Below are 70,735 nucleotides of genomic sequence, written 5' to 3'. Positions count from 1 at the left end.
GATTCCCTGGCAAGAGGTTGAGGATCGTCCTATGAGCAATGCACTCGGATCATGACCCAAGGGTCCATTTGTATTGGATGGGATTATTGTAACCTCTGTATTGTTGATTGTTACATCTATTGCGACTTCCACATCCACTCCTCCTGCACTTCTTGCAGTGGCTGAGCTGAGGCGATCCAGGCAGCTGCTGATGTCGAAGAGTGTTTTTGTGTTGTTGCGCTCACTCTCTTTGCGCCCGCCAATCCGTTTCCCAAAGGTGTGACATGTCTGGTCACTTGAGAGCAGCATTCAATGGCTCTATATCCAAATTTGCCACATCTATTGCAAGTGCCATTGAACCTTGATGTTCTAGTCGAGCTATTTTTCTGGACCAGCGGTCTAGATCTACATTGTTTTCTCACATATCCTGTTTTTCCACAATTAAAACACTTTGGTCCCCAACTTCCTCTTCCTTGCTGTACTAAAGGTTTTAATGCCATTGCCATGGTTTCAGCCAGATGTGTTGTCTTCTCTTCTGATGACCCTACTTGAGAGCAGGCTTCTATCATGTCAACTAATGTCGCAGTCTGTGGGAGAGTTTGTAAAATCCTCTTACAGTCAGGGTTAGCATTAATTACTGGCAGTTGCAGTCCTATTGCAGCTTTAACCTTGGCTGACATACCTGGTACCCAATCCAATGCTGCTCTCAAGCGGTCTAAAAAGGTCATAAAGCTCTCGTCAGGTTTTTGCATAATATACAAGGGAACTGGCCCTCCCATGTCAGGGACGGCCTTAAACGGCTGACGTGCCAATGTTTGTGTCTATTGCAAAACAGTCACGTCTACTTGAGCTTGTACTTGGGGGTCAGCAAACTGTCCTTTGCCCAACATCACGTCAACTGTGGCAAGCTGTTCTAGATCCCCCTACCGTAAATTCAAATTCTCTAGTCTTGCTTCTTCCACTCTCTTCTCCCACTCAGATTCCCATAATAACACCTGAGTTGGTTTCAAAAAGGTCTCTGCCAGGTTTCAACAATCAAAGGGGTCATTAAACTGCTGGTAAAAATATGATCCAATAATATCTGTACGTATGGGTTAGTCAGTCCATTATTGCTTTTTGTCCTTCCCTGACTAATTTCCAGTTCAGAGGCACCCACTGCCATCATGCAGAATTATTACCCACTGGTATTACTGGAAAGGCTTATGGGAGGAACTCTCCTTCTATTACTACATCACATATAAAACCTTTCCACTTTTTAGCAGGATCATAGTCATCCGGCTGGGAGTCTCTGACCATAAGTGGAGCCAAAACCTCTACCTTTGGTTTATTGATTAGTTTGTTAAGCTGAGCCAACAGCTGATTAGCTGTCGCTTTCATTTTTTCCATCAGTTTGTCCAAGAGGGCCAAAAGCTGTTTCGTTTCTTCCCCTTTTTTTGCCGATTCCTACCGCAAAATCTGTCTATGTTGATCTTCTCCCTCCCCAGATACCTGGGGTGATGACAGGGGAGGAGGATAATCAGGAGTTAGGGTCTCAGGGGAAGAGGTACATCAGTAAAGCGTACTTTCCGCTCATTTCTAGGTACTCCCTCTGTCATGGTGGTGGAACAGGGTGGGGGGTGGGAGGGAGGTGATGGCACACATGATCAGCTGCTGGGTCTGCAGTCCTGTTACCCACACTGTTTCTGATGTTTTTGGCAGCAGTAAGGGTGATCTAGGGGGTTCTGGGGGTGAGCAAGAGGGCAGACTCACATCCATACTCTCTTCTTGAGTTAGTTCCTCTACAGCAGGGTTAACTAAAGGTGGAGCCGATGGTATTACCAAGTCACTATCCCCCAAAAAATCTTCTGGCATCCACGGGGAACACAGACAACATAGCACCTTCTGCGTTCATGGCAGCTGCTACATGCGCAGCCACAGTCACAGTTTGTAATTGCTTTAAAGTGGTTGACATCAGTTTACATAATCTAATTGCATCATTAACAGAGTCCCATAATGCACTCCCTAGTTTTTTCCAATGTGCTATTTCAAATACATCCTGTGGGGATATGAAAAAAAAGCCTACATCCTGTTCCCATCTCACAAGTCTTTGCAATATTTCTTTTTCATAATTTAACCCTTTCTCAGAGAGGAGATGCTGGAAGACATCTATCGTAGTTTCTTCTTTACTTAAAGCTTTCCCCATCTTTCCAGCCCCGGTCACTCATCTGCTTCCTAGGTGTCTCTGCTGCAGTGATCTGAGGCCATCCTCTAGACTCCCCACATCAACCAACGTGTCCCAGCTGGGTCCCTCACCTTTCCAGATCAGAGCACTTCTTTTGGAGAATTTAGTCCAAAAAGCTTAGCTGATCACACCAGGGGTCACCACTTGTAGTGAGGCAAGTGATGTTCATGCTGGAATGCACCCAGGCAACATAGTAGAACCAGTAAGGTTGACTCAAAACCACCTTTTATTTGCTTTCTATTTCCTTGTATATCCTACTTCATCCATGTGATCACACAAGGCTTAATTGATTACTCATCTTCTTCACGTGCTGAGCACATAGCACCTGTTCTTAATGATTGGGAGCAGCTTGCCCTGCATCAACTCCCTTATTATTTATTCAACCACCACCTTTCTTCAAACTAAGGAAATATCTGGTTGGTCTAAATCATAGCCCTTTTCAATTAAACACATACCTGCACAAGGAGCCCTGGACTGAAGTGAATGTGTGTCCTTGCACATCCTGGTCCGTGGCACAAACAGGTCTGTGCACACATGAACACACAGGCAGCGGTGTGGGGTCTCTGTGTCCAGCACGACCTGGGCAGGAGTTGCTTTATCTGCTATGGAGTTGGGATGGAAAAAGTTACTGTAGAGCTGAGATTTGTTCTCAGGTACTTTCTGCCTGTTACCCTGTGTGCAGGGGAGGAGGTGGCACCTGTTTGTCTTTATTTGATTTTATTATTTTTTTTAACACCACTGTATCTCCCAGCTGGCAAGGAGGGATGCAGGGATGGATGAAGGGAAGGATACAGGGAGGGGTGGAAAGAGTGCTGCAGGGAGGGATGAAGGGAGAGATAAGGAAGGGATGGAGAGACAGACATGTTCCAGGAAGGTGTATCGCTTCTGCCATCAGGGATGTTCTCATCCCCTCAGCCACTCCTGCTTCCTGCCTGGCCCCCGAGCGAGGGGGCAGGATGTTGTTGCCTGAACCTCAGCGCTGCAGCTAGCAACCAAAAAAGCCATCAATCGCTTCCTGTCAATATTCACCAGGCTTTTTCAGCCTCAGAAGTTCCCAGCCCTGCAGCTCCAGGCAGTCTTTGGGATGGCTTACCGGAGCCAGGTATCCAGTAGCTCTGCCACTAAGCCCTGGCATCCACACTGGGGGTCCTGGCAGCCCCTCCGGGCCTGCAGCAACCAGCACATCCTCTGGGCTGTTGGTAAAGAGATTGTTTTCTTACAGAGCAGGTGTGATTTGGGTAAGAACTGACACCCCCTCCCCTGGGTGCTCTATGGTGAAAGGTGTGCAGCAACAGCAGAGTTTGTGCAGCTCCATCCACAAATTTTTCTGCAGAGTTCTGTAATGGATTCTTTTGCATCCTGGAAACCAGCTTGAGAAGTCATTATATACACATATAGAATAGTATACATAGAGGCAAATTGGGAGGAATGGAGGGGGAAGCCTGACCCTGTGCAGGTTTAGCACTCTGGACCATTGTTGATGTGGCAGCGGGGTGGTGAGGGACAGTGGCTGCTCCACACCTTGCCATGCTATGAGGCCTGCCCAGCTTGGGTGATTTTTCAGCCCTGAGATGGTAGTTTGAGCCTTGAACAATGACTTGGTTTAGTGCAGTTGCTGCAGGGCTGTTACCTTCAGGCTTTTACCTCAGTTTTCCTGTCTTAAAGGCAGTTTCTGATAGCATTGCCAAGAACTGAACACACAATTGCAGGCTAAGCTGATGCAATGCTCTAAATCAATACAAGGATGTCAAAACAGAGTGTTTAATTAAACTAGTTTGTAAACCAATTAAATGACAGCAACTGGTGGGCATGGGCAAAGCTTCAATTACTGCCAAGGATTTTTTAAAAGCGCTAAAACCACAGGAATGTGAAGAAAAAGTCCCAAGGCACCAAGCAGGTGCCTGACTCCCATTCAAAGAAATCTGTTTGTGATTATTAAGCCCCTCTCCCTTTCACATCAGGACCTAGGCTGAAGACCCAGAGCTTGAATCTTTGAAATATTTAACACTCTGCAATGCCAAAGTGCCCTTGGAGAGTATAAATGCTCTCCAAAGCTCTGGTCCTGCTCTGTGCACATCAGCAGAGGTTTGAGCACACAGAGATGGGAGCAGCTCCAAAGATTGCTTGGGTTTTACAGCCAGGGCATCTGTTTAGGTTCCTAAGAATGAACTTGAAAGTCTAAATACAGGCTTCTTAAAAATAGTCTTGATTTCTGGACACAGACCACATCATTTATTTCTCTGGTAATTATTGTGTACTTTCACTGCCCGATGTAAATAATAATAATAGAAAAAAATAATGTGACACCACTAAGTCCTTGGTTCTGCCTCCCCAGAGGGAATTAGCCTAATTGGCCTCTTGAAGTTTTACATTAAATGCATTGTAATTATAGTAAGCCAACGAGTGCAAAGTTCCTGTGCTGGTCACGGAGCCTTGCTGTTATGCAGCTTATCTTACACTTTCTAATGTTTGGGAACACGATGCTACTAACATTGACTCTGTGCTGTGCTTTAACCTTAATAGCTTTGCTAAGCTGGCTATATGATTTTGTGAAAAGGATGAAAGGGCCTGGGAACATGATGGCCCAAATAATAATAGCAAGTCTCATTCTGTTACTGATGAATTTAGTGTGCTGTGGGAGCTATCTTGTGGAGGCCATGGGGCAAAGCACCTCTTTCCCCTCAGCTGGGACTGATGTAGACAATTTTGTTATACAGACTACCCAGGTCCTTAGTCACCCTTATATGAGAGTTTTAATATTACTAATTAACATGGTTGGTATATTACATATTTTGTAGAATCTAGACTCATCTGGGTATCAGAGAGGACAAATTTGCGATGGAAACATGTTAAAATGCCCCCTGAAGCGGCCAGTCCCTGGGTGGCAGGGTGTGTGGATGAATTTAGGCAAATTCCTAGGACGGTTATCACCTCCTGTAACCTGGGATTTTACACCTGAACAGATACAAAACCCTGCTTTACTGGCACGCCACCTGATAGAAGGGTGTCTTACCTACCCTAATGAGGCCCATCAGGTTCAGGCACTATACTGGGGCCTAGCCTCTGCCTACCGAGCTGCACTCCAGTCCTCTCAGAGAACTATGATTGAAATGGAAACTCAAATGGTACCTGAGACCACCATGGTTGAGTGAGTCGCAGTCCAGCCCTCTCAGAGAACTATGGCCGAGGTGGAAATTCAAACTGTATCTGAGACTACCATGGTTGAGACAGGGAACCAAACAACAACCACAGTGGTTGCCCCAGTAGTGAAAAAGAAACAGTGCATAAGGAGGTCGAGTTCATATCATCGATTAGTAAGGGCAGAAGAGGAGGAAGAGGAAAGGCTAGAAGAAGAAACTGGTCCTTCGGTAAGGAGATCAGGAGAAGGAGTGAAAGAAATCGAAAAGGAAATGGAAACTACTCGGTCCCTCACCTCAACAGAACTTAGAGATATGCGAAAAGATTCCAGTCGCCAACCAGGTGAGCGGATTGGTGCCTGGCTGCTCCGATGTTGGGATAACGGGGCTGACAGTCAACAATTGGAAGGCAGAGAAGCCCAACAGCTAGGATCTCTTGCTAGGGACCGGGGAATTGATAGAGGCATTGGAAAGAAAACCTCAATTTGTAGTCTCTGGAAATGGCTCCTCTCAAGTGTAAGGGCAAGATACCCATTCAAGGAAGATCTTGTAAATGCCCGAGGAAAGTGGACTAGAGCTGATGAAGGCACCCAATATCTAAGGGAATTAGCTGTGTTGGAAGTCATCTATGGTGATCTAGATAATGCTGAGGCCTCCACAGATCCAGACGATGTCCAGTGTACACGGGCCATGTTGAGAAAAGTGATTCAGAGTGCCCCAGCTACATATTCTAATATCTTGACAATGGTGTATCACCCAGACATGGATATACCAACAGTGGAGAGGGTATCTTCTTGGTTACAGAACTATGAAGAGAGCCTCTGCACCTCCTCATCAGTGTGGGATGATGGTCTGACTGTCAGAACTGCCTCAAGAATTCGGTCATCCACTGCCCCGACCAGGGGAAAAGGAAGTCCCAGACGTAGGAGTACACCATGAAATGAACTGTGGCTCTTTTTGCATGGCCAAGGAGAGGATATGAGGAAATGGGATGGTGAACCCACTTTTAAGCTGGAAGCACATGTACGTGAACTAAGGGGGAAGACAGCTGTTAGAAAAGGACCACCCAAGAGGGCTGTCAGCATAGTAGCTGCCAGAACAAAGGAGGACAATCAACAATCTCCAAGACATAGAAGAACTGCAACTACTTCCTTCGATGCCAATGAGGAGACTTCAGGTCTAAAATTGCAAGGATCAGATAGCGAATACTCTGATGAAGAACAGAAATAGAGGGTCCCTGCCTCCAGCCAGGAGGAGGAAAGGGATGACCGAATCTACTGGACTGTGTGGGTTCGATGGCCTGGCACATCAAACCCACAAAGATATAAAGCCTTAGTAGACACAGGGGCACAGTGTACATTGATGCCATCAAGGTATAGAGGCACAGATTCAGTCTGGATCTCTGGAGTGACAGAGGGATGTCAAGAATTATCTATATTAGAGGCTGAAGTGAGCTTAACAGGGGACAAATGGGAAAAACACCCCATTGTGACTGGTCCAGAGGCCCCTTGTGTTCTTGGCATAGATTACCTCAGGAGAGGGTACTTCAAAGACCCCAAGGGGTATCGATGGGCTTTTGGTATAGCCACTGTAGATACAGAGAAAATCAAACAACTCTCTAGTTTACCTGGCCTCTCAGAAGACCCTTTTGTTGTGGGATTGCTGCAAGTTCAAGAGCAACAGGTACCAATTGCTACCAGGACGGTGCACCGGAGGCAATATCGCACGAACCGAGATTCCCTGACTCCCATCTGTGAGTTGATTCAGCAACTGGAGGCTCAAGGAGTAATTAGCAAAACTCATTCCCCATTTAATAGTCCCATATGGCCTGTGCAAAAATCTGATGGAGGGTGGAGGTTAACAGTAGACTATCGTGGCCTGAACGAAGTGACACCACCACTGAGTGCTGCTGTACCAGACATGTTAGAGCTCCAGTATGAACTGGAGTCAAAAGTAGCCAAGTGCTATGCTACGATTGACATAGCTAATGCATTTTTCTCAATTCCATTGGCAGCAGAGTGCAGGCCACAATTTGCCTTCACATGGAGAGGTGTCCAATATACCTGGAATCGATTGCCCCAGGGGTGGAAACATAGTCCTACTATTTGTCATGGTCTAATCCAAACTGTGCTGGAAATGGGTGATGCCCCTGAACATTTACAGTACATTGAGGACATAATTGTATGGGGCAACAAGGCAGAAGAAGTGTTTGAGAAAGGGAAAAGAATAATTCAGATTCTCCTAAAAGCTGGTTTTGCTGTAAAAAGAAACAAAGTAAAGGGACCTGCACAAGAGATACAGTTTTTGGGCATAAAATGGCAAGATGGGCATCGGCATGTGCCTATGGATGTTGTGAACAAAATAGCGACTATGTCTCAACCAACTAACAAGGAAGAAACACAAGCTTTCCTGGGCCTTGTGGGATTCTGGAGGATGCATATCCCAGGTTATAGTCAGCTTGTGAGCCCTCTCTTTAGAGTAACCAGAAAGAAGAACTGTTTTGAGTGGGGCCTTGAGCAACAACAAGCTTTTCAACAAATTAAACAGGAAACAGCTCGTGCAGTCGCCCTTGGGCCCATTCGTACAGGATCAGATGTGCAGAATATCCTCTACACTGCTGCTGGAGAGCATGGTCTCACCTGGAGCCTCTGGCAGAAAACATCTGGAGAAACCCGAGGTCGACCATTAGGGTTTTGGAGCCGAGGATATCGAGGATCAGAAGCCCACTACACTCCAACTGAAAAAGAAATACTAGCAGCATATGAGGGACTTCGAGCTGCTTCAGAAGTCATTGGCACAGAAGCTCATCTCCTCTTGGCACCACGTCTGCCTGTGTTACACTGGATGTTCAAAGGGAAAACCCCTTCTATACATCATGCAACCAGCGCTACATGGAGTAAGTGGATGGCGTTGATTACACAACGATCTCGACTGGGGAAATCTAATTGCCCAGGAATCCTGGAAGAGATCATGGACTGGCCAGAAGGCAGAGATTTTGGAGCATTGCCTGAGGAAGTAGCTTGTGCCCAAGAAGCACCACCATATAATGAACTATCAGAAGATGAGAGGCATTATGCTTTGTTTACTGATGGATCCTGCCGCGTGGTAGGAAATCATCGTAAGTGGAAAGCTGCTGTGTGGAGTCCCACACGACGAGTTGTTGAGGCCACTGAAGGAGAAGGTGAGTCAAGTCAGTTTGCTGAAGTGAAAGCCATCCAACTAGCTCTAGAGATTGCAGAATGAGAGAAGTGGCCAGTACTCTATCTTTATACTGACTCCTGGATGGTGGCTAATGCTCTATGGGGATGGCTACAGCAATGGAAGAAAACAAACTGGCAGCGCAAGGGTAAACCCATCTGGGCTGCTGCATTATGGCAAGACATTGCTGCTCGGGTGGAAAACATGACTCTGAAAGGACGTCATGTAGATGCTCACGTGCCCCAAAGCCGTGCCACTGAAGAACAATGGAACAACCAACAGGTAGACAAAGCTGCCAAAATTGAAGTAGCTCAGGTAGATCTAGACTGGGAGCGTAAAGGTGAGCTATTTGTAGCTCAATGGGCCCATGAAACATCAGGACATCTGAGAAGAGATGCAACATATAGATGGGCTCGTGATCGAGGGGTGGACTTGAGCATGGAAGCCATTACACAGGTCACCCACGAATGTGAAACGTGCTGCTATCAAGCGAGCCACACGAATCAAGTCTCCCTGGAACAGAGGCCGATGGCTGGGTTTTCAATATGGTGAGGCCTGGCAAATTGACTATGTTGGACCGCTACCACGAACACATCAAGGCAAGCGTTATATACTCACCATGGTGGAAGCAACTACCAGTTGGTTGGAAACATACCCTGTAAACCATGCCACTGCCCAAAATACTGTCTTGGGCCTTGAAAGGCAAGTTTTGTGGCGACACGGCACTCCAGAAAGAATTGAATCAGATAATGGAACTCATTTTCGAAATAATCTCATAAACTCCTGGGCAGAGAAACATGGCATTGAGTGGATATACCACATCCCCTATCACCCACAAGCCTCTGGAAAGATTGAGAGATATAATGGATTACTAAAGACCATGTTGAGAGCACTGGGCAATGGGGCATGGAAGCAGTGGGATAAAAATTTAGCAGAAGCCACTTGGCTGGTTAACAGCAGAGGTTCAACTAACCGTCCTGGTCCTGCCCAAACAAAGCCACTACATACTGTGGGAGGAGATAAGGTCCCTGTAGTGCACCCAGGGAAATGGCTGGGGAAGGCAGTATGGGTTGCACCTCCCATGGGAAAGGGCAAACCCATTTGTGGGATTGTCTTTGCTCAAGGGCCTGGGTGTACTTGGTGGGTGATGAGAAAGGATGGGGAAACTCGATGTGTACCTCAAGGAGACTTAACCTTGGGGGAAAAATAACCTGTTATGTGAGTTATCTGTTGTAGATGAACTTCGCAAGAAAAACCGGACAAGTGGACAAACCAAGCCGGTGCTGGTGCCCAACACTGAACATACTGTTTCCCCTGGCCTGGATATCCATCTTGATGGATGAGACAGAAGTTATGGCCTGCTCCAGTGAACATCTACAGAGGATGAAAGATATAAGAATGTTGTTTGTTTGTTTGACGCAAGATGCAAGAGGGAATACAAGAATGATGTTTGTCTGTTGAAGAGTGGAGGTACTGGTTAATGAGAGTATATAAGAATGTATATGGGTTGTTAAGATGGTTTGTCTGAGCATGACATAAATGGTATGGAATAAGGGGTGGAGACTGTAGTGGGTCTGGGATGGTAGTGATTTTCCACAGCAGCTCTTGCGGTGCTGTGCTTACTGTTGATATCAATATTATGACTACCGCTTGCACAGCATCAGGGCTGTCCCTCCAGCATTCTTTCCCCCACCTTCACCAATAGCTGTGGGTGGGCATGATCTTGGTAGGGACCACGGCCAGAACAGCTGACCCAGGCTGACCAAGGAGATATTCCATACCATATGACGTCAGCTCAGTAATATAAACTGGGGGAGAGGAGCAGGAAGGGGAGGCGAGATTCATTTCTGGCCTTCCCAAAGCAACCGCTACGCGTACTGAAGCCCTGCTTCTCGGGAGGTGGCCGGACATCGCTGCTGATGGGAAGTGGAGAGTAACAGCTTTATCTGCTTCTGCTTTGCTTCCCGCGTGCGCGGCTTTGCTGCTTCTTTATTAAACTGCTTTTATCTCAACCCACGAGACTCTCATTTTCTCCCCTTCCCTGGCTTGCTGAGGAGGTGGGGGATAGAGCGGTGTGGTGGGCACCTGGCATCCAGCCAGCATCAAACTACCACAGTAGCAAAACTCCGGAACTACACAGTTAGCAGCATTATATGTGGGAGAGGCAAAAAAATTAAATTTGCGTGAGATTCTGTGTATACCACCGAATCCCATTTGATGACTTGTCACTTTCATTACCATTATTCTCATTTTTGTCCCTGTTACAATTGCTGTTAATTATGATGGTGGAATAAGCAGAGCCCCCGAGTACCACCAAGACCTTATTGATGCTGGAATAGTGCAAGTGTGCTAAAATGGCATTTCCCTCCTTGAAGGTCTGATAGTCCAAACAAGAGAAGAAAGGAAAAGCAAAATAATTTACCTAAAGCCTTGCAGTGGCAGAGCTGTAGCCCATCTTTCTGGATTTGGAGAAGAATTCTCTGCCACGGATTATTTACCTCTTCAAGGAGGGACACCTATTGGCCTTGAAATTTGGCAACTAGCATAATCTTTCCCAATGTTTTGAGACTCTCTGGTATCCAAAACAAAGGATACAGAAAACAAAACCAACAACATAGGCAAAGGTTTAAAGAAAGCCCAACCAAATGATTTTGTTTAAATAATGTGTATGAATAATGTGTGTAGACCTCTTGCTGTGCCAGTAAGCATTTGCAGAGAGGTGGAGGATCTCCACATGTATGCATTGGTGAGAAGGATGAAAAGTTTGGTCTAAAATGAGAAAATTACTTTCTGAGAGAGATATAGTTTAGAGAGTTCTCTGATTTTGTCACATTCTCCCTGATGGCTGCTGCTAACAGAGGATAAGACTTTGCTGCTGCTGCTGCTGTCAGTGGAACTGATCCCACAGTTCCAACTGAGAGATTTAGACTTGAAAGCAGCAGTTCATTGTCTGCCTAGAGAGGATTACTGCTCTTATCTGCACGATTCCCTCTTCCTCCAACCTGCCCAAGAGGAGTAAGAAAAAATCTGATAAAGCAAACAAGTGCATTGAACAGGGACACAGATTTGCCTGTCCACAAATAGGCGAGTTTTAGCTCTCCTTGGACCCAGATAAATCAGTCGTTACTCAGCAATAATCTCAAGTGATAGTTTCCCCATAAATGATGGAAGGGAGAGTCTTCATTCCCAGGAGAAGCTGTTGGAAATGGCTGGGATATGACACAGAGCAGCAATCTATCACTGCAAACCATTAAGTATGTACATCCCAGCGTTCCCTTGCACTGACCCTTTGGGGAAGTGAGGCCATAAATGCTTCTCTAATATAGATCAGTTTTTAAATTTCCTAAGAGCATATGCAGTTATCATAAAATTTTTTTTTCTTGCTTTTTCCCCCCTCTTTTCTTTAACATGGAAGTATGTATTTTATAGATAAAACATCTGAAGTGTCAAAAATCTGGAAAAAGCACTGATATGACCTTATTTTATTTATTGTATCTCAAGCATTTCCATGTCAGGCACTTAGATGATCACTAAGTTTATGTTAGTTTTAAATACTAATTAAGTAAATGCAAAAGATCCCCCTGGAAATGAAAGATCATCTGTCACAATGGCTCTGCAGACAGAGATAAGGCTAACAGCTCTGTTTGTGATGTAGGAGTGTGTGGAGAAGTCAGTTCCCTTAGCCACAGTTTTCTAGACATAGCAGTAAATTACTAAGTTTAGTAACAACTTCTGTAACTTCTGCAGTTATGGCTGAGATTCACAAGGATCATGGTTCCCATGAGTCAGTGCATATCACTTTAGTTTTGCCACCTTCCTACATTTTAAAAACAGTCTGATAAAACAACAAATGAACAGTACGAAACATCTCCATGTCTCAGCTTTCACAGTTGTAACTTTCCCCCAAATTCTTCACAAGAAATAGCCAGTGCCCTTTCATCCCTGGCCTAACCTTTCCTCACTGCAGGGATTACTTATGTAAATTGGATCTTAATCCCCTAAAGGCAAAACTTGCAGTTCAAGTCCATGTGTCTGCTCCCATGGGGATGGTGCGTTTTTTCCTGTATTCTAAGACAATCCTAAACCACAAGGATCTCCTTCAGGTTACAAAGGCAACCAGCCAGATTTTTTCCCCTTTTTCTTTTAAACAAGTTCATAACACAATAGATAAAAGGGGAAGGAAGAAAAAAAGAAAAGAGGGGGAGAGGAAGGGAAACCCTCCCAGAAAAGTGAGCTAAGGCTGAGTGAATTTTCGGCAATGTGGTGAACTTATTGTCTGCCCCTGTGACTCTCAAAGGAATGCAATAAAGGGAAGACAGCAACCCAGCAGGCAGCTTCTCAGGGAGCCATCTGCCTTCCAGCCCTTTGCTGTAATGCTTGAACAGGTGCAATATAAAGGATGCGAAGCTGGTGATTATGAGGGCTGCTGGAATGGGTTTCCTCTCTCTTCTGGGATTTTTCTTATTTAAAAGAAACAACATTGTGGGATACAGAGACCTTTCGAAGGTGACCCGTCGCAAGGGAAACGCTTTGAGCGAGAAGAGGGCCGTCAGTCTGAGAGACATTCACACTGGTGTTGGTCTTATTTGAGATGCTGTAAATCAGGAATAGTTCCCGTGGAGCCACCACAGCGATGCTCTTGCAGGCAGGAGAACAAGACTGTGAGGCTGTGTCCCAGGGAGGGCATCTTTCTGCAGAAACATCGATGGCTTTGAAGATCATCTTTCGAGTAAAGATACAACCTCCCGGCTACTCACATACATGCCAGCACCTGAAACAGTTTTAAGCGCCTACTCCTGGAAGCAGAGAGAATAGCTTTTGATGGTTTTTTTTCCTTGATGTTTCCTTCACTGCCACCACTGTCTCTTTTCAGAGCTCACAACCCACAAAGAATAGGGACAAAAGGATTTCAGGTAGCTCTGTGATTCCATGAACCCCATACATTTCTCAAACAAGGTACAAAACTCTACTTTTGATCTCATTTACAACACTTTAAAAAAAAAAATCAAGGATTTACAGGAGCAAAATTGAAAAGTAGTAATGCAAAGCAGGCACCTTTATATGCACCTTTTGCTGAAGTTCCTGAGCACTTGTTTCTTCCTCAGCCCTACAAAAAGCCCTGCTATAACAGATCTATACTGTACTACAGCTTGAGAGGGCATATTTTTCTTTATCAATGCAGGCAAAAAAAATATTCACTGTTAGTTTTCTACTGTTTATTTGCTCAGTCTGGCATCAGATACTACCTTTTTTTTTTTTTTTTTTCTTGAGCACAGTGTGGTCACTGGTTAAGGACCTACAAGAGAGATCATGAGACCTGGGCTTCGTTCCCTTTGAGCTGCTCTGTGTCCTCAGGCAGATGATTTCAGGTAGCTGCAGGAACACATCACATGAATTCTTTGGGTCCCTCCTGGCCCTCTTTTCTAAGATTTCATTATTTTTGTGCTCTTTGGTTGGGTTTTCCTCCTTTCTCCTTGTCTGCTCTGGATGATGTGTCCAAGGCAAGGGTTGTTTGTCATGACAAACCAGGGGTCTCATGATACTGTGTGGACTAATGGGACCTGCAGGTGCAACCCCATACAACATTACTCACTGTACTTTAGGATTATTTCTTTTTACTGCTTTCCAGATGATTTCTGACACTTGTCCTGATGGATATAGATCTCCAAAGGGACATTTTCCTCTTTCCATGCAACGGTAGGTTGTTTAGCCCAGAGAAAAGGAGGCTGAGGGGAGACCTTATTGCTCTCTACAATTCCCTGACAGGAGGTTGTGGTGAGGTGGGGGTTGGTTTCTTCTCCCAAGTAACAAGTGACAGGACAAGAGGAAACAGCCTCAAGTTGTGCTTGGAGAGGTTAAGGTTGGATATTAGAAAAAAATTCTTCATTGAAAGGGTTGTTAAGCATTGGAACAGGCTGCCCAGGGAAGCGAATCCCTGGAGGGATTCCAAAGCCATGTAGCTGTGGCGCTGAGGGACATGGTTTAGTGGTGGCCGCGGCAGCGCTGGGTTAGCAGCTCGACTCGATGATCTTGAAGATTTTTCCCAACCTCAACCATTCTGTGATAACAAAACAGGTGCCAAGGGGTTAAAGTCTCCCGCAGAAAGAGCCTCCGAGAGCGGGACAGGCGGTGGCGCTCCGGAGCCCCGGTCTGCCGGGGAGGAATCGCGGAGATAATGGGATTTGCGGAACTGTCCCAGCTCATCACTCCGGCGCGATCCATGTTAGCTGTCTCGGGCACACATCCAGCGGTTTGCACACGCGGGTGCACACTCGGATTCCTGCTCGGTTTGCTCGGGAGGGGGATGGGGTGGGGGACGACGAACAAAAACATAAAGATGCAGTGTAAAGCGGGGTGTGTGTGTGTGTAAAAAAACTATCCCATAAATTAATCTCACACGCACACAGAGAAATGCACCCGAGCCAGCCAGCCTGAAATCCCCGAACCTCACGTTTTACAGGAACATGCGGGTGGCGTAGCCATGATTGTACAGGCTGTGTGTGTGGGGTGTTGTGTGTGTGGGGTGTTGTGTGCGTGTGTGTGCATGGGCGCGGGGCGGGGGCGTGCCGCCCCCGGCCTCCCTCCCCAGCATCGCCCGGCCCCGCGCCGCCGCCACGGGGGGTCGGACACCCCGCACCCCTCCCGGGGCGGCTGTGTGAAAGGCAGGCTGCGAGCAGGGAGGGGGGAGCGCGGAGGAGGAGGAGTGTGTGCGTAGAGGGAGGCGGGGGGGGAGGAAGAAAACCCTCATGGAAGTATGAAGGAGATGGTGGGAGGCTGCTGTGTCTGTTCTGATGAGCGGGGCTGGGCGGAGAACCCGCTGGTGTACTGCGACGGGCATGGCTGCAATGTGGCGGTGCACCAAGGTAAGGCACCGGCCCGGCCCTGCCGCCAGCACCCGGCAGCGCGGGGCCGCCGCCGCCTCCCCGTCGGGAGCTTCGGGGAGGCCGGGGGGGGAGGGGGTGTGGAGGAAGCTTTGTTTTATCCCTGTTGTTCAAACTGACGGTTTCGCCGCTGGCCTGGCTCGGCGGAGGAGCCGAGGGCGAGAACGGAGTTGGCCATCAACTGCGGCGGGGAGGGCACGAACCTCCCGGCGCTGATTACTGGGAGCCGACGGAGACCGCCGGCCGCTTCCTTCCGCGAGGGGCGGTGGGGGGGTCGCCCGAGGCGGCAGAGCCGGGTATCTCCCCCAGTGCCTCGAGAAGGGTGGGCTGCCGAGCCTCGGACCAGGAGGAGGGCAGCGCCGGGCTCCGGAGCGCCGCAGCCGCCCCGGGGGATCCAGTGCCCGCGTCTCGGCCTGCGGCTGCACATGGCCTCGGGTAATCCCCCGCAGGCGGCCGCGGGGCCTGGGGCAGCCCCCTCCAAGGGCAGGCAGGAAAGCAGCCCTTCTCCTCCCAGAAACAGGGGTTATTTGCATTTAAAATGACTTGGAGTACACCCCTAACACACAGTATTGGACTGGAAAGTTTATCCTCGGGTTTCTGAACAACAACAACAACACTTCTTAAAAAATGTATTTGCTTTCGTTCAAATCCACCAGAAAGTCAGGGCGATTTTCCTGATTGGTTTGTTTTGAATAACACGAAGGTTTCTGGTCTCATCTGGCATGTCTATTTTTCCATCTATTATTATCCCATCCATCTACCAGCATATCATAGAATGATAGTATCTCCAGCCTCTTCCTGTGTAATCTCTCCTTTGGTAGCTTGATGCACGCTCCTGTGTGTCCAACTGCCAGTGTATCTCGCTCTGGCTTTGCTGCCCCTCAGGTGCAGGTCTCTAGGGTGGGCTTTCTCTTACTTTTCATACCTTTGGTGGATCCATGCTAATGGCATTAGTAAGAAGTTACTTACAACCAGGTGACTAAATGGGAGTTTAAACAAGGAAGCAAAGCTCTCAGGGGGGTTCTCTTCATTCAGAGATGACACTTGGGTGTCTCCCATCCTCAGGCAGCCCTTCCAGGGTGGCTCTGAGGGACCCAACAGGATGAGGGTCTCTCTGAAAGGACACTTCTTTCTGTTTTAATTTTGTTGGTGTTAAGTCTTCCCGTTATTCTTCCCGTTATTTATCAAATCCCATGCTAGAGAATAGGTTCCTTCATCACTCTCTTTTCTGGAAGGAGATAAAGGGCACTGACACCCTTCTGCCCACTCCCAAGATCAATGTAAACAATTTTGTTTGCTGGCAAAAATGGTTTCAAATGTGCAAGAGCAGTTTGAAATGTGCAATGCTTTTATTCTTTTAGGGTGCCTGTTTCTAGGCCTCCACAGGTATGGAGACTGGATGTGTTTGCTGTTTGTGTGCTGTGATGGTGGGGAAGCGGGTGCATAGAGTTGGGACATGTTAGAAGAGTCTCAGAGAGGGTATCATCTGTATGAAAGCGCAATGGTCTATCTAGGTCTTGTAAGAGTCCTTCAGCATATAATGATTCACGAGGAGTGTAGCAGTAGGTAGTGGATGTTCTTCAACCTTCTTTTTAAAGCCTGTTCATAAGCCTAGCAGTTGTGTGATGTTTTGGTAGGCTTTTAGTTCTTAAATAGAAACAAACCACTATAGGGGATCATCTGGGTCATCTAGTCTCATTCCATGTAATCACACACTGAGTTGGGTATCTCTTTGTACTGCTTGAAGATCCACAAAACCAAAGTTACCTTTTGAAATGATTGTACAGTTAAATAAAGAAGCCTATATTTTTTTTTTTAAACTTATAGCTACACATTAGGGCTGATTCTTAAAAGTATCAATACCATTTCAGTGACAGTGCTTAGAAATCTTACCTTTCCAGTGACAAATTCAAAATGTTAACAAAAACATTTGGATTGGAAATGAAGATTCTAATAAGATAGTTAAGAACATGTACAAATCATGTTTTCAACTCTGCCTTACTTATGTTCTGCATTTTTTCTTGTTTTCTTCCTTGTTATCTTCTTCTGAAGTAATGGGCACAGAAGCTCTCACTGGCTCCAGCTGAGTGCTTGCTTTTGTTTCTAAGCCCACTGCTAAAGATGGACCCAAGGCAGGCTCCTCTGTTGTTTTCCTGTAGTTTCTAGTTTCTCAAATATATGCCTTGGCTCATCTTGCAGTCATCTCTTTCAGTTTAACTCCATGATTGCATTAGATTTCCTGGCTGATGGGGAATAATAGACATTAGAGAAATGGAGAGAACCTATTGTGGGTTGTGGCTGGTCCATCCCCTGGGGAGCATCACAGTGTTGTTTCCAGCAGGATATTTTCAGATGCTTTGTCCGACCTAGTTTCAAATGTTCTGAGTGACTGGGATTCCATTCCAACCTCCAGCTCACATTTGAAGGTGGAATGAGGGAGATGTAATTTGTTCTTTCCTAGGAGAATCCTGTACCTTCATCTGAGATGCATAGCCTTACCACTGTCTTTGACAGCCTCTGTTGCTTTAAACCCACCTTGGTGGGTTTTTAGCTTGGTAGCTAAGAGCCCTTTTAGGGTCACAAACGCTGCTTTTGGGACTTGCGAAGACCATCCTTGGACAGTTAGAAAGAGAACATCACCAAAGAAGGTGGACAGTCTTCAAGCAACGTTGCCCCATCAGAGGAGGGAGCTAATTTTAAAGAAATGGGAGCTGCAGCTTGCTCAGGGAAAGCTTGATAGCATCGGTAGCGATACAGAAAGCACAAGGGATGCATGGTATAGCTGGATAAAACCAGCAGTTTTGTTGGGTTATCAACTGAAGCCTTGTGTTAAGAAAGAACCTGTTTCTGGGTGTAGTCTTAAAAAGCCTGAATTCATTGACCTTGAAAGTGTGCTGTGAAAGGCCACTGCTGAATGTGACTTGAGGGTGTGCAGGAGGGAGTTTTGCTTGCTGTCTGTCTGAATTCTCACTGAGATCATTTAGTTTATGATGCTGTGGTTTTATCTCAGTCCTATTTCTGGTTAAGGTGCCATGCACTTCATCATTTTAGATTTAGATCACTAGTGACACTTGAAAAGTTAAGGAATAAGAGATTGTGCTGTTTTGTGTTTGCTAGACCTAAATTAGACATGGTTTATGAAGCCCTCTATTCCCACTCAGGCCAGATTTTCATAGGAATTTATCATATTGGGAAGGAACAACCCCATGCACCAGTACAGGCTGGGAGTCGAACTGCTGAAGAGCAGCTCTGCAGAGAGAGACCTGGGAGTCCTGACTGATAAGAAACTAAATATGAGCCAGCAATGTGCCCTTGTGGCCAAGAAGGCCAATGGCATCCTGGGATGCATCAAGAAGAGTGTGGCCAGCAGGTCGAGAGAGGTTCTTCTCCCCCTCTACTCTGCCCTGATGAGGCCTCATCTGGAGTACTGTGTCCAGTTCTAGGCTCCTCAGCTCAAGAGGGACAGGGAAGTGCTGGAGAGAGTCCAGCACAGGGCCACCAAGATGATCAAGGGTATAGAACATCTTTCATATGAGGAAAGGCTGCGGGAACTGGGGCTGTTTAGTCTGGAGAAGAGGAGATTGAGGGGTGATCTTATTAACATTTACAAATATCTAAAGGGTGGGTGTCAGGAGGTTGGGACATCCCTCTTTTCTATAGTAGATAGTAACAGGACAAGGGGTAATGGGATGAAGCTGGAACACAAAAAGTTCCACGTAAACATAAGAAAAAACTATTTCACTGTGAGGGTGAGGGAGCCCTGGCACAGACTGCCCAGAGGGGTTGTGGAGTCTCCTTCCTTGGAGGTCTTCAAGACCCGCCTGGACATGTTCCTATGCGACCTGATCTAGGTGAACCTGCTTCTGCAGGGGGGTTGGACTAGATGATCTCTAAAGGTCCTTTCCAACCCCTACCATTCTATGATTCTATGATATTGGGCATGAGCTTTTGAAAACTTGAATAAATGTTTAACACTGTGTCATGGTTTTGCCCATCCAGCAATGAAGCACCAGGACAGTCTCTTGCTCAGTGTCCCCCATTCACCTCTACCCTCCTTAGGATGGTGGAGGTCTCAGCGAGATGGGAGTAAAAAGATAAGCAGGGTTGTTGTGGAGTGAGACAAGGGCAGGGAGGGCTTGCTGCCAATTATGGTTCTGGGCAAAACAGACTCCAGGACTCGACTGAGAGAGGAAAGTAGGAAAGTTTATTCTGCTGCCTACAAGAAACAGAACGGAATAAAAAGCAAAAAGGGAGTAGGATGATTGAGAAAATGACAACCAGCACTTTAAGATCTCCCTCCCCCATCCCTCCTTTCTTCCCTGGCCCAGCTCACTGCTCCAGATATCTCTACCTCCTCCCCTCTCAATGGCTCAGGGGGGCAGGGAGTGGGGAATGTGGTCAGTCTCTCACAGATGGGCTCTGCTGCTTCTCTCTGCTCAGAGGAGGACGACTCCTGGCATTCTTCCCCTGCTCCGATATGGGGTCCCTCCTGCGGGACACAGTCCTTAATGAACTTCTTTGGTGTGGATTGTTCCCAGCAGCTACAGCTTCTATGAATATGGGTGGGGTCCCTCCCATGGGACATGGCCTCCTCTGGGTATAGTCACTGCCCATGGCACAGGGTCTTTAACGAAGTGCAAACGAATCACAGCTTCACCAGTCCTCTCTGCAGGATGCAGGGGAGTCTACTCCAGCACACCTCCTCCTCTCTTCCCTCACTGACCTTGGGGTCCATATGGTTGTTTCTCTCACTGTTCCTACTCCTTGCACCACCATCAGCCGGAAAAGAAGGACGGACAGAAGAAGAAGGAACAGAAAGAAGTCTCCTCTTCTGGCTTTTTCTTAAAAACTGATCATGGAGGTGTCTAATTGTCTCAGCCCCAGCAGTGGGTCTGGCTCTGAGCTGGGGAAAGCTTTGAGCAACTTCTTACAGGAGCCATCTTTACAGCCCCTTCCCCCTTACCAGAAATGGCTGACATGTCAAACCATGACATCACTGGACCTTTTGCAAAAGTCTGTGTGCTGTTGCTGGGAGTGGAAACCAGAAAGGGTAATACATCCTGCATGGATGTGATTTTTTGGTTTTGTCACCCATCTCTGACCAATAACAGCTCTTGCAAACTTTTTATGCACCTGAGAAATTAAATAATCAATTTAAAGAGGATCTAATGAACTCTTTTTACTCTTTTTTTTTTTTCTCCAGCTTGCTATGGAATTGTGCAGGTTCCAACTGGACCCTGGTTCTGTCGGAAATGTGAATCTCAGGAAAGAGCCGCCAGGGTGGTGAGTACAGAGGACACTTGGACTTTTTTTGAGTCTAGAGACCTCAAACTCCTAAAAAAATGTCATTCTTATAAAAGGTTGTTTCTCTTGTTTTTTTTCTATTCAACTCCTTGGGAAAGTTCTGGAGTGTGGAGGGAATTTGGTGTCACCTGAGGTGCTGCTGTGCTGTCAGAGTTACCATACCGACTGATGGGATGGATCGAGATTTGTATCTCGCAGCAAGTCTCCTTCATAAAGTTGTCATGGTTTGCCCAGCCAGCACAGCAGCACCATGACAGTCTCTTGCTCATTGCCCCCATTCACCCCCACTCTCATTAGGATGGCGGAGGCCCCAGTGGAATGGGAGTAAAAAGATAAGCAAGGTTGTTGTAGATTGAGACAAGGGCAGGGAGGGCTCACTGCCAATTACGGTTCTGGGCAAAACAGACTCCAGGACTCGACTGAGAGGAAAGAAGGAAAGTTTATTCTACAAGAAACAGAGTGGAATAAAAGCAAAAAGGGAGTAGGATGATGAGAAAATTACAACCAGAACTTTAAGATCTCCCTCCCTCATCCCTCCTTTCTTCCCTGGCCCAGCTCACTGCTCCCGATATCTCTACCTCCTCCCCCCGCAACAGCTCAGGGGGGCAGGGAGTGGGGCATGTGGTCAGTCTCTCACAGATGGGCTCTGCCGCTTCTGTCTTCTCAGATGAGGACGACTCCTGGCATTCTTCCCCTGCTCCTACACGAGGTCCCTCCTGTGGGACACAGTCCTTAATGAACTTCTCTGGTGTGGGTTGTTCCCAGTAGCTGCGGCTTCTGTCGATACAGGGTCCCTCCCATGGGACACAGTCCTTGGTGAATACCTCTGGTGTGGATTCTTTGCCACGGTTGCAGTTTCTGTAGATAGAGGGTCCCTCTCTCGGGACAAGGCATCTTCTGGGCATAAGTGTAATGAGCTGCTTTGTTGTGGGTTCCTCCCCACAGTTACAGCTGTGAATATTGGGCCCCTTCCTCGGGACACGGCCTGCTCCGGACATAATTTTAAAGAAGAAAATCACTGCCCCTGGCTCGTGGTCTGTAGTGAAGCGATTGGGTCCCTCCCACAGGACACGGCCTCCTCTGGCCATAGTTACTATCCCTAGCTTGGGGCCTTTAATGAAGTGAATCGCTGCCCCTGGTCTGGGGCCAGCTTTAGCAAAATGAGTCTCTGCCCCTGATACGGGCTCATTATCAAAATGAGTCTCTACTGCCGATGCGGGGTCTTTAAAGAAATGAAAATAAATCTCAGCTTCACCAGTTCTCTCCATAGAATGCAGGGGAGTCTCTGCTCTAGCACACCTCCTCCTCTCTTTCCTCACTGACCTTGGAGTCTGCATGGTTGTTTCTCTCACTGTTCCTACTCCTTGCACCACCACCAGCCAGAAGAAGAAGAAGGAAGAAACAGGAAGAAGAAGGAGGAAGAAGCCTCCTCTTCTACACAAGTAGTCATATGTGTACACACGAGTCCTCATTACCTGTGCTCATTGCAAGGAGTGTAAATTTTCACTTGCTCGTTAGACACTTCAAACTGCCTCCAAGGTATCAAAAAATCAATACCTCCACAGTTGACTTTTATTTAACTCACGCTTGGTGAAACCTGTTAGATGATGGGCTTCAGTTGTGCCATTCAACCCTGCTGCTGTAATAACTGAACAGTGATAACCTTCCTTCCAAAGCAGAGAACAGTCTGATGGGGAGCAGCTGAGGAATCTGGGTGTGTTCAGTCTGGAGAAGAGGAGGCTGAGGGTAGATATGAGCACTCTGCAACTCTCTGACAAGAGGTTGTGGTGAGGTGTGGGTCGGTCTCTTCTCCCAGGTAAGGAGTGACAGGACAAGAGGAAATGGGCTCAATTTGCCCCAGGGGAGGTTTAGATTGGAGCTGAGGAAGAACTTTTTCTCTGAGAGCGTTGTCAGCTCCTGTCCCAGGCTGCCCAGGGAGATGAGGGCGTCCCCATCCCTGGAGCTATTGCAAAGCCGTGGAGCTGAGGTTCTGAAAGCCATGGGTTAGTGATGGACTTGGCAGTGTGAAGTCAGCAGTTGGACTCGATCTTAAAGGTCTTTTCCAACCAAAACAATTCTATGATTTCCTATCAAAATCCCTCACCTTTTCAGTTAAACACCAGTGGTCATAGCAACAGACACACAGATGGGTAAATACTTAAAAATAATCTAGTTCTTTGATGTAGGTAACAGCATGATCAGAGTAAGGGAAATGAGTCAGGTCTTAAGACATCTGAGCATGGCCCTGCTACTAAACCACTTTGAATGTGAGTTTCGTGGTCCAGTGAGGCTGGAGGGTGTGACTTTTCCTCTGCCCTGGGTTTTCACTGCACCTTTCTGTCCCTGGCTTTCTCCAACTGTAAAAATGGCGTAAGCAGCCTGCAAATGCTGCCTTGAGGATCTTGAAGGACAGATGCTGCTATTTGAGTACAAAATACACTGACAACAGCAGCAGGATGAATTGATATTATTTCTTTCAAAGTGACTGTGACAGACTCCTTTGAAAAACAACATTTTTCTTCCCACATTGGCCTTCATAGAAGAATCTTAAAGCAGTTTACAAGCTTTGTCCACAACAAACAAATATTGATACTTTTGCTTTGAAAATTAGATCCAGAAGCATAGAGAATATTGCACTCTTTACTGAGTTCTTTAAAACATAGGTCTCCTGGTTTCTGTGTCTCTCCTTTGGAGACAGACTCTTCAGCTTTGGAAAGAGTGAGCAGGTGAAGTTGCTTGGTGGTAGATCCCAGAGTTAGAAGCCCCAGGGGGTCAGGAGCTCTAACTTTATCCATCACAACCTAGTTTAAATCAACCAAGCCCTGCTCTTTTCCCAGAGTTGAAAGAAAAATCCCTGGAGATTGAATAAACCCCCTATGCAGATTGAATAAAAGGAAGAGGTTCTCTTAACTTCTGCTCAGATGCTCAGGTCCCTAAAGGATGCTGTGGATGCTATTGTGCTTACAGTAAGCAACTGAAAGCCCATCCACTTTGTAATCAAATTGTCTAGGAAGCCCGGTGAGCTGCAATGGCCAGAGGGCACTTATGTGAGGGATCATATGAAAGCTTTAGCTGTCATTTGGAGGCAGGGCTGTTAAAAGTCTTATGTAGGGCAGATGGGGCTGGTAACCCCTCTTGTTACAATCAGAACTTTGCTAATCGCATGGTGGGATAGCCGCTTTGATCTGTGGGCTGGAGGGGAGAGTGGAGGGGCCTTTTCAAGTGCAAATTTCTTATTACAGTGTCTCAGTTAACTCAGTTCTTTTTCTGTATTGGCTCTGCTGGGTTTCCATAGTGTTTTTGAGAGCTGCTCTCCAGCTCTCTGGCAGCCAGTACCTAACCAGGACAGTAAGAAACCCTGCCTCTGGTCATTCATATGTATTTCGAACTAAGTTGCAGCAAAAGCAAGATGGGCTGCCAATGATGGCACTGGTCTTTGTCCCCTCATCTCTTATTTATACACTATCACAGGGACTTATAGCTTGCCAAAGGTGTCTATTTGATACCCCTATGCACTTGACTCCCACAAAAGCATTGGGAGGATTGGTCCACAATCCTATATATTGTGCCCATCTGTCCAGGAGTGTAAAGCTTCAGCAGAAGTCTTGAGCTTGCTTGAGAAAAACTACCTTTATGGAAGGTCCTTGGGGACTGGCTGATTCCCCAGAAGGCTGTGCTGCCATTCAGCGGGATCTCGACTGGCTTGAGAGTTGGGCAGAGAGGAACCTCATGAGGTTCAACAAGGACAAGTGCAGAGTCCTGCAACTGGGAAGGAACAGCCCCCTGCACCAGTACAGGCTGGGAGTTGAACTGCTGAAAAGTAGCTCTGCAGAGAGAGACCTGGGAGTCCTGATTGATAATAAACTAAAGATGAGCCAGCAATGTGCCCTTGTGGCCAAGAAGGCCAATGGCATCCTGGGATGCATCAAGAAGAGTGTGGCCAACAGGTCAGGGGAGGTTCTTCTCTCTCTCTACTCTGCCCTGGTGAGGCCTTATCTGGAGTCCTGTGTCCAGTTCTGGGCTCCTCAGCTCAAGAGGGACAGGGAAGTTCTGGAGAGAGTCCAGCGCAGGGCCACCAAGATGATCAAGGGTATAGGACATCTTTCATATGAGGAAAGACTGTGGGAACTGGGGCTTTTTAGTCTGGAGAAGAGGAGACTGAGGGGTGATCTTATTAACATTTATAAATATCTAAAGGGTGAGTGTCAGGAGGTTGGGACATCCCTCTTTTCTATAGTAGATTAGTAACAGGACAAGGGGTGATGGGATGAAGCTGGAACACAAAAAGTTCCACTTAAACATAAGAAAAAACTATTTCACCGTGAGAGTGATGGAGCAGTGGCCCATGCTGCCCAGAGGGGTTGTGGAGGCTCCTTCCTTGGAGGTCTTCAAGACCCGCCTGGACATGTTCCTATGCAACCTAATCTAGGTGAACCTTCTTCTGCAGGGGGGTTGAACTAGATGATCTCTAAGGGTCCCTTCCAATCCCTACCATTCTATGACTACTCAGTGGCAGAGACTTTTGCTCACAGCTAGTTATTGCTTGATACGTTGGTGGTTTTGATGGCATGGAGCACCTACCCTGTCACCTTCACCAGAGCTGAGCAATCACAGCACAGCACGGGCAGGTGAGAGCACCAGGTCCCACACACTCATAGCAGCACAACCTCTCATCTCACTTCAACACCAGGCACTTCATTTCAAGACTTTGTGACAAAGAGATTCAGCCAGTTCTACTAGGAAAGGAAAAGATTTGCACCTCACAGATTTTTGGGCCTCTTTTTAAACCCAAAAAACACATAGAATTTTTTTCTCCTCTGAGTAATGCCATGAGAAGACAGTGACTGTTTTTGAGTGGCTCAGCCCAGGATGGCGCCCTCAGGGCTGGGAGCGTGTTCCCTCATGTGTGCCAGTGTGCCCCGAAATCACCTTACTTTCCACCAACACTTCACGAGGGCTTTATGGCCACGGGAGAGCCTGCAAGTGGCCATCGGCCGATGTGGAGGCTGAGTGCAGCGGGGCAGGGCTGAAATAAGTGAGATGGGAAGAATGAGCACAAGGTCCCGCTGTCCGCAGTGAGGCAAGGAATGGCGCTGAGGGCTGTGGCACTGAGTTTCCCTGGTTCTTGCTGTCCTGCCTGGATGGACCCTCCTCATCCCTTTGCCTCCCCCTCGCTGGGTGTGCGTGGCAAGGGGTGAAGCCTGTTCCTGCCCTGGCCATGAGGGAGACCCTTTATCAGGTTCAGGGCTGTTGCTGGCCTTGGGGCCTGGTGTGAGGGAGCTCATCTCTGATCACCCTGTGATCACACTGGTGACCATGTGTCTCCCTCTTCAGTCTTCCCCAAAAGCAGCCGTTAGTGACTGGGCATGGAGAGGGATGCAAAGTCACTCCTGTCCCTCACAGCCCATCATGGCACTGGGCCTGTGGCCTCTCGCTTGGCATGATGGCACTGCGGGAGCTTCCTCCACCCTCCTGGGTGACAGGGACTCTCCAGCACCAATGCTCCCCTCATGCCCTCTCCATTATATCTCAGCCACCCTGAGGCTGTGGTAAGCAGGGTGCTTGCCCACCAGTCCCAGCCACCGGGGTCAGGCTTGACATGACTCCCCACACCCCACCAGCAAAAATGTCATGACAGTCTCACCTGCATCTCACGAGACTGGAAAAAATATCACAAGAGAAAGAGAGAAGGAAGGAAGAGAAGAGGCCAAGATAGATAATGACTTCTTTTTCTTTACCTTCTGTTCTTTGAGTTATGGTTCTCAGTTTTACTCCCCAACCACAAAGTCTAAAACTTTTTTAAAAATCCCCATGAAAGTCAAGGTTCACTTGTAGCCCCAAGGCTCTTGGGCTGAGGCTTTAAATACATCCCTGCCAGACAGGACGATATTGAGCTGTGTCAGAGTATCTTTTTGCACTCAGACCATTCTCAGTGCTTCTTCCACTTCCTCTCTTTGAAAGCAGCTCCATTTTCATAACCATGTTGTAAATTAATAATCTCTTTTCTGGTCCCACACCCCTGGGAGTTAGATTAAACGTGTTGTTTCTGCTTAATTTCAAGAGATGTGAACTGTGTCCCCACAAAGATGGAGCCCTGAAACGGACCGACAACGGAGGTGAGTACCTCTGTGCAGAGCTGGGTATGTCATGCAGAGCCTCTTAGCCCCTGTCCTGGGAGCAAAGCAATTAATTTCTGAGCCTGTGTGACCAGAAAGGGAAGACTGGAGGTTACAGAGGAATGAAAACACTGACTTTTTATTACAAAACTTCACTTTCTGAAGCTCCATTGAGAGAAGACCTTTCCCTTGTGGGGAACCTGCCTGACTTCTGGCCGGCATCAAAGCACAGCCTCTGAATGTGCAGTTGCTTGAGTTTAACCTTTCACAAGTCATTGCACAGTTTGGCATTGTTTACAGAAATGTGGAATTTGGAGAGTTATGCTCAGGTTAACAGAGCCTCAGCCTTGAGTCCCCATCTGAGAGCAGAGACCAGGAAACAGTAAAGATGTTTTTCTCTGCAGGACTTATCTGCTCATCATTGATGCTTTTCAGCCTCTGGTGCTGTGAATCACTGTTGGGTCTGATTTCAGTTGTCAGAGCTTGCAGCTATTGATGCTACTACTTACATAGATCAGACTTAATTTTTTCTCAGAATCTTATTTTTCAAAAAGGCTTCTGTACCTACCTGGCTCTTTCTTTAATACACAAAGAGTTCAATTAGGTAAGGAGATATTTATTCTGGTAAATCCTGTATTTAGAGCAGAAGTGCTAAGTACAGGACATTTTGTAGAAGCATCAGCTAGAACTGGTCATAAGAACCAAGAACCTTAGTGCAATAGCATGAGTATCATGTTGGGGGATTGTTTTATAATAACACAGCATCCTCTTCCAAACGTGTAATTACATGGTTTGGTCAGCTCTGTGTAGACAGGCACAAGAGATGTTACAACCATGTCACTGTACGGAATTATATAGCCCAAGGACTTACAGTGCTGTATGATTCTGTAATTGTGGAGTTTGGTTCTGCCTGCCCAGGTGAAACCATCCTAATTCTAGCTAAATCCTTTCAGTGCAGTTGCCATACCAATATGGATCAGCTGCCACAGGCTCCCGACCTTCAAACTTTCCCAGTTCTGTGCTGACTAGATAAAATTTCAACTTACACATTTGGTGGATTTAGTTTTTAATCTAACTTGGCTTGCTGAAAAAGAGCCTTCTTTAGCTGTTGATAGCAGCCAATAAAGGGAGCTTTGTCTCCAGTGGCCTGGGACTGCTCATCAAACTTGTCCTATCAGCATTATTTACTGATTGATGCTTTTCCTGGGTTTGGTTAGGTCTTCAACTCGGTCTCAAGTCCTGGGGGGAATACTTTTAAGAACCACGAGTGTTGTATGTTTCCTTACCCAAGAAAATCTCTGCTTTCTTGTTTAATCTGGAGGTGGTATCTGTCTGTCTTTCACCCACAAAGGATTTGATTCCTAACCAAGTTACAAGCAGCAGCATTTCAAACTGAACACCTAACTTAGACTCCCTTCCTACTCTCTCTTCTTTCCCACCCATGCTTGTCTGCAACTTTGTCAGTTTGACTCTCCTGGCTTGCCCCATGTGAATTCTTCTCTCTGCTTGGTGTGCTTCCCCAGGGTGGGCCCATGTCGTCTGTGCTTTGTACATCCCAGAGGTTCAGTTTGCCAACGTGCTCACCATGGAGCCCATTGTCCTGCAGTATATACCCCATGATCGATTCAACAAGGTAAGGCCATCTCTTTCTCCTGATCTCCCAAGCATGCTTGCCCCGCCTTGGCTTTTTGGGGTCATTTTATTCTAACACATCTCCCGTCCAATTTACTTTAATTTCCAGGTACTCAGATTCATAGAATCATAGAATGGTAGGGGTTGGAAGGGACCTCCAGAGATCATCTAGTCCAACCCTCCTGCAGAAGCAGATTCACCTAGATCAGGTTGCATAGGAACATGTCCAGACGGGTCTTGAAGACCTCCAAGGAAGGAGCCTCCACAACCCCTCTGGGCAGCCTGTGCCACTGCTCCGTCACTCTCACAGTGAAATCGTTTTTTCTTATGATTAAGTGGAACTTTTTGTGTTCCAGCTTCATCCCATTACCCCTTGTCCTGTTACTATCTACTATAGAAACGAGGGATGTCCCAACCTCCTGACACCTACCATTTAGATATTTGTAAATGTTAATGAGATCACCCCTCAATCTCCTCTTCTCCAGACTAAACAGCCCCAGTTCCTGAAGCCTTTCCTCATATGAAAGATGTTCCATACCCCTGATCATCTTGGTGGCCCTGTGCTGGACTCTCTCCAGAAGTTCTCTGTCCCTCTTGAGCTGAGGAACCCAGAACTGGACACAGGACTGCAGATGAGGCCTCACCAGGGCAGAGTAGAGGGGGAGAAGAACTTCCCTTGACAGAGTAAATCTCTGTTCTTACAAATAACTTTAGTCCTCCGTTTCTCTCTTCCCCAACTCCCTGCATCTTGAGCAAACTTTGCCTTGAAGTTCCATCTTGGTTACTTCACATTTTGGTCTGACACAATTGTTATTTAGGGAGAAAAAGAAGATACACCAGTTTTGTTCATGCCACTGAGAAATAACCCAGAGCTGTTGTCATAGGAGGGAAATGACTGGACACAGTTATGAGTTCTCGAACTCTGCCTCCTGGTGAACAACAGTGAGAGTGAAGTAGACATTTTATCTGCCTTTTTGGATGAGCACTTTTCCCTTTGTTTTTTTGTGGTTTTTTTTTTTTTTTTGCAGACCTGCTACATCTGTGAAGAGCAGGGCAGGGAGAGCAAAGCAGCCTGTGGAGCATGCATGGCCTGTAACCGCCATGGCTGCCGGCAAGCTTTCCATGTCACCTGGTGAGTTCCTCTCAGCATCACCCCAAGAACAACCCCAGCTATTGGTTTTGCTGCTGTGGCTTTGAGGCTGCACTAAATGGGTGGTATGGGGTGCTAGACTAATCACCCTGGGGTTTTTTTTGTGCAAGGAGTATCTCACCCTTGCTTGGTTTGTGAGGGGAACTTCCCCAGGAAGGCTGAAGTTCCTGAGAACTGAAGATTGGGGATTTCCCTAAGACTATGTGGAATCCAAGAAGAGAAGAGATGAGTCACAACCCAGGAATATTCCTTCTCCAGCAGAGCACATGCAGGAGTATCATCTACATGATGTGATTTTTAAGGGCTGATATCCTCACATACTCTTGAAGCCTGAAAACAAAATTGCCTCTCAGCAGAACAGGGAGATTCCCAGCTTTACATGGATTCCTTGCTCATGATGTGTCTTTTGTTGACCTTGTTACTGGTCTCCCAAGCCTCCCTTAAGAAAAGCAAAAATTGCAAGACAATCTGGTAGAAAAGTACTGACAATTTTGAAGATCTTGATTTCAATTAAAAATAGTCTGAACTTTTTCCCCCACTGCTTGCATACCATTTGCCAAGCAGAACAAAAAACTTCAAGACCTTACCTGGGTATCCTTAACTATTCTTTGCCCTTTGATGGGATATATGGTCTGGCTATATAATTTGCTTTATCCTCCTTCAAATTGCATGTATTTCAGTGCCCAGATGGCTGGCCTCTTATGTGAAGAAGAAGTCCTAGAAGTCGACAATGTCAAATATTGTGGCTACTGCAAGTACCACTTCAATAAAATGGTGAGTTTCTTCATCCCTGCAATGGAAGATTGGTTTGTTTTTTTTTTTTTAATCACATAAAAGGCGTTGGCTTCATCCCAGATTGTATCTGTGCTTGGAGCAGTAAGAAGTGCCAAGAACACATAAACAAGGTCTGCAGCTTACTTCTCTTTTCAGCCATTCAGAGTCACTTAGAAATAAAGATTAATTTATGTTTTGCATTCCTGAATCATCTTTAAACCCATTTTCAAATCTAGAGATTGAATTCTTCCCATCTGTTTTGGCTTCCCTGACCCACCCTCTATGGTTGAAAGATAAGTCCCAAGAAAGACTAGCCATGATGTTTGGTGCTCCAGGGAGTTAAGAGTATAGCTCAGGCACCTTGGGCAGGAAGGTGTAACAGAGAATAGCCAGAACTTCTACCTGAGGAGAGAGACATGGAGTCATTTGCTGTTTGAGAGATACTTGGGGCAAAGGATTTCCCCCTATTAATTAGAGTACTGAGAGGGAAGAGATGAACCCTTTTCCTGTTCTGCATAATTAATAGACACCTGCTCTTCCTCCTCCAGCAAAAAGGAAACTTGATCCTCTCGCTACAGCTTTATGTCTCAGAGGCTCCTTTGTTGCTGGCCTTTCCCACTTTCCTTCCTGCTTATCAGTGCTGTCACATACAGTGACTGATGACTTGCTTCTCCTCAAACTGGAAGACACTTCCCTGCCCTTCAGGTACCCTCAGTATCTGACACGAGTGTAGGTCTGTATCAAGTTTACTGATGCTGAGATAGATAGCAGGACTTCTGCTAGTGCCTGGAGTCTGAGAGTGGGGTGAACTTCCCACGCCCTGCTTGGAACCGAAAACTGGATGCTGCTGTTTGGAGGACTGTCTTGTCTAAGCAACATTGCTGCTACCATTTATCTTGCTGTTTACACAGTGCTGGCATAGCAGCTGTGCCTTTCTTGTGCGTCAGCATGCATGGGCCGCCAAGAACCAAAGATTTTAGGGATCTAAATGCTGTTTGTAAGCCTGCTAGTATGGTATCCATTGTGATCCCCATGTTAAGAACCAGACTGGGCATTTGGTACAAAGTTTGGTCATGTGTGTGGTAGACAAGCCACTTACTGTAACTTTGTTAATTGTAACAGTGAAAACTGGACTCTATAACACTGTTTCTTCTCTCTTTCTCCTGTTCTGCAACTGTTCTTCCATTCCCCGTTTACCTCAGAAGACCTCACGACACTCTGGAGGTAGCTCCTTCATTGCTGGTAGAAGGAGTCGATCCACATCCCCTGCTCAAGAGAAGCACGTATCCCACCATGAAAGGCCAAAGAAGGTAAGATCTGCACAGTTTGTCAATCTAGAGAGACAGTCACATAAGATGAAGATGAGGAAGGGCTTCCTCTGTGCAGAGAGCATTGAGCATCGATAACTCCTCAGGTGAGCCCTGACTTTACAAGAGTTTCACAGTCAGAGCTCTGAGTAGGGCTGCATTTTTAAACAAGCCTCTAGAAATGTGTATGCAAAGACAGCAGCAGAGCCATGGAGGAGTAAGAGGCCAAGTTTGCATGGATTATGCCAGAGGGGACCTGGCAGAACATGCCTACCGAAACATTCAACTTGCCCCTTTCTTTCTTGTGCTGAGTCTGCTTTGAGGATGACATTGTTCTATGGTTTCCAGCTACAGAGTTGATCTGTGTGGAAGTGTGGTTTAGGCCCATCAGGGGACAAAAGACCATGATTAGCCTTAAGTACCAAAGACCTGAGGATTGCCAAAGGGCAGGGAGAGCTTAATTGCCCCTTAAGGTCCAGGACAAAACAGAGCAGGCTACTCAGCTTGGGGAAGAAAACAGAAAATAATTTCATGCAACACCAACTAAAGCATAACCATAAAACCCCAAAACATAACAAACATAACACAACACAGAGTGGTACAATGATGAAGAGTCCGACCAGCCCTTTTTAGACCACCTTCTCCCCACCCCTCCCCTCTTCCCCGGGCTCAGAGTCCTGATCCTGGTGTTTTTACCTCCTCTCCCACTGAACGGCCCAGGGGGACAGGGAGTGGGGGTTTCAGTCAGTCTGTTCTTGATAGCTTCTGCCATTTGTCTCTCCTCAGGACAGGTGGGCTTTGCACCAGTCCTCCCTGCAAGTCCGTGGGGTACCTCACACACACGGCAGCCCTGCACAGGCTGCTCCAACGTGCATTTATCCCAAAGGCTGCAGCCCCTTTCTGCCTCTTGTGTGGATCTGCTCTGGGGCGCACAGGCTCTCCAGCATGGCCTGCGCCATGGCCGCCTCCTCACACAGTCTCTTGCCCATCCGGGTGCACTCACACAGAGCTGCTGGTGGCTCTCATTCCTGCCATGGCCCTCCATGGGTGTCAGGGGTACAGCCTGCGTTCTCACCACAGCTTGCAGAGGGGTCTCTGGTCTGGTGCTCCTCCTTCCTTCCTCCTTCTCTGACTGTGAGGTCCACATGGTCACCTCCATCATGTATCACTCTTACACCTCCTGCCAGCACTTCAAATTCCCATCCCTAAATAGTGCTGGCAGAGGTGTCAGATTGGCCCATCTGGGCCGGAGGTGGGTGTGAACCCAGGAGCCAGGGGAGAGTCCACAAACTCTTTACCGGGTCTTCACTGCAACCCGCTCCCCCTGTTGCCAAGCAAAAGCTGCTCCTTGCTAAACCAGGACAGGAAGTATTCTAGGCTGTGGTTTTAAATGCAGCAGTTCAGGAACTGAAACTGGAGGTTGTTGTCCTCAGATCTCAGAGTCCAGGTTTTAAAGGACGCAACAATATGATTATTAATCTGTATTGTGGCCAGAAAGTTAATTGTAGGCAAGAACAAGAATTTCTTTTAAACTAGGTGGTATTTTGATAGATTAACCAGCCCCAGGGATTTCACCTGTTTCAAGTCTGCTTATGAAAATAGCTTATCTTTGTTAAATAGGTTTTTAGAAGAACATCACATGCCAGATCTGACTGGTACAGTAGTTATTTATTGAACTCTGCTGGTTAAGACATGCTCATCAAAACTGCTGCAGTGTTACAGGACATGTTAACAGCACACCAAGGTTCATCATTAACCAACTGGCTCACGTGACAAATGGTCATATTTCAAGGAAAAGCAGCAGCAAATGTGTGACGCAGAATCCCAGCAGCCTACTGGGTTCTGACAGGGATGCATGTTCCAGTGTGGAAGAGTCTGTATCAAAAGAAATGAGGAAGCCAGAGGCTTGTGAGATATTTGTTATTTATAACATAAGTAGCCATGAAGATGCAGGACATGCATTTATTGGAGGATTCAGGTTCTAAGGCAAGTGACAGCACAGTAAGAAATCTTCCCTACCCTTTGATGGATGCAGCTTTTGCAGTATACCAAGAATCCACAACACAGTACTGCCACCCTCCTTTGTACCCTGTCTATCCAAAGCAGCGGGGTGGGATCTGAAGCAGAAATAACTTACACAGAGATACTGTCAGTATGATTGGATAGTTTTTAATACTTTATGGGCCGTATCCTGGTTTTTGTTAGCAGAAATCCAGAATTAATCTGCCAAGCAACCTCTGCATATATCCTACTACAGTCAAAAGCCAATTTTACCTTGTACAAACACAATTGATGATCCCCCTGAAAATCGCAGCACGAATCTTGTCAGTCCTACCGTAGTTTACTACTTCTTTGTTTGTTTTTGACTTGTTGCAGTAGGCATCCTCATGATGCATAAACCATTTTGCGTGGTAATGATAGTGACCCACATCCAGAAACATCCTGATGACGCTCTGGTGGGTTATGTGGCCTGAGTTTGATGGATCTCAGTGCAGTCTCCAGGGGACAAGGGCATCCAGGCTTTCAAAAGCAGTATGGCCATCAGTTAGTCCTGACTGACACCCTCCTGGCATGCCCAGCTGAGAGTCCATAAATTCTGTGGGCAGGAAAACCAGCTCCTTCTTTATTTACAGAGGTTATTCCGCAACATCCCATCTGAAACGCTGCCCAACGTGTCCATGATGTGTTTGGGAAGCTTGCCCAAACTGTACCTGATACAAGGCAAACCTTGCTTCAAGTGGTGCCTGCCCTGCAGCTGACAGCGAGTCAGGAAATAGGCTAAAGCATATGGGGAGTATTTACTCCTCTTGTATGTTCAGCTACTGCAAGGAGACGAGGAGGTGGGAGAGAGGGAGGAAGAACATGTGTGCCATGGACAGGGGGAGCAAGTGCTTGGCACAAGATGAAGGGCTGTACTGGAACATGCTATTTTTGGTGAACAAGCAGGCAGAAGGGGCTGGGGGAAGAAGACAGGATCGGGGGGGGGGATTGACAGGAGCTTTGGAGAGCTCAATTGTAATTATAACTGACAGACTGTACAAGTTCAAGGCTGGGGACCATATGAGGGTTTCTATATTTGCACAGCTTCTGGTGACGGGGGTGGGAGCACAGCCATGTGCCTGGCAGGTAGGAGCAAGGGGGTGTGCTGCTTCCAGGCTTCGGTGAGAAAAGAGGTCAGTGCCAGGGAGGGAGTGAAAACAGGAGGAATATGACTTCTCAGTGGTGCTTGCCACTATTGTTAGCCTCAGGTTCCTCACAAATGTGCAGAGACTCCGTCTTGCTGCTGCCTCACCACTCTTCCCCTCCTGATGGCTCATCAGGTTTGCGAGCAGCAGATCTGATGGAGGCCCCTTCCAGGGCTGGGATCGTTTGGCAAAGCCACAGCGCAAGTGCAAAATGAACTTCCATTTAGAGAGGGGGAGTCAGCATGGCAAGGGGGGAGGAGGTGCACAAAGCAGCTGGGAAGGCCCTCTGGGCTTTCAGGGGTGCTGGGTAGCAGTTGTGAGGTGTGGGGAGGAAGGACTGGGTGTGAGGTGGAGTAGAAACAGAGGCCTTTCAAAGGGGTCCATGAAGAGGACTCGCACAGTTTGGGAGTACGTGACTAGCAGTGCATGAACTAGCTGCACATGTTTCAGGGGAACTAGGTGTGCTGCTGCACAGACCTAAAGAAGAACAGCTTTTTGGTGAGCGTGTCCAGCTATGCAGCTGACTGGACCTTTCCTCCCAGGGTTGGAGGCATTGCAGGGGAGCCGATCACTCGGCATCAGACCAGAGTGTGTGTGTGAATCCCCAGGCTGCAGATGCTCATGACTCTCTGCTCCTGATGCATGGGAGCTTTCCGGAGTCAAAGATGTATCCTCATGGAGGTAGAATCAGTGCTCGTTTATTAGTAATACACACTGATATTTATACATTAGTACAGAATTCAGGTGATAGTAACATAACATTTATTGGTTACATTCGCAAAGCAATATGCTACTCGGCACAAGCTAATTGGTGAATTGTTAAAGCTCACATTCTTAGTTTAAGCAAAATCTCAGCACAGCTGTGGTTAAAAATATCCCGTTTTTACTTCTCAGCTGCTCACTGTTTTCAGGCAACCTCTTCCTGGCATGCGCCCAAGGTCAAGCTGACCTGGCTATCTGTGTGAAAGCTTGGATTGTGCAAACATGCTTCTAACAAAACTCCATGTCCTGTATTAGCAAGAAACTTCTCTACATGCTCCAGAAGGAGCTCAGTGCCTGACAGCTCCCTTCCAGTGCAGGGCTGTGGCTGTTTACTTAGTCTTTAGGAGGAAAACTCTGGCTGAGTGAAGGGCACAGGATTTAACCCAGTGGTTTCGGTAAGACAGCAAAGACTTGGGATTTTGACTCCTAAGCCCTGCTGTAAAACAGTTCAGCATTTGTGAAGAGTCTTATCCTCTGTGGAACAAGGGACAATTGTGATGTGGGACAGCATCAACATCCCTCACCTCTTTCAGGCAAAAATTATACCAGCACAAGCATTTCCTTCTGTGCTGTCCTGAAAATGGGAAAGCTACAGGCTTTGGGGTTTCCTCAGAACATACAAAGCCTTAGCAAAACTAGCCCCATGTCTTTCTTTGGGGTTGGTATTGCAATATGTGTGCTCTACCCTGTGGGAAAGAGAAAAGAGAGAGACAGAGCACGCCACGGTGGGGATGACTGTAATGGATAGAATCATAAAATCATAGAATGGTAGGGGTTGGAAGGGACCTTTAGAGATCATCTAGTCCAACCCCCCTGCAGAAGCAGGGTCACCTAGATCAGGTCGCATAGGAACATGTCCAGGCAGATCTTGAAGACCTCCAAGGAAGGAGCCTCCACAACCCCTCTGGGAAGCCTGTGCCACTGCTCCATCATCCTCACAGTAAAAGAGTTTTTTCTTATGTTTAAGTGGAACTTTTTGTGTTCCAGCTTTATCCCCTTGTCCTGTTGCTAGCTTTTTTTGATTGGTATCCTACTTTTGGCTGGGATAGAGCTAATTTTCTTCCTAGTAGCTGGTATAGGGCTGTGTTTAGGATTTGTGCTGGGCATGGTGTTGATAACAGAGGGATTGCTGAGCAGGGCTTGCACAGTGTTAAGGCCTCCTCTGCCTCTACCCTGTCCTGCCAGTGAGCAGGCTGAGCCAGCACAGGAAGCTGTGAGGGAGCATGGTCAGGAGAGCTGACTCCAAGTAGCCAAAGGGCTATCCCATACCATGGAGTGTCATGCCCAGTATATAAACTGGGGAGAGTTGGTGGGGAGCGGCAGATTGCTGCTGGGGCATCAGTCAGTGAGTGGTGAACAACTGTATTGTGCATCACTTGTTGGTGGTTTTTTTCTTGGGTTTTATTTCTCTGGATTTTGGAGTTTTTTGTTATGTTAATTTTCATTACAATGTTTATGTACTTTATCATTATTACTATTATTATATTTTATTTGATTTTAGTTAGGAAATTGTACTTATCTCAAACCTCAAGTCTTACTTTTTCTTTTTGGACCTGATTTTCCTCCCCATCCCCCTGTGGGGCAGAGTTAGCAAGTGACTATGTGGTGCTCAGTTGCTGGCTGAGGTTGAGCCACAACATCAGGGTACAGATATTGTGTCTGTTTTATCCACCTCGTCCCTTTAGCATCAACCAGAGCAGTGCACAAGCCCCTAGTCCCACGGCATCTGAGCAGATGCATGGCAGAGCCTGCCTCCCCTCTGCCATTGCCTGTCTGTCTAGACCCAATGCCAGTGGAGGAAACAAGCCAAGGATCCAGCCTGGCAGATTTAGCACACTGGAGAAGTTGTACTGGGCTAAAATAAAAACCCAGCAGATCTGTGAGGGGCTTTGTGTTCACACTCAAATTGGTGATGGAGGTCTGCCTCTTGTTCTGTGCCCATGCAGGCACTAAAGGGCAAAGGGGACATGTTTTCAAGTGGGCTGCAAGTGGCTGCTTGCAAGACTAACACGTTTTTTTTGGGAAGGAGTGCTGAACCTAGATCTGCTCTAACCTAGCTATACAAGCCTTATTTTACAGCATCTCTGACCAGCTCTTTGTGATCTCTCGTTATGTGGGTGTTTATCCACCCCCAGCACATCCTTCCAGTAGCAGAGAGGACAGCAATAATTGGAAAGCATGCAAAGCCCAGCGAGGGCTGGCCCTGAGTCTGTGTAAAATCTCTCATGCGCTCAGAGTGTGTCTCAAGGCAAACCCACGAAATCCCCAGGATTTGTGGAGTTATTTGGCAATATATTTTTATGAGGTATCTGGCTCCTCTTTCCCATTTCTGTCTTCTGGGAGTGGCACTGGCAGTATCTGCAAGTAGGTGAGCATGTGTCCAGGTCGGGTAGAGATCCCTGACTTTTCCTTCTGAATTTATGGATGACTTTCTATGAAGTATCAGTAAGTTCTCTCATCCCATGTGCCTTGATTTTTCCCCATTTGTAAACTGAGATGTAGATATGAAGAACCTCTCTTTAGCTTGTTGAAACTTTCTACTGTGTGTTATTGAGTACAAATTTTTTCTGCAACTGGAATAATGATCATTGATGTGCCCGTGGTCTGTGACAAGCTGCTTAACTAATTGGGGCACAGTTTTCACTTCTTCCTGTCCTAGAAGACTCACGAGATATAGAGTTTATAGCATGAGAAACCCCCAAGTGTTTAAAACATTATGAGATTTAGTAAAGATTTAATTTGAATTTGTCTTTTGGCACTTGATCCATAGAAACCACATTTTCAAGCTTTCCTTGTTCCTTGGCTGTAGCATGAGTCTCCTCTTTCAGTGCCATGAAAACTCAGCCAAACCCACTCTGGAAGGTGCAGATTTCTGGAGCACTTTTGCTTCACCTCTGCTTCACATCATGCTTGCCTTCCTCAGCCTCTTCCTCCCACCCTGTCCCTCCTCCTGCCCCTTTTTCCTTATATAGGGTATTGTTTCCTAAGCTAATTATTCCACTCTCTTCTCCCCAAAAACACACAGTGGAGCTCATATATTTGCTGCAATTGCATCTTCCTCTGACAGCATCCCAACTTTGGCATATGCCTCAGGGCTTTGCCTGCATGAGGAAGCAATCGGCAACTTTCTGGAGAGTCAGTGAATTTTGATGTGACTGTTCTGTTCCAAACGCATCTTTAGTCCAGACTGAGGACTTCAGCTTCTAGAATAAAATACCCATTCAAGGGAATTGTACCAGAATAGGCCTCCTGTCCCACAAGAAGGTCTCAGAGAGAGGAGGATGGATTTTTCTAAGCCCTACATCTCATGCAGGTCTCTTGCTCTGACAGCAGCTCACTTGCTGCACACACCAGTGACCAGACCGGGAAGTTAGGAACTGAGCACAAAAGTTGCTACAGCTTCAGCAAAGAAAGGCATGTCTTTAGCTGACATTGGTAGCACAGAAAAGCTCCTGTAGTCAGCTGAGTGTGTTCCCATGGGAGTGTGCAGCTGAGGAAGACAGGGAGGAATCAGGAGTGTGTGGTGGAGCGTTCTCTTCTATCCATCCATCCTGTGTGCCAGCTGGCCTGGGCATCCTCCAGGCCCACTGACTTGAGGTCACTCAGGCCTATGATTTCAGCCCTTCCACTGGAAACACCTCAGTTTTAGCATAAATATCCAGATAGTACTATATAAGAATATCCTCCTTGGTTACATTCCCTTCCCCAGGAGAATATAAAATCAGGGCAGGACTCTGTTTCTCAGGCCATGATTTTTCCTTGGTGTGCAGTTTGAAGAATTCCCTGTTTCTGGGGTTTTAGTGAGAGAAAAAAACAGGATGAAGAAATCAAACTAAATTGTCTGTTTCCTGTTAGCAGAAATGGACCCAAACCAGCTGTCTCTGGGAGGGGAGATGTGAGGGATCTCTAGGTTAGGTTCAAGCCTAGGTTCTCACATCTCCACTGACTGATATTTTTACACGTGCATGTGCAACACATGCTGAAATCAAGATTCTGCCACTGTCTGTACAGGGTGGATCTGAGAAACCCTTGAAGAAGATAGAGAGCAAAGGTAAGGAGGCACAGAGTCCCTTTGGAGAAAATAGCAAGAGGAAACCTCAGGTTTCTTGAAATCAACCACAGCTTGTTAAGTCCTTCCCTATCATCTTACCATAAACTGATTTGGGGGCTTCTGGCTGCACTCCAGATGTTGGCTGCAGCTGGAGTAGAGATAGTGGGACGCTCCCAGCCAGAAGCTGAGATGTGGAGGAAGGGATACTGGACTCATATGGATGGGTGGAGAAGGAAAGAGGAATATGAATGTATGGTTGTAGATCCACCCCTACACACCCTCCTTTCTTTTCCCTCACAACTGCTATTCTCAGCAGAGGAAAAGTTAGCCTTCCAGTACTCTCTGATTTCTTTTGCAGAGTCGGAAGGACAAAGAAAGACCTAAACAGAAGCACAAAAAACGTCCGGAGTTGCCCAGAAGCCTGACCCCATCCTTGGTGCCTGTCGCTGCAGAGAAGGTACCAAACCCCCAGGATGCGAGTGAGCATGTGCATGCAGAGTGGGGAGGGAAGGCAGGGGGAAACCACAGACACTGGCTGTCCTAGGGCATGGGGAGAACAGGGAAGAAGAGCAGAGAAAGGGCTTTTGTGCCTTTATCTTGATTCCTGGTTCATCACATTCTCCCTCTCTCTGCCTGACTCCCCACCTCGACCCCCACCTTGGGAATTTAACACAGCAACTGTCTTGATTTCTGTCAGCACTGATGACACAATCATGGAGTTCAACTCCTAAGTGATTGAGCTGTAAGTGCCAGCCTGTTTTGCAGCAGATGTTCAGATCTGAAGCTCTCACAGAATAGATAAATATCCACACTCTGGCCTTTTCTGTTGCCACGTTGTAAACAGCTCAGGCAGATGAATAAGCAAGACAGGACTTGTGGGAGGAGCTGTTACCATTTATTAGACAAACAAGCATTTCTGTGTGAGACAATGGGAGGCTGGTTTCTAATTATCATAGAATCATAGAATGGTGGGGGTTGGAGGGGACCTTTAGAGATCATCTAGTCCAACACTCCTGCAGAAGCAGGTCCACCTAGATCAGATCACACAGGAACGTGTCCAGGCAGGTCTTGAAGACCTCCAAGGAAGGAGCCTCCACACCCTCCCTGGGCAGCCTGGGCCAGGGCTTCCTCACCTCAACAGTAAATAGTTTTTTCTTATCTTTAAATAGAACTTTTTGTGTTCCAGCTTCATCCCATTACACCTTGTCCTATTGCTAGATACCATAGAAAAAAGGGATGTCTCAACCTCCTGACATCCACTCTTTAGATATTTGTAAATGTTAATAAGATCTCCCCTCAATCTCCTCTTCTCCAGACTAAACAGCCCCAGTCCCCGCAGCCAGTATGAAAGATATTCCATTCTCCTGATCATCTTGGTGGCCCTGCACTGGACTCTCTCCAGCACTTCCCTGTCCCTCTTGAGCTGAGGAGCCCAGAACTGGACACAGGATTGCAGATGAGGCCTCAAAAGGGCAGAGTAGAGGGGGAGAAGAACCTCCCTCAACTTGTTGGCCACACTCTTCTTGATGCATCCCAGGATGCCATTGGCCTTCTTGGCCATGAGGGCACATTGCTGGCTCATGTTTAGTTTATTGTCAATCAGGACTCCCAGCTCTCTCTCCAGCAGGTCAATCCCCAGCCTGTCCTGGTGCATGGGGTTGTTCCTCCCCAGCTGCAGGACTCTACACTTGTCCTTGTTGAACCTCATGAGATTCCTCTCTGCCCAACTCTCAAGCCAGTCGAGATCCCGCTGAATGGCAGCAGACTCTGGGGAATCAGCCAGTCCTCCCAGTTTGGTGTTTAGTTCTCCATTTCAGGCAAATTCAGGCAGAGGGACCCAGTTTAGGACTTGTTTTTCCTCTGAGATGTAGAGGCAGTCCCATTGGTGGGTTTGTCTTCTCAGTGCCCAGGGCTGGTGAAGCATAGTGAGGATGTCAGTGGATCTCTGCTCTTCGCTGCTGAAATCGTGCTGCTGATGTGGACTTTTGCACTTGGCTGTAAATCAGAATAGGCCCAAGCTTTCTGTAATTTGTGCCAGCCCCAAACTCTGGTACTACAGAATAGACACAGTGGAATTTGCCTTGAGTTTACATGCAACAAGGTGAAGGCCAAGTTTGTTACTCCAGCGCCTGGACCTTTGGAGTTGTACTCTCTGTAGTAGGAATGTAAATTAATGCAACTCCTTAGCAAGGCTGCTCTGGTGTAAGTGAGAGTAGAACTAGGGCCAAGCTCCTGCTAAAACAAACATGTCCCAGAAATGTCTTGGAAAGGCTTTGGTATCCTTTCCATGGCAGGACTGCCGTGTGAAAATGAAAGTTCATGGGCTATCACCTATGTGAGAAGCACTGCAGGGGTAGCCTGCAAAAGCAAAAGCTCTTGCCAGTCAGCACAGGGTTGCTTTGGGTTAGGACTGAAGAGGATTTTCTGTGTTCTATGAGGTGGAGCCTGGAAACGGGGAGTAGATGTAGGTCTCATGGTTCTCAGGCTGGGAGAAGCAGAAAGTTACAGTGGGACAGAGTGGAGAAATAGCCTCTGAGCTGCAACCACTCTTGATTTACTTGTGCTCATGTTAGGATAGCTCAGCTCTGGCTTTTGGGAACAGCAGATTCACCCAGTTAACAGAGCTGTCAGGAACTGATGGCCTAAGAAGATTATTTTTAAGCTGAAGTGAAATCCAAAACCTGACTCTTGGCTAGCTGGAGTGGTTGTTAGACAATTACCCACTGTCTCCTCCTGCCAGATCTTTATAAATAAGGAGGGAAGGGTGAAATTCAATTTTACAGGTAGCTTTCAACTCTTTATAAGCTGAAATTCAGGAGATCCTAATTACTGTAGCTGTACTTGAGTGACAGGGTTTTAGTGTTTCCCTAGGGAGTTATTATTAATCCTCATAATGGGTAGTGTATTTCCCTTGTTTTTTTTGTGTGCAGAGATTCCAAAGTATTCTTCAAACTCTTGTTACCAATGGTGCTCACTCCAGACCAAATATAAGAGCTGCTCAGCAGCCTACTGCAACCCTGCCCAAACCCCTCAGGGAGTGAAGCTCCAGTCTGCTCCCAGTTTGCCTAGCCTAAAAGGAGCCTGGGGTGGCAGACATCTGAGCCCCAGTGTCTGATGCTGCTACCAAAGTCCTCTGAAACTTTCAGCAGCCCTTTAGTAACAGATTTTCAGAGTGATAGTCCTATGTGGTAGGACTTTTCAAGCTTCTTCACCAGATTTGGCTGACAGCAGTGGAACCATGTTTCATTGCTTTAGAGGAACAGTGGTATATTCCACTTGTTCCCTCAGGCAGCCTCACCTCTGGGTTCGCATATTTCTTCAATTTTGCCATCCAGATTAATTTTTTAGTTCAAATTTTCACCTAATACATCGTCCACCCTGCACTCTCCTCTTGAACCCTTTAGTTATGAAGAAGTCAATTGTGATAGACCTCTGACTTCTGTCAGATTTTTTTATATAGAATCATAGAATGGTAGGGGTTGGAAGGGACCTTTAGAGATCATCTAGCCCAACTCCCCTGCAGAAGCAGGTTCACCTAGATCAGGTCTCATAGGAACATGTCCAGGCGGGTCTTGAAGACATCCAAGGAAGGAGCCTCCACAACCCCTCTGGGCAGCCTGTTCCACTGCTCCATCACCCTCACAGTGAAATCGTTTTTTCTTATGTTTAAGTGGGACTTTTTGTGTTCCAGCTTCATCCCATTAACCATTGTCCTGTTGCTAGCTACTGTAGAAAAAAGGATGTCCCAACCTCCTGATACCCACCCTTTAGATATTTATAAATGTTAATAAGATCTCCCCTCAATCTCTGTTGCCGCTACCAGCAACACCACCAGGCCTCCCGCATGGATCACTCAGCCCACCCCTGCTGAAGGGACAAGGATCACCACACACTCAGCATGGATGATACTTTATTCCAACCCCTTGTTTACACCATGTCCCTTTATCTGCTAACACCAGCACCTCCTCACCCTCCACCCCGTGCCCACCTCTTCTGTACCCTCCACCTCTCACGTTACAACCCGAGATCTTCCGGATGCCTACTACAAATCTTTTCTTCTCCAGACTAAACAGCCCCAGTTCCCGCAGCCTTTCCTCATATGAAAGATGCTCCAGTACCCTGATCATCTTGGTGGCCCTGTGCTGGACTCTCTCCAGCACTTCCCTGTCCCTCTTGAGCTGAGAAGCCCAGAACTGGACACAGGACTCCAGATGAGGCCTCAAAAGGGCAGAATAGAGGGGGAGAAGAACCTCCCTTGACCTGCTGCCCACACTCTTCTTGATGCATCCCAGGATGCCATTGGCCTTCTTGGCCACAAGGGCACATTGCTGGCTCATGTTTAGCTTTTTATCAATCAGGACTCCCAGGTCTCTCTCTGCAGAGCTGCTCTTCAGCAGTTTGACCCCCAGCCTGTCCTGGTGCATGGGGTTGTTCCTTCCCAGATGCAGGACTCTGCACTTGTCCTTATTGAACCTCATGAGGTTCCTCTCTGCCCAACTCTCAAGCCAGTCGAGATCCCGCTGAATGGCAGCACAGCCTTCTGGGGAATCAGCCAGTCCTCCCAGTTTGGTGCCATCAGAGAACTTGCTGAGGGTACACTCTGTCCCCTCATCCAGGTGGTTGATGAAGATGTTGAACAAGACTGGTCCCAGAATCGATCCCTGTGGAACTCCACTGGCCACAGGCCTCCAACTCGACTCTGTGCCATTGATCACCACCCTCTGGGCTCTGTCATTCAGCCAGCTCTTGATCCACCTCACTGTCCACTCATCCAAGCCACACTGCTTGATCTTTCTGATGAGGATGTTATGGGAGACAGTGTCAAAGCCTTGCTGAAGTCAAGATAGATGACATCTGCTGCTCTCTCCTCATCTAGCTAGCCAGTTCTGCACTCATAGAAGGCTATCAGGTTGGTCAAACAGGATTTCCCCTTGGTGAAGCCATGTTGACTCCCCTTGATAACCATCTTATCCTTCATATGTTCAGTGATAACATTCAGGATGAGTTGTTCCATCACCTTTCCAGGGATGGAGGTGATGCTGACTGGCCTGTAGTTTCCTGGGTCATCCTTCCTGCCCTTTTTGAAGGCTGGAGTGACATTGGCCTTTCTCAGGTCCTCAGGCACCTTGCCTGTCCTCCAAGATTGTTCAAAAATGATGGAGAGAGGCTTAGCAATCATATCAGCCAGATCCCTCAGCACTCTAGGATGCATCCCATCAGGACCCATTGACTTATGAGCCTTAAGCTTGGCCAACAAGTCTTTAACCTCTTCGTCTTGCACCCAGGGCAAGTCCTCTACTGTCCTGGCCATCCTGTTATCCTTGCCGGACTGGGCTTCCCGAGGATCAGCCTTGACTGAAACAAAGAAGGCATTCAGTACTTCTGCCTTCTCTGCATCCTCAGACACCAGGGCACCCTCTGTGTTTAGCAGCGGGCCCACATTCCCCCTCGCCATCCTTCTGCTGCTGATGGACTGGAAAAATGCCTTATTGCTGTCCTTAACATCCCTGGCTAAATTTAATTCTAGAAGGGCTTTAGCCTTCCTAGTTGCACCCCTGCATGCCCTGGGAATGTTCCTATACTCTTCCCAAGAAGCCAGCTCCTGTTTCCACCTCTCATAGATGGCTGCTTTCTGCCTGAGTTGTCCCAGCAGATCCTTGCTCATCCATGGAGGCCTCCGACCTCCTTTTCCTCCTTTCTTGTGCATTGGGACACCCTGATCCTGGGCTTGGAGGAAGTGGTGCTTGAAGATTGACCAGCTCTCATTGGCACTTCTACCTTCTAGAATCATATCCCATGAGATCCGTCCAAGTAGATCTTTGAAGAGGCCAAAGTCGGCTCGCCTGAAATCCAGGGTCACGGTCCTGCTTTGTGTTCTGCCCCTTCCACACAGGATCTTGAACTCTACCATCTCATGGTCACTGCAGCCGAGGTTGCCTCCAACCTTCACGTCCCCAACCAGGCCCTCTCTATTCGTCAGTACCAGGTCCAGCAGCACACCCCTCCTTGTTGGTTCCTCGATCATCTGTGACAGGAAGTTGTCGTCAACCATCTGTAGGAACCTCCTGGACTGCATGTGCGTGGCTGTGTGGCTATCCCAGCAAATATCAGGGTGGTTGAAGTCCCCCATGAGGACCAGGGACTGTGATTGTGAGGCAGCTCTCAGCTGTTCTTAGAAGGCCTCATCCACATCCTCCTCCTGATCAGGTGGCCTGTAGCGGACTCCTACAACAATATCACCTGCCTTGCCCTGCCCATTAATTTTTACCCATAAGCACTCTACTCTCTCCTCATCCCCACCCAGGCACAGTTCAGTACACGTTAATTGCTCCCTCACATAGAGAGCAACTCCACCTCCACGCCTTGTCAGTCTGTTTTTCCTGAACAATACATAACCCTCCATGGCTGTGCTCCAGTCATGGCAGCTGTCCCACCACGTCTCTGTGACCACAATGAGGTCGTAGCCCCTCATCCGCACCCACATCTCCATTTCCTCCTGCTTATTCCCCAGGCTGTGTGCATTGGTGTAGAGGCAGCGCGGGGGCTTACTCAAACACACAGGTTTCCCTGGATGGGTGCAGGAGGTTCCTCTCCAGTTTGGCTCTTTCTCAGGGTGGTCAGCCTTCCGTATCTCAGCCCAGTGTGCAGAGGAAGGGCACTTATCATTGCATTCCCTGTCCTGCTCTGTTTCCCAGCTAGAGGGGACAGCTTGTTCTGTTTTGCTTCTCCCCTCACCCCCCAAGTCCCTTAGTTTAAAGACCTCTTTATTAAATTTGCTAGTCTACTCCCAAATAATCCAGTGCCTTTACGGGAGAGATGAATCCCATCCCATCCTATGAAGCTGTAGTCCCCAAGGAAGGATCCATTGTCAAAGTACCCAAAGCCTTCCTGCCGGCACCAGCCTCTCAGCCAGGAGTTCACTTGGCTGATTTTTCCATTACAAACTCCTCCTTTATCAGTAGTGAACAGGATAGAGGAGAAAATAACCTGAGCCCCTCTACCTTTTACCTGCTCCCCCAAGGATTTAAAATCCATCTGGATCCTGGAGATGTCATGCCTCATGACATCATTCATACCTACATGGAACACAAGTAGGGGGTAGTAGCCTGCATCCCTGATGAGCCATGGCACTCTCTTGGCCACATCCCTGATCTTAGCCCCAGGCAGGCAGCACACCTCTCTTGACTCCCTACCTGCTCCACAGATGGGTCTCTCGGTGCCCCTTAGCAGTGAGTCACCCACAACAAGCACCCATCGCCCCTTCCTGCCATGTCCGTTACCTACTGCAGATGGAGCAGCTGATGGGTTGTTTAGTGGGTTTTCCCCTTTTGGAGCTTACTTGTCGAAGTCCCTTGTCGCCAATGCCTCATACTTATTTGCAGTGGGCACTCTGGAAGGAGGGCTTTGAAGATGAGCCTTTGCCTTTCTTTTTTTTGTAACCAGGGTCCGTGACTTATTGGATTCACTGGAGGCTTGCACCTGATTGTGGAAGCCTCCATCTTCTACAGAGCCTATTCACAGTTACCTGCAGCTCTTTCACCAGCACTCCATATCTCTTGGAATGCTTCCCTGAGTCTTCTAGGAATCTAAATACCAGTAATATCTGACTCTTGGACTCTACCAGGCCTTTGTCCTGACAAGCTCTCACTGCCTCACCCTGGTTTTGGGGGATAAACAGACTGAAAACACAGTGGTGTGGCCTCAGCTCTCATCTGCACTGGAAAATGAAACCAGGGTATGATTTCACAGCATGCAAATCACTCTTCATAACACCTCTTTCTGAGCTCTCCTCCTGCCTCTGAAAAGTGTCTTTGAGCTATGCAATTTTCACTGCTCTTGAAGGGACAGGAGACCTTGCTCATGGGACAGAGGAGTGTCCCTTCCAGAGAGCACACGGAGCAGCTGACCTGCTGAGAATCCCGCCGTGGTGCTCTGGGACAAGGGCTTTCGGATGGATTTAGAGGTGGAAGAAAGTGGAATTGTGCTAGGTATAAGCTCTCATTCATTGTCAAGTTGGCTGCTTGGAGCTCCAACAGACTTTTTGGGGAGTGGGAAGGAGGCAGAAAACACCCCCTTTGGGTAATAGTTTCTGGTTGTAAGTTTCTGGCTATTTCATGTAATCTATCAAAAAATGCCAGAATGCTGCCAACTAGTAATGTTTTTGAACAGCCTATTGGAAAGATGGCATTCATGGAGGGGGCCTGGGGCAGAGCAGGGGTGGTTTATTGCCAGGGGAGGAGCAATAAACCTCACCAGTGAGTCTTGGCAACCAGGGCTGCTCCATCTCGGTAATCATACACCACCAGACAAATTCAGGAGGCAGTTTCTGTGCTCAGAATCTCTCCATGTAGCTGATGCTTGGGTCGGTGTTGATGAGAAGCTGAACAGCAAGCAATGAGCCTCTGCCCTACCCTGCAAATACCCCCGGGGAACTGTCCTGCCGCTCTCTATTGCACTTGCAGTAAATCTGCAGGATTACAAGCCGCCCCAGCTGCCTCCTCCTGCCAGCTACAGACATCATGATCACTTGCTGACACAAGTTTTGGGCTGCAACATCTGGCTTGCTCTGGGTGTTGTAATCTCAGTCGTAGATGCCAAGGCCTCCCCACACCCACCCTCTCTCAATCAGATGCTGGAGAAGGAAGCAGAGCGGGGCAAAGAGCTCACTATTGCCGACACCACCGGAGGCAGGGAGACTTTGCAGGTTTCCCACTGTTATTTGCGCTCTCAGCATCTACCCAGCACTGGCCTGGAGCTGACAGATCCTGGGAACCTCTGCACTGTGTCTGGCTCAGTTGCTGTGATGGGGTAGGGGGTTTGTGGGGGAAGGCTGATAATTGCACCTTGCTAATCAAAGCATGTCTCAGCATGGATATTTGCTGTAAGAATCCCTTATCCTGACATGAGTGGGAATTTGCCAGTGACTTAAAAGAGATGGTCTTCAGCCCATCTGTGTCTCCTGTCCCCACCTACAGAGAACAGCAGCACAGTGCTGCCTGATCTTGAGGCTGAGGGAAGGGACGTGGTGAAGGGTGCAAGTGGCTTGGACACAGAGATGCTGTAGCTTGTGCCCAGAGCTCTCGGCAGAGTCTCGGCCGACCCAGTGATCGATGGGGAAAGGCTGCTGCTGCCAGCCTGGGTGGCTGCTTCAGCCCATGGCCCTGCCATGTGTGAGCTGAAGGAGCTCTTGCTCTCGTCACGTTGTTCCTCATTCTCATCCTCACTGCTTCCCCTCGCCGGTAGTTTAATCCAGGGCAAAGCTGCTATCTGTGTACTGTCAGCCTCTCCCCCATCCCCTTCTGCATTTCGCCAGTAGTTCCCTCTAAGGAGCTCGTCCTGCCAATCAGGAGGCAAAGAGATGCTCTTCTGATTTCCCATAAATAAATTAATGAATGAAGAGCTTGGGTGCTGCGGAGTGTTACAGAGAGGCCAGGAAGCAGGTACAGCCCCTCGGAGGACAGCAAGTGCTGACGGGGGAGGAGGTGCGAGGTGAGGTGCCTGCATGCCTGTGCTTGGGTGCATGCCTGCTCCTGGGTTGAGGCAGGAGTTTCCCTATCAGACTGTCACCTTCACCTGAGGCAGCAGGTTCATTCTGGTGACGTTTTTCATTTGATTGTTTTAAATAGACCTTCAAAATGTAGCTGCTGGCTCATTTTGAAAGAGAGTTCTCACTTCCTCAGTCATTCCTTATTTTTTATTTCTCCTCTGCAGCATGCCCTCCCCCCTACACCTGTTTGCAACACACAAAACATCAGTGTTTCTGCACACATTCACATGCATTTCCACTCTGGAGAAGAGCCCATGATCCTGAGATTGAGACCTCTGTTTATGCACAAGGCAAGCAGCAGGTTTCTCCAATCCTGTTCTCTCCAGGCAGCAGCCCTGAGCTGGAGAATCTCCTTTGTTAGGGAGGCGATGGGACTGCAGCCCTCGCTCCTGTTATTCATATTGACATGATGGTAGCAGACTCCTCTCCTTCAGATCCAGGCTGTGTTGTGTTTGGCGATGCACGTGTGTCTCCTGTTCCACTGCCACACAGAGTTTGCAGGCTCCATGGAGCAAAGTGGGAAAGAAATAGAGGCACAGAGAAGGGAAGTGATTTAGAATGGTTTCAGTTTTCTTCTCTCTGCTCCTCAGCTGCAATATTTGGACCTTTGCCCTAAATTCAGGCTCTGTGGAACGGCTGCTAGAGAATGGCCCTTTGTGGTGTGGAGGGCTTGTGGTAGTACCATACAGATCTGTCTGACAGATCTTTGGCAAACAATATCTAGGATAGCATTTGGCAGGAGAGGGGAATATCCCGTCCCTCAAATCTCTGTCAGTCTCTTGGGGAGGTCAGTGAGGTCAGATCAGCCCTACAGGTGAGTGTCTGTTCATTCACCACCTTCAGCTGATCCAGCTCAGCCTCTCTTCCCCCCTCTTTAATTTTGCAGTTAAGATTCATTTTCTAGCTCAGAATTCCCCCTTCTACTCTGCACTAATTCATTACTTGCCCTGCCCTCCCTTTCTGACACTCCTGATTTAGAACATGTCTTCTCATGTGGTTTCCCTCTGCCCTTCTGTGGCCTCGTGCACCTTGTGCAAAGCTCCAAAGAGGTGAATTTATGGGAGGAAAATTCAGGGCTTTGCATTTCTGCTGAGACATGAGCCATCTCGTCCCTGTGACTTTGTGAGCAGGTTGAAGACTTCCCATAGCTCCCAGACACTGCTCTTCTTTCCCTCCCCAGGCAGATGTGGAAAGTCGGAAAGATTTTAATGCTCCCTCTGAGCTCATAAATCAAGAAGGGCTTAATCTCCTACATCCAGGAGTCTGTGATGAGAAAACACAGACTCCCTCTCCTCTCCCCCCCCCCATCCTGATTTCCACCACTCCCTTCCTTCTGTCTTTCATATTCCCGGCACATCTGTTGTATGTTAGGCTGCCAGCTGTTGCATTGTGCAGAGTGATTAAACCATGTGGGAGGAATGGGGGACAATTTTATCTGGGCATTCGTGAGTCTGCATTACAAGCCCTTTTTTCTTTACCTCTCTCCAAGAAGAGGTCATCTGGAGTCAGGGGTAGCGGAATGTAAGAAAGGTATTGTGCTTCTCTGTGTCCTCCTTGTATCTGCTCGGTGAGGAAGAAAAGATGTTTGCACTAATGTACAGGTGTTATGTTTTGGGCCACAGCCATCACACTGGAGCTGCGTCTGTAATATGGATCAGTTGCAGCGCTACCTTTGCAAGCAGTGATCTTTGAACGCTGCTGGTTTGGCTTTGAAGTGACTTGAACGTGAAGGTTTTGTATCCCAGCGTGGGTGCCCTGGGGAGATCTGGTTTTCGATTCATTGCATTCTCTCCTTTCTAGACTCTGACACTTCTCTCTCTCATCCCAAGCTCCTGGATTTCCTAGCATCTAGCCAGCCTCTTCCTCCCCTTTGCTTCCCTGTCTCCTGCAGGCTTATAGGGGAAGTTTGGATAGCATCTATTGCTACATGGTCAGATGCTGCTTAAACAATGTCACTGTGAAATATTTGCTGGAGTGGATTTGGAAAGCCCTGGACTGGCCCTGGAGCTGCTTGAGGGAACTCAGGGAAACTCCCATCGCAGCACAAAGACAAGCAGGTTCCCCCAGGTGGAATGACCTTGCTGAGAATAGCACCTCTGAGAGATGCAGATGAAAAATGAGTTTGAATCACAGCCAAACTCAGATTTTATTTGGGCTAAATAACCCTCTGAGGTACTCTAGTGATGATGAGGGGAATCTCTGATGCCTGTGCCCTGATTGTCAGTGCCTTGTTTAATTTCCTGCAGTTAGATGGAATGATCTTAATCCCTGGGAGTGTAAAGCCTGGTGCCACCAAGCAGCAAGAGGGAAATGTTGTTTTTCTCTGCTAGGTAACATAACCTGACCATCACTTCGTGGGCCAAGGGGGCAATTACTTCTCTTAAGGGGAAATTTGTAAAAAGAGCACCTGCTGTGGCTACATCTGGCCTGAGTGAGTCACCTCCGTGTTTCCTGCTGCCAGGGCTCTACCAGCCACCATGAGGGGAGCAAAGAGACCTCGGAGGTCAGCAGGTCAGAGGTGAAAGGCAGGAAGTCCTCAAGCCATGGCAGCAGCCACAAGGGGAAAAAGACGGGAAGCGGGAAGAGCTCGGTTGGCTTCAGCTCAGCTTCATCCAGCGGGACCTTCCAGCCTGCAGGTAAGGGCTGAGGAGAACAGGGATGTTTTGCTTTACTCCTCTTTGATACTTCTGTGTGTCTAAAGATAGCTTTCCCCAGGTACCTCCTGCAGCACCTTGCAGTGCTCCCAGGATTTTGTGACCTTCCCTAAGCTTGAGCAGGACGACGAGAAGTACCAGAAGCCTTTCTCTTCCTCTTCTTCCCACTGCTCCCCTCTGTATGAAGGCCAGAAGGGGGACATCTTTGAGCAGAAGGTGATTTTCTCAGGCTTTGGGTCCATCATGCGCTTCTCCACCTCCACAGTGAGCCAGCAAAGAGGCCGTGATGCCTCCTCTGTGGACTATAAGGCCTCAAACCCTGTCAGTGGCCCTTCAGTGGGGACCGGTGGGAGCAGCAGTAGCAGCAGCAGCCACAAGCACATGCTGGCCCTCAGCATGGAGGAGGGAGAGATGCTGAAGGAAAAGAAGCATAAGAGTAGCAAGAAGAACAAGCACGGGCCTGGCAGACCGAAAGGGGGCAAAAGCAAAGAGATTTTGAGTGCCCAGCTGGCTGGGTCCATGTCTACGTCCTCATCACCCTTCTCTGGGGGTTCTCATGTTAGCTCCAGCATCGGCAACTCTTCATGGTCCTTCAGCCACATAGGGAATCTGCCCAGCCTCAGCATGGAGTCCCCACTGCTGGGGTCAGGTATGTTCCCCCTTAGGGCTCCAGGTGTGCAGTTCCTCCCAGCTCTGCTCTCTTTTTCATCTCACTGGTCTGGTATCTGGTCCTGTTTGCACAAGTTCCAGTCCCTTCAGTCCCAGGAGCTATAAAAATCCACATCTGGGTCTCCCCTTCCCGTTTTGGCCTTCATCCTAGAATCAACTCTGGGTCAACTTTGTTGTTGCAGCTGAGCTGCAGATCTGAGCTGGGGAGCATTTCAAACCCTTTTTGCTCAAGTGCTGGAAAACCTCAGCTAGCCAGAGCTTAATTTGCAAAGCCATAGGGAGGGGTATTCACAGACCAAACCCAAACAACCACAGTCTGACCCCAAATGAGGGACTGTCGTAAGTGGTTCAAGTTTAACCCCTCTTTTAGAAGCAAAACCTCTCATCCTGGTCTTACCACATCCACAGAGGGCTGGGAGACTGGAACACCATTAACTCTGCTGAGAGGTTTACAGCTGTTCCCAGCCTGAGTTCCCTTCCTTGGCCTGGCAGGGGTGAGGGCAGCCAGGACATGTGGTAGGAAGGGGTTAAGGCAGCAGGCAGAGGAGGGGCCTGCTGCTCAGGGATGAGGTTTGACACACTGTTCTGGCAGCAGAACTTGTCATTGGTCTATTGTGAGTTGTTTGCAGATGCTCCAATTTAGGTCAGATTGCAAGGAGGGGGAGGTATAATTTTGTCATGTGTTCCATGGAGCCCTGGCCCTGCACTGCCTGAGAGAGGAGAGGAGCTGCAAGAATTGATGCAGCTTCCATAATCATAACCTTAGGCCAATTTATTTTTGCCTCCCCCTGGAACAATAAAGGGATTTTCACCAGACCTCAATCTCCTGCTTGTTCTCCCATCCTTCTCCTGCAGAGAGATGTTGTCAGGGCTGTGAGGGACCCGGTGTTGGTCATTGCCTCTGCCATGTGCCTGAGCCAAAGGGGAGTCAGACAGGTCCTCTCCCTCAGCAGCAGCTCTCTCCTCACCCTTTCTTCCTCCTGCATCTGTCCCTGGGCATCATGGAAGGGGACAGGTTAGCTCAGCAAGAGCATGGTCTCTTGGCTGGCACAGGCAGAGTGGAACTCTCTGAGCCCACTACCTGCTTCTGCCACTGACATGTGCCTTTGTTGAGTCACTTTATGCCATGATTTCTCTGTTGAATTGTATTGGGGTGCAAGGAGCAAACAAGAGAGGGAAAAGTTTGGGACAGATGAATTGTGGGCTATGACCATCCTCGCTGCGTGTCAGGCCATGAGATGCTGAAGCAATGTTACACTTGGTTTGGTGCATTGGTGCCACCCTCCCTTTCTGAGATAGAGCCTTGCAGAAAACCAACTGCTTCCAGGCCATGGAAGGGGAGAGTGGCTCTGACTTGTCTCCTCCCCTTGCAGGGATCTACACCAGTAACAAGGACCCTATTTCCCACGGGGGTGGAGTGCTCCGAACTGTGTGCAGTACACCCCTCTCCTCCAGCCTCCTGGCACACCAGGGTACCTCGTCTCTCCCACAGCTTAATCGGTCTCCCTTTGCTAGCACCATCCCAGCTTCCTCCTCCTCAGTCTCCACCACACAGGTAAGAACATCAGGGCCAGGAGAGGGACCATAGTTGAGGAGAGTGTTGGACAGAGCAACCACTGGCAGAGCAGAGACAGTTTGTGGGCTCAGAGGAGTTGATTTTTCCACCTGGGAACAGCTGATCCTCAGTTTGGAGGAGTCTTAGAGTCTATAGAAAGCTGATGGCAGTTTTGCACCACAGCCCATGCAGCCTGTTTCAGGGTGGGAGGAATTCCAGTCTAAAAGGACATGTTGCTTTCCATTGACTATAAGGGGAGCACTGACAGGACTCAGGTAGCCAAGGCCTGGCTGTCAGTGTGTGCTGCATCCCGTTCTGCTCCTCTCCTGCTGCTTGACTGGTCCCTGCCACCAGTGCCAGCACAGATAAATTGGTGAGAGGGCTCACACCTCCCAGCTGGGTGAGCTGTGCACGTGCCAGGAGACAGAGCCTCGTCCTTTGTTGGGAGCTGACTGGGAGAGGTGTTTTACAGGGAGGAAGGAGTTAGTTTTACAGCCTCAGTGTTAACATGGCTCATTCAGACCTCTTGGCTCCGAGATGAGGCTGGGAAGATTTCAACTGTCTAGCGAGACTTCCAAGGAGATATATTTAACACTCTCTCATGAGCAAACTGGGTTCAAGAGATGGAATAATGAAGTTCTTTTCCTCTTGCCTTTTTGAGAAGTGATTTCTCCCTCTCTCCTTTCTTATTTTGCCATGTAGGTGTTCTCACTGGCAGATTCAACGTTCAGCCACCCTTCCTCACGTATTTTTGGAAGTACCCTCGCATCTGGACTGTCAATCAACCCACTCTTAAATCAGTCAGAAAGCAGTCGGGCAGGTACGTGAATGAGAAGGTATGTGAGTTTGGACTTCTGAAGGGCTCTCCCTGGAGAAGTCCAGACAGCTGCATCCATAGTTCTCCATCTGCCCTCCCTACTTGCTCCCATCTTTTGCATGTGAGAGCCAGGGGCTAGGAGAGAGGGATCAGTGGCTTTTTCCCCAAGGCGGAGGGTGCTTGTGTTTGCCTTAAGGAAGGGCTGGCTTGCAGTCCTGTAAGAGCACATCTGCTGGTATGTCCATTGGGTAATGTGTGTCCTGGGACACATGCTAGCAAAGTGCAAGAATGTTAAGTCCTTCCCTGCAGAAATTTGTTGTCTTTTTTACACACTGAAGCTGTAAAAACCTAGTGAAAACTAACGTGAGCCTTTGCTTGCTCAAAAGAAGTTTAAAGTTTGGGCGTTTTTGTGTTGAGGTTTTGTTTTCCAGCTTTCTTCTCAAATGAGAGATATCTCACACTCTTAATTTTCATCTTCCATTTCTGTTTTCAGTTACTTTCTGCCCTTCCCCTTTGGCTTTGTCATGAATGCAACAAAATCCACTGTTGTCAGCTTCCACGAACGTGCCAACGCTGAATTACTTACAACTGCTCATTTTTTCCCACCAAGGCAAATTAATTTTTCTTGGAAAACTGCCTGGTTAATAAGCAGGAAACTTGAAGCACTGTAAGATTTCTTGCTTTTTTTTTTTTCCCCCCAAAACAGAGCAGGCCTGATTTTTGGTTTGTACTAGTAGTTAAACAAAAGCACCCTCTGGATTTTCACACGTTGCAGTTAGTGGTGCAACTGTCTCCTGCTCCCTTAGCCCAGAAATGTTGGCAGCTCAGCATGCTGGATGCTGAAACTCCTCCTGGGAGGTAAAACTCTGGCTGATGTCACACTGAGTGACAAGCACTTTAAAACACACAGCCCTCGTTAAGATCATCTGACACCGGTGTTGCCTTTGTTTGCCTTAACAAGTGTGCATGCCTGCATGTGAAGCATGAATGAACACATGTGCTTACTTAAAACAACTCCCCAAACTCATGAAAGGTGCCTGTCTGTCTCTGTGTGTCACTGGCAACGTTTTCAGTCTGCTTGGGTGCAACAGGAAGGGAACTGCGCCACCAACCCTGCGGGAGTCAGGGCCTTTGCATAGGAGCTGTGAGTCAGGAGTCATTTAGTCACCTGGAATTAAGGAAAGAATGAGATGATTCAGAATTATTCCTCCCTCCTGGAAATCAACAAGAGAGAGATGACCCAGCTACCACTTCCCCTTGGCAAGGCACTTACAGGAGGCTGCAGTGAGTCAACTGTCAGGAGAATCCCTGGGGTTCAGGCCCAGCGTGGTTCAGACAGCCTGGATTCTGTTCCAGCCCTGCAGCTACTGATGAATGAGTCATTTAGGCAAAATCCAACATGCAGAGTGCTCAAAAAAAAAACAACCCCTCCATCCTTAGTTTCCATTTCCAAGATTGCTTGGTTTTGTTTGACTGGGAACTTAGAAGCTTCAGGATGTGGGGTTTTTCCCAGTTCTAGGCAGCTTTCAGAACAGCTTCTGGACTTGTCACGTGTAAGGTTTGTCCATCACTATCTTCTCCTGCTGGAGCTCCTGGCCTAGAGAGTGTGAAGCCAAATTCACTTATTTTTAAAATATTTTTCCCATAGGGATTGATTAACATGTATCAAACCTCCTGTGTGGGGCAATTTTCACTCAGAAGTATGGTAACTGCTTTAATTCCAAGTCATTAATGGAATGCTTGTGGAGTTTTAAGGAATCCCGCCTTGTCCTTAATTCGGATTACCTTTCCTGAGAGTGACTGTGTAGACAGACCCTGTGGAGACAGAGCTCTCATTGCAGTAACATTCAAGCTTTTCACAAATGAAATGTGATGTTGGGAAATGGCATTACCCTATCTTACAGATGAGGGAACCCAGAAACTGTTAGCACCCATGCAGGTTGATACCAGGGTGCCTTTGGCAGTACAAAAAGTCTGATTCTTATCTTCCTACTCCCTCAGCTACTGTCTAGTTCTTCCTCCCACAGCTTGTTCTGGATCCTGCCTCATTATGATGACAGGCCAAATGTATTTATCTTCTCTAGTTGTCTTCAAGCCCTGTTTTCATACTTGCTGCCTTGGAAAGTGCTGTCTCTGTGTGATAACTCAGTCATCTCCCTGTTCTGTAGACAACAGGATGATGTTGGCCAGGAAATAATTGTGGAGCCTGGTACTGTTTCAGAAAACCAAAGCCATATATATCTATATGAACACAGGCTCCCTGGGCCACAGGCAAACAATGTGACAGCAACAAGCAGGGCTGTGAGTATTTTTCAAAGGGTTTAGGTGGTCTTTGGATGGAAACAACACTGAGAAGCATTGCTGGACTCTGACTGTTCCCACCCTTCTGAGAGCTGATCTTGGACTGGAGAAACTGGGAAGTTCATGGGCCTTATGGTGTTCCTGAAATCAAGGCTCATCTCCACATGGTGTCTTGTTCTGGGGGGCTGCTGTTGAGTGGCAAGGGCTGGTCACCTCCACAAAGCAGTGGCTTCTCCTCAGGAGAGTGGGTCAGTTGTAATTGATGGCCAGGAAGACATTTCCATGGGGATGAAGGAGTGAGGATCCCACTCATACCTGTCTGTAAGAGCTGCTGAACAGCAGCTGTGTTTGCTTGTTCTCAGCAGTAGAAAATACTGCCAGTAACTAAGGTCCTGTTCAGGGCATTATACTGTAAATCACCATGTTCCCTGCAGGAGACTTCCTGGATTCTTGCACATAAGAAATGTCTCTTATTGTGTGAAAAAGAGGAGAGGCAAGTCAGCCAGCTGGTGCAGGCTGTAATCACAACATCTGATATGTCCCAGAGCAAGGGGAACATGTATTTATGAGCTGTCAGGCTCTGGGGATAGAAAGCAAATGTCAGATAAATACACTTGACTTCTCGATTCATGTTTGGATGGGAGATATCCCAGTGGCTCCATCACTCCCTGGGACAGAGGGATGGCTATGGGGATAGCTTCTGGACACCAAAGCTCTTCTTTAAGCATCTGGAAACTTTGGAGGACCCTAGCTGGGTTTTGGGAAAGGATTCTGGAGGCAGAAGACTGCAGTGGTACTTAGGAGAGACGAGTGGGGCTTTGCATAGGGTTGTCATCCTTACGGGCTCAGCAAAGTGTCTCCTCCATTCTTCCCCTCCCCGCAGCTTTGCAGCTCAAGAAAAAGCTTTTCTGCTCATCCCTCGGCTGCCCGCAGCCGGCGGGGGGGGGGGGGGTGTTTGCAAATTTGTCTCCTGCCATTAGGAAGTGAGTCGCGTCCATGACCTTCACAGGGTGACACACACGAACAGCTCCCCCCTCCCTGCCCCGCCGCCACTCCCGGCGTGACGTGGGGTGACACGCAGCCCCTCCCACGGCGGGCGGGAAGAGGAGGGGGGAACCTTACGCTGCTCAGTGCTCCCATCTAGCGGGGATCGGCACAAGCCACCAGCGGGTGACAGAGCCGGGCACCTGCGAGGGCCGGTCGCCTGTGACTAGCGTGGTTCCCTGTCCCTCTCCCCACGCAGAGCTCGACCTGGAGGACTGCAGTTTCGACTGCCGAGGGACGTCGCCCCAGGAGAGTCTCTCTTCCATGTGAGTGTCCTTCAGGAGTCCTCCCTGTGCCCGGCACGGGGGTGTCTCCGCATCCGCACCCTCGGGAAGCGTGGGAGGACACAGCAAGGAAAGGGAAAGAGGCTGGGGGGAAGTAGAGGCAGCTCCTTCCCTCCTCCTCGGGGCTGGGAGTGAGATGGGATGGGAAGAGGCAGGTTTGCTTTTCCAATCCAAGCCGGGGCTAACCGGAACGGAAGGCTCTCCTGAAGTGGAGCAGAGGAGGCTGAGGCTGGGAGGGTTGCAGCCACTCCTAGCGTGGAGATGTGGGGAGAAGGAAGCAGAGGAGTGCAGGTGCAGACTAGGGAAAGGCCTCTGACATCTCCTCAACCCTTCCCCAGGTCCCCCATCAGCAGCTTGCCAACCCTCTTCGACCAGACAGTGTCCTGTAGCAGCAGTGGGCAGCTGGAGAATGTTCCTCAGGCTACTCCAAACATCGAGCAGCTCCTGGAGAAGCAGGGCAACGGGGAAGCCGGTGTAAACAGTGAGTCGCTCAGGGCTGGGGCTGGGGCTGTGGGAGGAGAGGTCCTTGTGCATATTTGTGTGGTAGCCCACTGGGATTTTGCCCACGGGCAAAGTTGCTGGGTGGGGGACAAAGCACTGGTCTGTGCCACAGGGGAGTAGCTGGCAGCGAGGCTGTGATCTGGGGCTGATCTCCTCCCCCACTGTGGTCTAACTGTGGTACCTCCTGTGGATCCTCCTCTCTTCTCTCCGTCCCCTACTCTGTCCCTCTTCCCCCTCTTTCCATTCCCTACAGTTGTAGAAATGCTCAAGGCCCTGCACTCGCTGCAGAAGGAGAACCAGCGGCTCCAGGAGCAGATCATGACTTTGACGGCCAAGAAGGAGCGTTTACAGCTCCTTAACGTCCAGCTCTCAGTCCCTTTCCCCGTAGTGACCAGCAGCAACGGCCCAGGCAGCCAGGCCCAGTACATCCTGCCTCCCAACGGTGAGGGGGCCCCTGGGAGGCATCACCCCATACCCTTTCGTAGCAGTGCCCTGGGATGGGCAGGAGGGGGGTCACAGTGAGGAGGATCTGACCCAATTATCCCTCTATAGCCACTGACAGTACACACTGTCCCTCGCTATTGCTGTGGCAACACCAAGTTCCACCCGTGACTCTGCATCTTCCCTTCTTTCCTCCATACAGTCTGCAACGATTCCCTGAGCATCAGCAAGAGTCCCCCGTGCAAGAACAGCTTTGGGATCGAGAACTCGCTCTCCACTTCCTCAGAGGTACACTGGTCACCACATCCGCCAGCCAGCTAGGGAAGGGACTTGAGGAGGGAACAGAGCAGTGCAGTCCCAGTTCTCTGACTTGATATCCAGCTCATAAAGCCTTGTAGTCCATGCCCAGAAATCAGGTTTCTTTCTCTGGAGTGCCCGTTCCTCTGTTCATCTCGGTAGAGTAGCTGAGGTGAGAGTGCTTCTAGGTTATTCTGGCTGCACTTCTAGAGACCCAGCCAAGTGTGTCTGAGTTCTGGGCCCCCTCTCTGAGTATACATCTGCACTCACAGCCTCCCTTCCCACCTCCAGCTCCTGCCCAAAGCACCCTTGGAGCTGAGCTGACCTTTCACAAGCTGCCCCAGTCTGATGCTCTTATGTCCATTTCTCCCCCAGGACCCTCATTCAGGTTGCCCCAGCAGGAGCAGCTCCTCCCTGTCCTTCCACAGCACTCCTCCACCCCTGCCCATGCTGCAGCAGAGTCCTGCCTCGCTACCCCTGCCCGGGGTGCAGCAGGTGAATGGCCTGGCCAGGGTGGCAGGCAGCGGGCTGGGGGGAGGCTCCACTGCTAGCCACAGCCCCTCCACAGTGCCCATGGTGGACGGCCTGATGGGGACCCTGGCAGGAGGTCAGCAGATGCCCATCAACGGGATCCTGGGGAGCATGAACGGCGCTCAAGCCGCCCAGTCTCCGAGCACCCTGACGCAGGCGAGCGGGCTGCCGACCTTGCAGCTCTCCACCAGCCTGAGCAGGTGAGGACAGGGAGGGGAGCTCAAGGGGACAGTCCTGCCCTCTCCATCAGAAGCTTAGCACCGGGAGGGAAGGGAGGGAGGGAAGCCCTGTGTCTGCAGGACCAAGGTGATGTTCTGTGCCCTGCTCCCCTTGCAGCGTGCCCAGCCTCAGTCCCCTGACAGAGCAGCAGCGGCATGTCCTGCACCAACACGAGCAGCAACTCCAGCAGCTCCAGCAGCTCCTGACTTCCCAGCCCCTTAATCCGGTAAGCATGCCTGCTGGCACCTTTCATCTGATGAGCTGTTTGATGGGAGAGTCTTGGGGCCCAGAGCAAGATTTAGGTCTCCCTCCTTCACATCAGTCCCCTGCCCACAGAGTCACATGCCTTTTCCTTGGCTCCCGGGCTGCTGGGAGTGGAGTGAGGAGAAAAGCTTCAGGCAGGAAGGTGCGGCACCTCCTGGAGGGAGGGAGATGGGGATTTGAACTTTTTCATACAAAGGAAAAGAAAGATGACTCCATCCCGAGGGTGTGAGAAGGTAGCGCCAAACCACCACAGAATCAGAGGTGCAGTTACCTCCTCCAGCAACCTCTGAATGCAAGTCATGTCTGCTCCTGCATGTCATGTGCTGAGGGCCTCAGGAGAAGAGGAACTCACTTGAGGACCCTGCTTTCTATTAGAAAGAGAGAAGCCCCATGTCCTGGTTTAGGCCCATCCAGGGTCTAATGACTCAAGTACCAAAGACTTGAGAATTGCCAAAGGGCAGGGAGGGTTTAATTGCCGCTTATGGTCCCAGACAAACCAGACCAGGCTACTCAGCTTGGGGAAGAAAACAGGAAATAATTTAATCCAATACCAACTAAAGCATAACCATAAAACCCCAAAACGTAACAAACAGAAAACAACACAGAGTGGTACAATGATGAAGAGCACAACCAGCCCTTTAAGACCACCTTCTCCCCACCCCTCCCCTCTTCCTGGGCTCAGAGCCCTGATCCCTGTGTCTTTATCTCCTCCCCCACTGAATGGCTCAGTGGGACAGGGAATGGGGGTTTCAGTCAGTCTATTCCTGATGGTTTCTGCTGTTTGTCTCTCCTCAGGGAAGGCGGGCTCCTTGCTAATCCTCCCTCCTCCTCCAAGGGGCACCTCACACACCCGGCAGCCCTGCACGGCCACTCTGATGGGCGTTCATGCAAAAGGCTGCAGCTCCTCTTCGCCTCCTGTGTCTCTGCAGCCCGCAGGCACTGCACAGCCTGTGTTATGGCCCCTCCTCACAGTCTCCTGCCCATCCAGGTGCACTCACCCGGAGCTGCTGGTGCCTCTCAGTCCTGCCATTGCCCTCCATGGGTTGCAGGGGCACAGCTGTGTTCTTGCCATGTGTTGCAGAGGGGTCTCTGGTCTGTCGCTCCTCCTTCCTTCCTCTTTCTCTGAATGTGGGGTCCGCATGGTTGCCTCCATCTTGTACCACTCTTACACCTCCTACTAAGCACTTCAAATTCCCATCCTTGAATAGTGCTGGCAGAGGCCCCAGATTGGCCCAGCAGGGCCAGAGGTGGGTCTGAACCCAAGAGATGGGGAAAGTCTGAGAAAGTCTGTTTATCAGGCCTGCACTGCAGCCCCCTCCCCCTGTGACCAAGCAAAAGCGGCTCCTCGCTAAACCATGACACCCCAAAGTCCCGCTTAGTCCTGAGGCAGGCAAGCTGTGTCTGGGCACAATGCCACCACCAACTGGAGATGCCAGGGGGCACTGGATGGGTGGCTAAGGACTTTGAGGTGAGAAGAAGGATCAGACGGCTGTTCTGAGGATCTTGGCTCTTGGCTGTTTTGGGAATGGCTGCAGGGATAGATGGTAAACAAGCCTCTGAGTGTGTAAAAGCTGCATTCACTTTCCCTGCAGAAGCCTCTGTGGTGTCCCTCCCCTGTGGTGGAGCTGCACGGGAGGTCTCCCAGTTCCTATGAATGAAGCTGTGCTCATTTATATCTCCCATGAACTTGGCCCGTTTCTTTGGGTAGATTTCTAGGTCAGGCTATTTATAACCCGGGAGAAGCAAATTTCAAAGGGCTTCTCTTCACAGCAGCTGATGTCACTCTGTCTTCAGCTGCATCCCCGTGGGTAGGGGATAATGTCAGCTCTCAGCCTACTGCATTAGTCGATGGTTGCTATAATGATTTCTGCAGTTGGTTGGATTTGAGGGCATCCTGGGTGTGAGTCCTGGCCTTGGTCTCCCGAGTCTGCTTCACCTTCCCTGGCCTCTGGGGGTCAGGGCTGAGCTGTTAATGAGGGCCGGCTGGGGAAGGAAATATAGCAGCCAATCTAGAGATTCAAGGTAGAGAATGCGGCTTAAAGTCGATTGATTGGAGTAGATTTGTGTGTCTTCGTGAGGGTTAGATAATCCTGTCCATCAGGAAACAACGGAGTTGGAAGGGTTGTAAGCATAGGCTGTTAATGAACACAAGGCAGACTGTTCCTTGCTCTACCTGTAGAGATCTGATCGAGGGGACATTGCCTTGGATGGAGTGTGCCCACATGGCTTCTGGCTCCTTTGTATTAGGTGTCACCTCTTCCTGAGCACTTTGACCCTCCTTTTGACTTCTCTTCCTCACCCTTGGCTGCAGGAGCAGCAGGCCCTGGTGTTCCAGATGATGCAGCAAATCCAGCAGAAGCGAGAGCTGCAGCGGTTGCAGATGATGAGCTCATCCCAACTGTCCATGACCAGCCTCCTGGCAGCCACCTCTGCCTCCCTGCACTCCAGCGCCAGTGCCCTGATGACCTCGGCCCCTCAACCACCCCCCAGCAGCAGCTCTCTCCTGGCCTCTCTCTCCCCCCAGCAGCTCAACCCTAGCAATGCCCTCATGGCTCCCCAGGCCACCCCACCGCTCAGCGCTCCTGGGAACAGTCTCCTGGTTTCAGGGACAGGCATCTCACCCATCCTTACAGCACAGACTAACCCATTTCTCAACCTGCAGGCCGATGGCAACACCCCAAAAGGAATGGTGCGTATGCTGCTAGCACTACCTTAACCCCAGGGAGCTTGTGGTGCTGGGCACTGTACAGAGCTGGAGAGAGCCAGACTGCACTGCAGTTAACTTGGGAGAGTGAGGGCACTGCTTAGGCAAGAGAGCCAAAGTGCTCCACTGGCTCTACTGCACCCCTCACTAGCCAGTGTCACATCCTGATCTTACCTCCAAGGACTTCTGTAGGGCCCAGAGAGGGGCGTGGGTAGGCACAGAGGCTCCCGAGATGCCCTTCATTGTGTGTGTGTGTGTGTGTGTGTGTGTGCGCGCAGACACACATTAGACCTGCTGCAGGAGCGAGGCAGAGACAGGCTGTTTACCCTGGGACCTGGATGGGACAATGTGCCCCTGGCAGTGCTGGCCCTATTGGAGCCCTGTGATGAAATATGAAGGTGACTGCATGTTGAAACCCAGGGTTTAGAAGGAATCTTGCACCCAAGAGGAGAGGTGGTGAAGAGGTTTTACAGCCTCTCTGTAAAGCAGCCTTGTACTAGAACACCAGTGTCTAGGGGCTGATGTTGTGACACTTTCATCTCTCCTCCGTCCCTCCCCTGGCCTATACCCATACCCAGAAGGTTCAGCCCCAGTTGGAGACGTTTAGGAGCCAAAAAGGCCAGGGTCAAGGGGCCAGTTCGACCTGAACCAGGCAGAGGGGAAACCTGGGTCTCCCATGTCTCCGTTGCTCTCGGAGGTGATGGTGAGCAGGGCCAGATCTGCAGCACAGCAGGGCTCTGCCTATGCCCCGGCGTGTTGCTGCCCATCCGGTACTGATACCTGTCTCCTCTGCGTCTCTTTCTCTGTTTCTTAAAGAGCATGAATGAAAAGGGAGCTCCTCTTACGCAGGACAAGGGCTAAGCTCCCCCCTCACCCTGAACAAACCAGCGGCCAATTCCTCTCAGCCAGGGGAATGTGGCTTTCCACAGTCAACTTTGATACTGTTAGAGCAATGAGCACAAGGCTTCCAAGAAGCATTTCCTGACACTGGGCAATGCCAAGAGGTGCTTTGGAAGGCAGTAATGCCTCTGACCAAGCCCTGGTTATCGGGAGGAGAGAAGGTGGGGGGCTACCCGCCACCCTGGCCTCTTGCCACACATGCTCAAAGTGAAGCTGTGTTCCCACACAGAGTGGAGGGGAGCGTTAACGCTGGATGCCTGTCGGACCTCCTCCCTGCCGTGAGTGCAACAAGCTCTGCGTTCACGTGCGGGTAGCCCCCCTGCCCCAGGCCGAGGCACTAGAGACCATTGAGCATCCTTGGCCAAGACCTTGGTGGGGGGAAGGCCCCTCAGCCCCTCTGCTGAGGACTCCTTTCTGCACAGTGCAGAGGAAACCTGGCAGTGCCCACAGAGGCAGCACGAAATGTGACAAGGTTGGGGAAGGTGGGACATTGGTGGCAGTTCCTCCATGCTCTGCTTCGCCTGGACAGGGAGGTTGAGAAGAAATCCTGTAGCTGAGATTTCTCACCTGCTTTTCATCTGCTGGGGCTCTTGGGATGTTCTCTCTCTAGCTATCATATGAAGCCCTGACACATCAACTGGATCCAAACTCCAGCCTGAAAAGACCCAAGCGGTGGAGTGATGGGTAAGGAAGGACTGGTGCTTGGGGAGGAGGTGAAAGCCATCTGCTTCTTTAAAGGACGTGGCCACAACTGCTCTGCCAGCTACTGTTGATTCAGTGCTGTCCTTTTCACCTGAAATGCACACTCCTGCTCCTTGTGCCAACTCTCTCTTTCCTTCCAAGAATTCCAAAGGCTTAACTTGTGGAAAGGGGCTGTAGCCAGTATTACCCGTGTCATAGCCGACTTCAGAAGGGGTGCTTGAACCTGACAGTTGTTTCCCAGGTCCAAGCTGGGAGATAGAAATGTATGTGTTGGGAAGAGAGAATCCCAAACAAGGTACCTGTTCTTTCTTACCTACCACAAACCACTCCAGTCTGGCAAAACCACGTTCTTCCACTGGTCTTGGGCACTTCAGAAGAGGGATCTCCAAGGAATGGGACAATGACTGATCTCCTGAGCTAGGACATCGGACCTGTGATTGGTTTTCCACCTTTTGACCTTAACTCCATCTTGCAGCCCGGAACCTCAGCAAAGAAATCAACTTCCTCCAATGGTGGATGTGCTGGATGGATGGATAGAAGGACAGGTGGGGCAGCTCTGGGGGAAGGGGGATGCCTACGTCAAACATACAAATGCCCCTTTTTTCCCTCATCCCCTGGTTAAATCCATAGCTCCTGGGGGCAGATAGGAAGACTCCAGCTAATAGAAACTCTGAGGGTCTTAAAAAAAAGGACAGAGACTTAAAAAAAAAGTTGTCAGACCTTAATGGATATTTTTTCTCGGCACATTCCCACTGTCTCTCACTAGTTTGCACTACTCAAATTTGCAACAGTGGGTCTGGGCTGATAGTACTAGAAAAGCTTGTTATAGGCAAAACTCATCTGCTAAAGATCTTTCTTTTTATTAATATTTTTTTTTAAATTTTATTTTATTTCTTTTGTTTGTTTGGAAGATTGTCACCACAATGGTTGAAGAAGGCTAAAAGGAGAGAAAAATACCTTTCTGATCTCAGCCTCCAGTTCTGTGAACTGGGCAGAACACTGCTGTCTGCTCAGAAATAGATATATATATATATAATTTTTTTATATATATAAAGAAAAACTAATGCTTTAACAAGATTAAGAAGCTATTGGAAAGATAGCAGCTAAAACTGGAAATGCAGGAAAAAGCCTCGTATGTCAGGGCTGAGCAGTGCCACCTTCCCTCCTGCCTGGGACCTCCAAACTCAGATCTTTCAGTTATGAATGGTTTGACTCTCATTTTGGCTCCCAGTCCCCAAAATCCCTCTGGTACAATTGTTTGCTTGCACTTTTTGAAATTTCCTTTTCTCCCTCCTTCCCCAGCTGTGTTGTCCCCCTCCCCTCTGCATGCAGAGGTGCCACCCCAGCCACCCCGGTGCAGGGACCCTCTGCTCAGCACCCATCTGTTGCTGCAGCAGTGTCTCACCTCTCTGCCCCCTCCTCGGGTGAAGAGCTTGAGGCTGAAAGCAGCTGACAGAATGGCTGTTTTGGGACTGCCACACTGAGGACGGCCCTGGAATGCCCCATTGGCAAGGAGTGGGTCCTTGGGATTTGGGAGCAGATATCCCTTAGTGCTGGTTTGGGTCAGCAGAGGGATGGACAGGAGTTTTGGGGGTAAAACAGGGGCTGTTAGATGTGCAGATGTGATCTCTGCCAGCTGTGTTTGTCTGGGGAGTAATTTTTACTTCATTTTTTACTCTTGAGGTCTCAACTTTTCGTTGCCAGCTGCTTTGCTGCCATGCTGACCATCAGACCTATCTGTAACCACAGGGGCCTGACATCCTGCCCAGACGTGATCAAACTCTTCCCAGTAATTTCACACCCTGGGATTAGAAACATGCCAGTAGTAGGAGGAGAGGGGATGGGAAGGAGGGAAGACTGCTCAAGTGTCTGTCCCTCCTCCTGGTGGGGGCAGTGACACATCACGTGGCGTCTCCCAGGGAAAACCCCATGTTCTGACCCCTAGTTTGGTGCCCAAATCCCGGTGGGGAGTCACTGAGAGGTGTTTTGTGGTGAGTTTGCAGTTGGGGAGAGGCTGAAATGTGCTGTACAAGATGGGATTTGCAGACAAGGTGGCTGTTAAAAGCAGGGAGGGCCGAGGACTGCTGTGGGCCCAGCCCCCCTGGTCCGTGCTGGCCCCACCATTGCTTTTTGGTGACGGCAGCAGTTTGAAGCCACTCTGCTCTTCAGGTCTCTCTGGAGCAGGGAGGGACAAGATGTAGAGCACTTACACATTTCTCTGACATCTTCCAAAGGCAGCCAGTCCCTTCAAAGTGTGCTTCTTGTCTAATCACCTCAACCAGTCTCAAAGCCAGAGGTCCCTTTGGCAGATTGAGGGGAGAAGAAGGGGCCACTGCTGGAAGGTCAGCATTGGACATTTGTGTATCTGTGAAAAAGAGGGAGAGCATGGGAAAGAAAAAAAAAGCTAAAGATTATCTGTGTTTCAGTTGCACTGGGGTATATTTCTTTACCCATTTTGATGCTGATGTCTCATTTAGTATGTTGCATGTGTCTTTTTGTTTTGATGTGGGTTTTTTTTAATTAAATAAAAGAGAAAAATGTGTATATTTTTGGCAATTTAAGGTAATGTAGCTATTTTTTTCACGCTGCTTGACTATTCTTTATTATAATAAATAATGTTAATATTAAAGACTTTTTTAATACAGCTAGGGTTTCAAAATGTACATGAGACGAGGGGCTGTGTGATGTGTGCTGGAGTCTTGCTGTCTGCAGAGCCTGGAGATGCCCCCTCAGCCCTGAGCAAGCACTGCCTTGGGATTTGCCCCTTGGGACTGAAAGGAGACCAGGGCCGGGGAGGAGCAGGGATTTGTTAGCCAAAAGGTCTCATTTCCCCCCAAAGAACAGCAGTGGCCCATGTTGGTCGGTAGAGATGCCCAAAGCCCTTCGCTGACCTTGTCAGCTCCTCAGTCCTCTCCTCTCCCAAGAGTTTGGTTCTCCCAAGTGCCAAAGAGAAGGGCTCATGCTATTGAGGCTTTGTTCTGTTTTTTCCCCCAAACAGTCCTCATAGTTGGGTGATAAAATCTCTTCAAAATACACTTTGGAGTTCAAAATACAGTCCTGCTCTTGAGAAAACCAGCTCCCATGCCAGTGCTCAGCTCTTCATGGGTCGTGCATCAAAATGGTATTGCTATTCTGTCTCCTGGCCCAAGGGCTTCCTGATTCTGCCTTCTCCTTCCCCTTCTAAATCAGAAATTGCTTTTATTGACCTTTTGTTTTTTCCCCAGCCACATGTGTCCATGCCCCAGCATGGGGGACCTCGCTTGTCTTTTGGGTACCCAGGGCTCCTTCAAAAGGCCCAGGAGTTCTCCCCCAGCACCTGATTCTTTTTTGATGCTTTTCTCTCTTATTGACCAGCAGTAGCATTGCCAACTGGCAGAGCAACTTGGAGGCCAAAGAATTTGCCCAGGTTTCTCCAGCCAGCTCATGGGCTGTCAGGAAGGGAGCGCAGAACAAACTGGAGAAGCAGAAATTGATGATTTTATCTTTATGAGTAGTTTTAGTCAGTTCTAAAGAGCCATCCAGAAGAAGCAGAGTTTGGCATGCAGCTCATGCTGATATGTTATTTACCGTTGACCTTGTGTGCTGTGCGGTTTCTTAAACTCACATAAGTAAAAATAATCAAGTGTCTGTGATCAAAACAGCCTTAAGGCAGGGAGTTTAATGGGTCCCCAGTGCCTCTCCTTTGTGCATTTAGTATAAAAAACGGAGTTGTCATAAAGGCTGTGGAGGTCACCTCTGAAGGAAAGGGTGAAGTAGCAATAATTTTAATATTAACTTTGTGGCAGCAGGTCTGAAACTGCAATTCAGAGGCGTCCTCTCTTCTCCCATTTTCTAAGCAGGGAAGCAGAGGCACAGAGAGGACTAGTTTGCTCAGGAGCCTGGGCTCCTGTGCTTTGTTCTTCCCTCCCCTGCCCAGAAAAGGGACCCCAGTTCTGTGGTACTCACCACTGGGACACGTGAGCTCCTGGGTGTCCCATGTGATATCAATCCTGCAGCTCCTTGGGACAGTGGAGTGTGGAGATGTGGTGGGAGCTGCTGAGTACAGATGAGGGAGATGAGTGGGAACAGGAGTATCACAAGGGAAGGATTTTTTTTTGTTGCTGAGACTTTTGTCGAGTTGGTGCTCAGAGGGAAGGTCTGATTCCAGCTCAGCCAAATTTGCATCCCTCTATTTATCCCTTCCCTCCTTAGGGTAATGGTGGAGCCACTCTCACAGCTCCTGACCATAAATCCATTGCTCCAACTGGAGAAACAACCAGCCTGATGGAGGGAAGGAAGTGTTAGGGGGGATGTGTTTAACTGATATTTCAAAATTTATCAGCATTTTAAGAAGTAGGAGAATGGAAAAACTCCCTTTAGTTAGTGTTTATCATTTTAATTTTGACAAGTCAACAGTACCCTGCCCAACAGTGCACATCTGTGACTATGCTCCACATTACATGTTTGTCATGGTTTAGCGAGGAGCCACTTTTGCTTGGTAACAGGGGGAGGGGGCTGCAGTGCAGACCTGATAAACAGTTCTCAGACTTTCCCCATCTCTTGGGTTCAGACCCACCACTGGCCCTGCTGGGCCAATCTGGGGCCTCTGCCAGCACTATTTAAGGATGGGAATTTGAAGTGCTTAGTAGGAGGTGTAAGAGTGGTACAAGATGGAGGTGATCATGCGGACCCCACAGTCAGAGAAGGAGGAAGGAAGGAGGAGCGACAGACCAGAGACCCCTCTGCAACACATGGCAAGAACACAGCTGTGCCCCTGCAACCCATGGAGGGCAACGGCAGGACTGAGAGGCACCAGCAGCTCCAGGTGAATGCACCTGGATGGGCAGGAGACTGTGAGGAGGGGCCATAGCACAGGCCGTGCAGTGTCTGCGGGCCACAGAGACACACACAGGAGGCAAAGAGGAGCTGCAGCCCTCGGGATGAATGCCCGTCAGAGTGGCCCATGCAGGACTGCCGGGTGTGTGAGGTACCCCTTGGAGGAGGAGGGAGGATCAGCGAGGAGCCTGCCTGCCCTGAGGAGAGACAAACAGCAGAAGCCATCTGGAATGGACTTGACTGAAACCCCCATTCCCTGCCCCCCTGAGCCATTGTCATGGTTTGACATGACAACCTTTTCTGGTAAGGGGGGAGGATCTGTAAAGATGCCTCCTGTAAGAAGTTGCTCACAGCTCTCCTCAACTCTGAGCCAGACCCACTTCTGGGACTGAGCCAATTAGACGCCTCCACAATCACTTTTTAAGAAGAAGCCGTAAGAGGAGGTTTCTTCCTCCATCTTCTTCCTTCTTCTGCCCTTTTCTTCTTCTTCTGGCTGGTGGTGGTGCAAGGAGTAGGAACAGTGAGAGAAACAACCATGCAGACTCCAAGGTCAGTGATGAAAGAGAGGAGGAGGTGTGCTGGAGCAGAGACTCCCCTGCATTCTATGGAGAGAACTGGTGAAGCTGAGATTTATTTTCATTTCTTTAAAGACCCTGCATCAGCGGTAGAGACTCATTTTGATAATGAGCCCGTATCAGGGGCAGAGACTCATTTTGCTAAAGCTGGCCCCAGACCAGGGGCAGCAATTCACTTCATTAAAGACCCCGAGCCAGGGACAGTGACTATGGCTGGA

The 70,735-nt window shown here is 48.7% G+C and overlaps 1 protein-coding gene across 3 annotated transcripts; it reads left to right on the top strand.

Annotated features, from left to right (window-relative positions):
* The first annotated feature begins 15,289 nt into the window (after positions 1-15,289).
* On the top strand, positions 15,290-66,499 carry LOC133628585 (protein AF-17-like). 3 transcript variants are annotated; one of them, XM_062016976.1, is made up of 20 exons: positions 15,290-15,398; positions 20,620-20,699; positions 26,782-26,836; positions 28,360-28,469; positions 29,497-29,600; positions 30,299-30,392; positions 31,598-31,702; positions 40,056-40,154; positions 51,706-51,880; positions 51,960-52,547; positions 53,941-54,122; positions 54,825-54,942; positions 58,484-58,550; positions 58,907-59,049; positions 59,323-59,511; positions 59,713-59,798; positions 60,183-60,538; positions 60,675-60,783; positions 63,133-63,510; positions 65,036-66,499. In XM_062016976.1, exons 1-20 carry the CDS (start codon positions 15,290-15,292, stop codon positions 65,111-65,113), a joined length of 3,225 nt encoding a protein of 1,074 aa, XP_061872960.1. In that variant the 3' UTR covers positions 65,114-66,499. The 3 variants fall into 3 exon arrangements, with proteins under 3 accessions (XP_061872960.1, XP_061872958.1, XP_061872961.1); XM_062016974.1 differs by having other exon boundaries at positions 31,595-31,702; XM_062016977.1 differs by lacking the exon at positions 51,960-52,547 and having other exon boundaries at positions 31,595-31,702.
* The last annotated feature ends 4,236 nt before the right edge of the window (positions 66,500-70,735 follow it).

Source organism: Colius striatus, chromosome W (genome assembly GCF_028858725.1).
Source record: "Colius striatus isolate bColStr4 chromosome W, bColStr4.1.hap1, whole genome shotgun sequence".
In the NCBI taxonomy this organism is placed as follows: Eukaryota; Metazoa; Chordata; class Aves; order Coliiformes; family Coliidae; genus Colius; species Colius striatus.
The sequence above is the reverse complement of the archived record's forward strand: the minus strand, read 5'-3'. Positions and strand labels throughout refer to the sequence as shown.

Bases quoted from the DNA above. Each gene is read 5' to 3' on its own strand.
- LOC133628585 (XM_062016974.1), top strand. From the start codon at position 15,290: ATGAAGGAGATGGTGGGAGGCTGCTGTGTCTGTTCTGATGAGCGGGGC. The intron at 15,399-20,619 runs GTAAGGCACCGG...TTTTTTCTCCAG, and splicing joins CAATGTGGCGGTGCACCAAG to CTTGCTATGGAATTGTGCAG. The intron at 30,393-31,594 runs GTGAGTTTCTTC...CGTTTACCTCAG, and splicing joins AGTACCACTTCAATAAAATG to AAGACCTCACGACACTCTGG.